At 43.9% G+C, this 71,905-nt stretch overlaps 4 protein-coding genes and 1 pseudogene across 8 annotated transcripts; 2 read left to right on the top strand and 3 right to left on the bottom strand.

The window, feature by feature from the left end:
* Positions 1-22,083: 22,083 nt before the first annotated feature.
* On the top strand, positions 22,084-23,563 carry LOC311367054 (galanin receptor 2a; the record flags this gene model as incomplete). Its single annotated transcript, XM_084485871.1, has 2 exons — positions 22,084-22,451; positions 22,912-23,563. 2 exons carry the CDS (start codon positions 22,084-22,086, stop codon positions 23,561-23,563), a joined length of 1,020 nt encoding a protein of 339 aa, XP_084341997.1.
* Positions 23,564-27,084: 3,521 nt separating this feature from the next.
* On the bottom strand, positions 27,085-38,597 carry exoc7 (exocyst complex component 7). Of its 4 annotated transcripts, XM_084485962.1 has the most exons (21): positions 38,429-38,597; positions 38,193-38,258; positions 37,844-38,028; positions 37,619-37,724; positions 37,054-37,276; positions 36,363-36,530; positions 35,883-35,894; positions 34,641-34,733; positions 33,961-34,023; positions 33,283-33,428; positions 32,508-32,660; positions 32,259-32,357; positions 32,013-32,075; positions 31,444-31,510; positions 29,631-29,696; positions 29,386-29,506; positions 28,918-29,013; positions 28,654-28,717; positions 28,450-28,491; positions 28,188-28,321; positions 27,085-27,458 (listed from the first exon to the last, which is right to left on the bottom strand). In XM_084485962.1, exons 1-21 carry the CDS (start codon positions 38,486-38,488, stop codon positions 27,356-27,358), a joined length of 2,130 nt encoding a protein of 709 aa, XP_084342088.1. In that variant the 5' UTR covers positions 38,489-38,597; the 3' UTR covers positions 27,085-27,355. The 4 variants fall into 4 exon arrangements, with proteins under 4 accessions (XP_084342088.1, XP_084342089.1, XP_084342090.1 ...); XM_084485963.1 differs by lacking the exon at positions 33,961-34,023; XM_084485964.1 differs by lacking the exons at positions 34,641-34,733; positions 35,883-35,894.
* Positions 38,598-38,715: 118 nt separating this feature from the next.
* Positions 38,716-41,484, bottom strand: tvp23b (trans-golgi network vesicle protein 23 homolog B). Its single transcript, XM_084485966.1, has 7 exons — positions 41,407-41,484; positions 41,033-41,109; positions 40,782-40,926; positions 40,211-40,300; positions 39,913-40,038; positions 39,692-39,820; positions 38,716-39,592 (listed from the first exon to the last, which is right to left on the bottom strand). The coding sequence occupies exons 1-7, from the start codon at positions 41,416-41,418 to the stop codon at positions 39,566-39,568; spliced, it is 606 nt and encodes a 201-aa protein (XP_084342092.1). The 5' UTR covers positions 41,419-41,484; the 3' UTR covers positions 38,716-39,565.
* Positions 41,485-42,198: 714 nt separating this feature from the next.
* On the bottom strand, positions 42,199-46,669 carry ghitm (growth hormone inducible transmembrane protein). Its single transcript, XM_084485332.1, has 9 exons — positions 46,583-46,669; positions 46,190-46,339; positions 45,664-45,766; positions 45,311-45,422; positions 44,538-44,679; positions 44,219-44,327; positions 43,730-43,918; positions 42,978-43,149; positions 42,199-42,812 (listed from the first exon to the last, which is right to left on the bottom strand). Exons 2-9 carry the CDS (start codon positions 46,319-46,321, stop codon positions 42,731-42,733), a joined length of 1,041 nt encoding a protein of 346 aa, XP_084341458.1. The 5' UTR covers positions 46,322-46,339; positions 46,583-46,669; the 3' UTR covers positions 42,199-42,730.
* A 3,567-nt stretch (positions 46,670-50,236) lies between these two features.
* On the top strand, positions 50,237-51,772 carry LOC311366776 (carbohydrate sulfotransferase 3 pseudogene; annotated as a pseudogene). Its single transcript has 2 exons — positions 50,237-50,316; positions 50,533-51,772. The product of its transcript is annotated as a carbohydrate sulfotransferase 3 pseudogene (transcript).
* The last annotated feature ends 20,133 nt before the right edge of the window (positions 51,773-71,905 follow it).

Genomic DNA, 71,905 nt, shown 5'->3' with positions numbered 1-71,905 from the left:
TTGTGTTCCCCTTGATTACGATGACTATTTGGCTGGTTTGCGGGCATGTCCACAAAGTCCAGTAGTGAGGAGGCGGGGCTTGATAGCAGGGCTACTCACAGCGGGCCCGGCAACTACTGTCACAAACATAGATGTTTAGATTTAGAATGGAATGACATGTCCATTCTCTGTCCCTCCCACCACCGAGTGGCCTCAGCATCACTTAACATGGTGAGGTTGAAGAAGGCCACGTCCGAATGCGCAACTATGCCTCCCTGACCTCAGACTCTATAAATACACCCCAGAAAAAGTATCGGAAAGCCACCCCACCAATTTGAAATTCCTCCACTCGGTCGGATAGAGTGCTGAGGGTCCCCGGACCCCCCATACCAGAACGTGCAAGAGCAAAACAATTCTAAATGTGTATATATATATATATATATACATACTGCCTTGTGGCCTACTCACTTAATAATATGAATTTCTGAGGACAGAGACAGGTTTCCCCATGTGTACAATATTGGAATCCAAATTAAACTAATAAGTAAGCCCAATGTTGACTCAAGTGACTCAAGATTTGAAGAGAGGGCTTGTGTAAAATAAAGTTCAGAAATTGCTTCTTTTTCAAGTTGTTTGTTTTTAAACTTTTAGTTTGTATTTAACAACCACAAAAACAAATAGTTTGCGTAATGTAACATGGTGGAGATGTGCAGTGCGGTGACCAAGGAACAACGTCAGCCTTCTATGCATTTTGGCTATCAAAAGCTGATCCTTATTTGTAAACCTGGCAACCGCTTCTAAACGTTGACTCGTACAGTCGTTCTCTAAACAAAGACAACCACTTCCTGAGAGTGCAATTGTGGAATCCGTTATGATCTGTTTGTGGAAAGGTACTGCACTGCTTCTCTGGACATTGTTAGTGGTTTTAAAAGGGGCAGGTATCATAATCCCAGCATGAGGTACTTGACACCTCAAATGGATTTGTCTTACCGTGGCCCCCTGTATGATAATTGATACAGACAGGCATTTGGACAGAAGAGACGCTAAGAATGACTGAACCTAGAGCCAAAGAGATCTCAGGTAACAGCGAAGGGCGTAGACATAGGGTTTGGATTTCGGTATTTGGTCAATGTGTGTTTGGGGGTAACCTAGACTGTCTGAAACTCAGTTTAGCCCTGGAAATAAACAACTTTGGATTCCACTGGGCCCCCACTGCACGTGTGCATGCATACAAAGAGACACTTTCCCTCCGATTGACAACACACACACACAGACAACAACGATTCATGCACACACCCACATTCCCTTTAAGCCTTGACATTGTCCTTCAAACTTTGCCATTGACCTGAACATGTAAACCGCTTATCAGGTACGAATAGACAGGGGAAGGATGTCCGATTTGCTTTCTAAACACCATTCACACCCAATGAAAACATTTCCTGTTTGGTTGCCTCTCTGGCCTCTCTGTTTTCACTTGTCCCTCCCCCCATAGCAACACTGAAAGCTTCCGGTAGGCTAAAGCTCTCATCTGGTCTTCCAAGTGCTGTTGTTCAAACAATAGCTGTATCACCTGCCTGTCACAGTCTTGCACTCTCTCTCTCTCTCTCTCTCTCTCTCTCTCTCTCTCTCTCTCTCTCTCTCTCTCTCTCTCTCTCTCTCTCTCTCTCTCTCTCTCTCTCTCTCTCTCTCTCTCTCTCTTTCTCTCTCTCTCTCTCACTTCTCTCTACTCTCACCCAACCCTAGTACAGGCCATTGTTATGAAATCGATCACCTGTCATGAATTGTGGATGGTGGCTGACTCTGAGGAGGGCGACCACACCTGGAGAAAAACACAGGAGGACAGAAAGTCAAACATGTAACCAAACCTTGCCAAGCTAAATACCTGTTTCAAAATAAATAAACTCATGTGTACACATTGCCTTTTGGTAATGAAAATTAGCAAGAGAGCAGAAGGAGCAGTAACTAACACATTAAGGGAACAATGGAACAAGGGAAATAAGGACAGATGTCACGGTAGTTGCAAGCAAACCATAGGTTACATGAACCTGAGGTGGTTCATGTAAGAGACTCCACTTCAGAACATGGTCAGGCTTCCTTGAAGTTACTCTGACTTATTCTTGTAATCTTCCACTTTACCAGGACCAAACCCTCCTTCGCCATCATCGCCTCACCCTGTTAAGGCTTCCTAATTCACCAAGTTATCAGAAATTTCTGTACTGTAAAAAGGAGTTTGTGCTGATTGTGTTTATTGGATCACTGAACTCAAGTTGTTGTCACCTGGCTCATCTGCAGCATGTGCGAGTGATTATGCTCTTACCTCCTGCTGGGTAAGCTACATTCTACCCCAGTCAGCTCAGCACACGCATACTTACTTTTAATTGAGTTACGGCCAAAAATGTCATTAGTTCAAGGAATTAAACGCTGAAGCCAGTAAGATGTTCCTTTTTTTCCTGAGTCATCTTTGCCCTTTTTATCTTCAGGTCGCTGACTAGTGCTCCTTCCCTCTGTTTGTGTCTCACCCTCTGTACACAGCGTCTGTCTTACCCTAGTTTATGAAAGAAGACTTTTTTTTATCTTCCAGCATTTTTGTTTGCCTAACTGGAGATAAAGTTCTTGGCACTCCTAGATACCAATGGCAATTTAAACAAACACCTCTGGTTTTCCAATTGCTCCCTAAGTCACGTGGAGCAAGGCTCATTAACCTCTCTACAAACACACCAGCCCTAGTGACCGGACGGTCAAGATGTTGAACTATTGGCAGCTGGGACAGTAGATGTTAGTTGTGGGTGATGGGGGGTGGTGTTGGAGTCGGTGTTGATGTGTGATGATGGTGGCAGTGGTGGTGGTAGTGGCGGTGGTGGAGATGGTGTTGTTGGGGGTGGTGGTGATGATGTTGGAGGTGGAAATGGAGATGGTGATGGTGGTGGTGGCGGTGATATTGGTGTTGAAAATGATGGGGTTGGAGGTGGCAATGGTTGTGGTGTGAGAGGTGGTGTCGATGGAGGTGTTGGAGGTACTGGTGATGACAGATTGAAAAAATACACAAAAAGCAGGCTTTTCATTGCCGATGTGGTTTGCCCTGACCATCACGGCAGAAGCAGCTTAGTGGGTATATAACGCGACAGCTCAGTCGCAGCAGGCTCACAGAGTGGGCGGTGAGGCTGTGAATTCAGGGCTTTGTCCAGCACACGGTCATCACATTCCACTGGAGCCACAGTGCGGAGAGCAACAGAGGGGAGGGTGGAGGGGTTGAGGGCAAGGCAGGACATGAGAGAGAGGAGCCAGGAGATCAGCATGATGATCGGGACCCCCGCCCCCCCTTCACTCCCTCCCTCCCCCAACCCTGTTCCACGATGTGACTGGAAGTGGCAGGAGGAGGACAGAGGTGGTCCATAAACAGTGGATGTGTCACGTCACCACCGCTGGAAAGATCACACTTCAGAGGAACATGGAATCTTCTCACACTCCTGTAGAGAGCTATTCATATTGCTGTATAAGTGACAGAAGTAATAAGGGACAGGTATAGAAACATTGTGTAAGTTTATACACACAATGTCCCTCCAAAACGGTTCTTTGACAGCCATAAGATAGAGGTCTTGGCAGCAACAATTGTCAATGCTGAATCCTTTGCTCAAAGCAAGCCCATTATTAAGAATATTCCCTGAAGCAGACCCCAACTGGTTATCAGGAGGTACTGCATGGCTAATTTGCATTAATGGAGTGCTCTGTTTTGATCTTTGCTTGGATCCTTGCCTTGCAATGGAAGATATGAGTCATTCGCATCACCCAGTCGAGAACATGCGCACGCACATGCACTACCCCATCACACACACACACACACACACACACACATACACACACAGACATACACACACACACACACTGTAACATATATAGCCTACACATTGAGCCACTGGAATCCAGCTATAGAGTTTGCTTTTAATTAGAAATATTATTATTAGTGGTATTGGTTTGCTGCACATGCATTCCTAACTATATTTAATTTTGAGTTGTTTTGTATGTTTGGTTTTCCATCAACAACCTTGAAGAAATTCTCAATGAATTTTGGATGGTTTGTTAGAAGCTATTATGAATTATCAATTTGGCGTGTTTGTTAAAGCTTTGAGATGGAGGTCCACTGAGGTTTACTGCGAAGCCGTAGCACTCAATGCTCATTGCTGCTTATGAAGGCTAGCTATTTTTGGCCAGAGGTTTATAAAGCACAGAAGAGTGTAACGTCTCACTGCTGACTCAGGCCTGGAGTTATTCACCGGGTGTGGTTGATTGTACTCTAAGCAGACCTCCACCCCAAATTAGGGTAAAAAGGCAGTCCAAGCCGCTCATGTCGAGAGAATTCACCGTGGACCATAAAACCATCAGATCGGCTACATGGTGACTCATGGCGCTGAAAGATCATGAGCGAGGCCCTCCACATTCCATCAGTCTTTCTGAACAGCAAAGGCACAGTATATCCAACATGTGGCCAGATGCTGTACAGTTCCTGCACAGAGCCAGAGAATAAAAGAAGGAGGAGATGCTGAAAATTATGTATTTCTCCCTTTCTGTTTTTCACACGCACTCTTTCAACCTCGCCCTTATTCTGCTCCCCATACTTTGACCCCTTGGTTCATGTTCAATGTAACATGTCTCTCTCTCTCTCTCTCTCTCTCTCTCTCTCTCTCTCTCTCTCTCTCCCCCTCGCTCTCTGAAGTCGTTTTTACAACCATGCTCTGTCTGTGCCGCTCCACACAATAAGGTGTCTGTCACTGTCAATGGAAGAGCAGGCCCTGCACAGCTGGACCTTTGGATGAAACACAGTTCCCTTTGGGCAACAACGGGGGAAAGGGGGACGCATGCTCCGGCACCACATTGACTCTACGACGGTTGCCATGCCATGAACCCCCCCAGCCCCTCTAACCCCCTAGCGTTTTTACAGGAGTCTGTAGCGTACATTGTTCTCTGTCTCCCTCCAAGAGCAGAGCTGGTATGATAAAATCGAAAGGCTACAGCTTTTTTCTTCCCTGCCATATAGGCCACATTCCTTTGTATGCCAAGCCCTTAATTTAAATACCATACGTCTGGGAACGATTATAAATGATTGCAATTCATATTTTCTCGACAATTTAGCGACGATTGTTATCGCGGACTTGCCAGTATAATAGTAGGGCTGTTGTAGGACTCTGTGTCAAAGACCATCACCATCACCATAGTAGTGGTGGTGGCATGTTGTTGACCACTGATAGTGGCTGCCTCTGCCAAACTTGCCAAGCATGTCCCAGAAAAGAAATCCAGTTCAAGACAGACGTGCTGTTTCCCTAATTTAGATGAGCAGCCTATGTTGCGGAACACATCATTTTCGATCACATAGTAAGACCAAAATCATGGGTCAGTTAGCAAAATAATTTACAATAGTTTGGAATCCAAATTCACTGGGAACGCGTCGCAGCTGCTGCACCATGCAGCACTCGTTGCATACTTGTTGCGTGCTGCCAAAGGTCAAGGAGCATGGGCCTTCGTATCGGATGGATTCCCCAGCATGTTCTCAAGTTAAGCTGCATGCATGCCACACCCTGTTGCTGGGACCAGTTAGCAATGAGTGGTTAGACGTAAGTCACTTCTGGTTCATATTCAACACAAACACAGTCTTTATATACAGAGTTTTGATGAGATTATCTACTTTGTGAATCTAATTTAAGATGGATTCCTCTTCAGTTCATCCAGTTCAAATGTTCTATTTCTAATTATGAAACTTAGTTTGATAGCTTTGCACTGCAATCCACCCGTTTTCATACATAATGGATCGAAACAGGTGACATCCTGTTTGGGTGTTGAAATTACACATGCTTTGACTTGAAGGATGAACTAGATAATTACAAGGCACAAAAAGGCGGGCAAGATCAGAGCCCATTGTCCGAAAAGGCCTTTGCAACCAACCCGCCTTCCAAAATGCCAATGTTGTCTGGTCGACAACAAGCTTTCAAATTGTTCCCTTTCACCCAAATTTGGCCCTGGGCAGAATGGCGCTATTCTTCGAGGGGACCGCGTCTAGAACAGACCCAAGAGATAAATCCAAGCAGCTTCCCAGGCATTCTAAGACCCTCCTATTAGGTGGGCGTCTTTGGAATTCTTTGTTCCGTTACAAGAAATATGTCAGACTTTCTCTTTTTTTTTTTGGGCCCAAAATGACACCGTAGGTAGAGTTTACCAGAATTGCAGTGTGGGTCGTCCAAAAGGTCATACATTCATAGGAGGTTGGAGGTTCTGAGCAGGGTGGATGTATGGGACCAATATGTTCATGCCGTTCCTTATATGGGCGTCGCACATATGACAGGTGACCTGTAATAAAGTCTGCGCCCAGACTCTGTCAAGAGGACTTACCAAAGAGACATGTTACCACTCGGGGAATGTCTTCTTGTGAGGTTGCGATGATGATACTGTTTACAGTGGGAGCATGTGTACTGGCGTGTCAGGTGCATGTGCCACGTGAGCCATACTCTCAGCTATGAATTATTCCCCCCCCACCCCTGATGTTATGGCATTAGGCACTGTACACCACCGCCTCGTGATGTGTGTAGACAGGACGGGATACAGCAGCTGGGAATGCATATTGACCTCACTGGGAGGAGCCAAGGTCACCATTAGTAGTGAGGTCAAAAGAAAGCTCAGCTCTGTTTTCGACCGTGCACCGCAGAGATACAATCCCCCTCATTGAGACCAGATATGGTGTACCATATGGTCATTCATTTTGGAAGGAGATAAAATGTGTACTGTACGTTAATCATGCAGTAAGCGGGTAAGAGAGCTGTAGGGGGTCCATCAATGAGCTATGTGTATCTGGACCCGTGTCAGCGAATTGTATAGACAGCTCTCCGCTCTATGGCTTAAGAATCTCCTGTATACAAACAGATTTACCATGTACCGGGGGTTATGGTTCCAGCCATCACCCTAAGCTATTTCTGTCTACTCTCTTTCTCTCACCCTCCTCAAGTGTATTGGCGTCACTGTTTCACTACAGCTTCTACCCCTCATCGTTTGTAACAGAAGCTGTTGCGAATAAAAGTCAATTTGTTTAACACAGCATCCGTTACCCTCTCTTTCGCTCTCTGTTTTTCCATGAGGTATTAAGGTCGACCACCCAGGGCCTGCGACCGCACACCCACCCATGGAGGCCTTTTCCAGTGTTCCCACCTTCTCTCTCTCTCTCTCTTTCTCTCTCTCTCTCTCTTTCTCTCTCTCTCTCTCTCGCTCTCTCTCCCTCTCCCCTCCTTCCCTCTAGTTCCCCACGTGGGTCCTGATCATCATCATAACCATCATCACCACGTGCTCGGGAGATATGCCGATGCCCTCCCACTGCTGGAGATAACAGGGAACTGCTACATTCCAAACCGGGCTTCCTTATGCTCATGTTGGAAATATATAGAGGGGCCAAACGGTGATCGCTTTTACCTCACAAAACTCAGAGTGCATTCGTGCATTCATTTCATAGCATGGGTGTCCTCAGTGGGAATCAAAACCCTTGCCACCCCTGGAAGTGTTAATGCCACACTGGCCCGGGTCAGCTTGCCAAGACCACCCCTATCATCCATGCCCACCCTTCTTGTTCCCCCATAGACAGCTGCAGACCACCGACCACTGCTGCACGTGTGCTGGGGGATAAGGGGTGTTAAAGATGGGTCCCGTTTATCAGTTTTCCTTTTGGCTGTTAGGGCAAACTCAACAGGAACATGAAGTTCATTCAGAAAGTATTATTCTAATTGTAAAGCATATGCCACAAGACTGGTGCTCACTGTCCATAGTTCCTCATCTACAGCACACTCCAGAAACACTACTCTGGCTCTCCCCTGCCCTTCGTCCTATCCCTCCTGTTTGTAAAAGTATTGTTAGTATCAGCTTAGTATCAGGGTATGTGATTGAACAGAGGATGATGTCTGTCCCTTGTTGAACAGCATCTATGGATTGATAACGTCTAGCAAGGTGTGTGCATGAGCTTAGTGAACACAGTGGATGCATGAATAAGATTCCCATAGCAGGGAAAAGAGTGAATAGTGGTTTAGTTTCTGTTAAAGTTCCTGTTGAGCTTGTTGCTCCTGGAAGACTAATATAGTTTAAGAGTATTTTTTCAATTAGAAGCCAAGCATGGTGCCACCCGGCAGTAAGGTTGGAGTGCATAACAGCAAATTGCACTGGAAAGATCTATTACTTTCAAGAGCATCTATGATTGGTCGGTACGACCAGAAGATGTTGCGTGTCAGAGCCCGGCCTGTCGGAATTCATATCATCGCTATTCATCTAACGCCAACGCTAGGACACACACACATACAGACACACACACACACACACACACACACACACACACACACACACACACACACACACACACACACACACACACACACACACATATTTGCCCCCTGCCCATAATCACAGAGACTAACTTGGCATATAATGCACACAACCAGACAGTGAAGAATGTGGCAGATTGGTGCGACAGCTCAGCAGTCCTGATGCAAAACGGGTTCAGTGTCCAGAACCAAATACAATCAGAGTGGTTACACAGGGAAATAAATCCCATCCCTTGTCCTTAGAAGGCCTGTGGATCCAGAACTGCATAATGATGTAGCGGCACGATGCTTTACCACTGTTTATGATATGTGCACTTTATTGGCCGTGAATCGCATGCACGGTACACAATGCAGACTAGACACACATACGTACAGACATGCACACTCACACACACACACACACACACACTCACTTGCACGTACACAAACACACAACCACACACACAAGCTTGCACATACACACATACAGACACACACACACACACACAAGCTGGCACATACACACATACAGACACACAAACACACACACATAAGCGGACGCATACAGAAACATGCACGCGTGCTTACACACACAAACACAGTCCCTCACTTCTAACTTTAATTGCTGCGTGGATGTGCTGGGCTGAAAGAGCTCTCTCAGTAGACTTTATCTGAACCCAGAACACAATGGGCTGCAGTCGAGACAGTGTCGTCCGTCCACTCCCCCACCGTCACCAGGGTTCATATCCAGTGATAACGTCTGTCTGTTGTTTTGATTGTTTTGATTCGCCCTGACATTCTCCCACTTTGCAAATAGATATCATACCATATTCCCACCACTTTTGTTACCCTTGTGCACGGTTTGTGTGTGTGTGTGCGTGTGTTCAAGTGTGTGTGTGTGTGTGTGTGTGTGCATTCAAGTGTGTGTGTGTGTGTGTGTGTGTGTGTGCATGTCTCTTGACCTTGTGTGCGTGTGCATGTGTGTGTGTTTGTGTGTGCATGGCACTCGTCCTCGTGTGCATGTGTGTGTTTGTGTGTGCATGTCTCTCACACATGCACACACATGTACACGTCTGTGTCCGTGTGCATGTGTGTGTGTGTGTGTGAACGTGCATTTGTCTCTAGCCTCATCTGTGTCTGCATGTGTGTATTTGTCTCTGCCTCTCTCTCTGTGTCTGTGCATGTCTCTGTCCCTCTGCGTATGCCTGTGTGCGTGTGTGTGTATGTGTGTGTGTGACCGTCTCTGTGACAGTGACTCTGCATTTATTTTTGAAGAGTCACGCACGATGGTGCAACTGCTCCTCCCCATCCTTCTCCCCACCCTCTTGTTAGTAACCAGGCACAGTTGTCTCCCACACCCCCCCCACACCCACACCCCTTGAGGTGGGCCAGGACAGAGCTGGTGGTGGTGGTGGTGGGGGGGCGGGGGGGGGCTTAAAGGAGGTTAATGATGGTTGAGAGGAGGCTCATGCCGGGAGCAGACGACACAACATTTGGTGTTTCACCAAATGTCACCCGTGTCAAATTAGTGATTGATGCCAAATTGGCATTGGCATAACCTCTTGTCTGATCCCGGCGTTTGAGGATGATCCTGAGCGAGGTTGGGAGGAGTTTTGCACAAAGGAAGAATAGGAGTAGGTTGAACATTTGGGACTAGGAGAGAGAACTGTTGGGTGGTAGAAACACCAAGGGAGGGAATGGGAGACAGTGACAACCATCAAGTCAGCAGCAAATGTTCCACAGGGGTTTTCAGTTTTCATTAGACATCATTCAGATCGAGTCCTCCTGTATTGCTGCGGGATGATTAAATGCTGTGTCTTATAATGTACTGTCCTCTATCGATACTATATCGACATTGATTCTGGTTCAAATGCGGGACTAGACACCGGGCTCCACAGCCAGTCACGCAGCTCTGTGAAGCTGTCTGGAACAGGGCGTGTCCAGGCCAACCCATAAAATATAAAGGTTGGGACAAGGGAAAGACACAGAGACTCAGAGCGGAGAGGATGAATTCAAGGAGAATACTGAGATTGAATTACCTCGTCTGCCTGTCTGCCTGCTTGCCTGTCTGTCTCTGTAAGGCTGGGGCAGCAGCTAAAAGCCTCACTAAGGAAGACGGCCACAGTGGTCCATCTCTCATCCCATTACCTTCCATTGGATATTTATCATTGACTCAAACAGACAGAATCCCATTGGCTGAAAGCGATTAGACTGAAGACCAATCAAAATAGAGGCAGGTCCATGGCCCCATCCTCCTTGTTGTGAGGAAGAGAAGGCTCGGGCTGTGTTTTATATACTGATATGAGATATACATTCATGTTGACAGAGTCCGAGAAAGTGATGGTGCAGGTTTGTTATGATGTCTAATGGTAGGAGCCAGAGGCAAAACTAATGTGATTAGGACTGATTATAGCACTGCAAGAGAATCGGGTTACGGGCTTTGTCTAGGATGCTGATTGCATTACTGAAAGAATAGATCCATGCTCCACTGCAACATACTCCCATTTCAATACATCAAAATAAAGTTTGAATGTATTTGACAAATGTTGACTAGTTGAACACACACACACACACACACACACACACACACACACACACACACACACAAACAGTGAAAACACCTGAATGCATACACATATCTTGCAACAGAAACACAATATATGGGAGCATAAGATCCATACAACAGAGGATTAAACAATGCCAGGTCCTTTTAAAGCTGATTATACACTTCCTGAGATGGTTAGCTAGCCCTGTTGGGTGGAAACCAGGGGACAGCAGAATTCAAAACGTCTGCTGGGCAACTGACCAGTCTGGGTTCTGTGTAAACAACAGAACAGGTGGAGGTCTGGCAGTGTAAGGATGCCACTCTTGTCATAGAGCTGGATTGCAGCAATGTACAAAGTGGAAAATGGATATTGATCGTTTCATAAACCAAATGGATGATGATAAATGGATGATGATAAAATAGCTAATAGGGCTTTTGCCACACAAACATTGACTTTCCCCTCTGTCGGGCTTAGTAGTGTTCTGTCAAGAAAAAAACGCAATCAGTGTTTGGCATGTTGTCGTTTTTTGCATTTATGTGGGGGTTTCCCTTTCTTTCTTGCAAGCTCTCATAAAAAGCAAGATGTTTTAAGGAGGTAAACATCAACTAGGAACGAGTTAAGCCTCCTCCCACACTGTATACACCATCTGCATACACATATGTTTGTCTAAAGCAAACAGATGGTGTAGTACATCCATGCATAGGTTACCATTCGGTCTTCATGACCCTGAGAGCTACAGCGTTGTTCTTCTTCCCACCGCTTCCAAAGTACTCCTCCTCCTCCTCCTCCTCCTCCTCCAAAGAAATCCTCATCTGCTCTGTTCCTGTCTTGGGCCTATGCTTCCTCCCATCCATCTCTCTCTCTCCGTCTCTCTTTCTCTCTCTCGCTCTCTTCTTTTTTTCTCCTCTACCATGTCTTCCTGTCGCTAATGAGCCTCAGAGGCCCATCTTGAGAGGAGCAGGAAAAGGACGATATATCTGCATGCCTCTTTGTCTTTCTCTTGGCAGGTGATGAGGGATCTCATGGGTCATCAGAGTATTTCCTGCGCTGACTGCTATAGGACAGTAAAACACATGCCAGCTGAGGAGCTCTGGTCTGACAGTGAAAGCCAATCCAAATGTTGAACTGGGGTGATCATATCTATTTCTTCTTTTTGAACAATCAGTTAAATAGGAATTACGTTTGCTTGCTTTTAAATAGATCGAAGCACAAACGTGTTTAGAAAAAGTCTTTTTTTTTGCCAATGAGTTACCGACATTGTAAAGTTTGTTTTCCAAGTATTTGTTAAAACAGCAAATCAGTGAATACGTTGAGTGGAGTGATTTAGGCTTTGTGTGTGTACCGTGCAGAGACTGTGTGAGCTAAGTTGTTAATTGGAGCCGGTGGAGAACGGTTTTGTTTTGCTTAGCCTTGTGCCAGATTGTGTTCTGTGTGAGTATTAGTGTTCTAGATGTTGCTGTTATTTTAAACAATGGATTGGGGCATGGAAATTTTGCATGTGTGTGTGTGCTAGTGAATGCATGTGTGTGTGCATGTGGGCGTATGTGTGTGTGTGTGTGTGTGTGTGTGTGTGTGCATGTGTGTGTGTGCATGTGTGTGTGTGTATGTGCATGCATAACACAGAGTGAGTGTGAGTCTATGTATGTGACATGTGTGTGCACATGTCTCGGCCAGTGTGTGTACGTGCGTGAAACAAAGCTGGCAGTCTCACGAGAGAAAAAGCCAGCTCCCGTTTTATGCTGGACACGCTAAAGAGGAAAGCCTTGGCCTGGGGTGACCTGGAGTGTACTCCAGTCCCTCAACTAGTGCCAGGGCTCACACTTCCCAGCCAACCAATGGCAAACTACAACTATAAAGCCAAAAAAAAAGACAACGGATGTTTGTCGTAAGTCAAAGCACCGGCATGTGTCACAGTGGCATTCCAAACACAAACACAAGGGACTTTCAAAACGAGACCTCGGGAGAGTGCTCAGACCGACGGCCGAGCTGGGGAAAATGTTTTCAATACTTGATCTTTGGCATCGAAGCGGTGCTAGCTGGCAGGAACGCCGCTCGTACGTTGGCGACAGTTCTGGTAACATACGAAGCATCCCGAGCATGCCAAGCTGGGGGGGCCCTCCGCTTATAAATACACACTTCGAGTCTGAAATTCACAGAGGGGTCTTTCAAAAGTTGGCCCTGCTCAAACGATACTAGCTCCTCCATGGTGTATTTGTGTATGGCATAGCCTAAGAGTATGTGCCCGGGTCGGCGCAATGGCTCCACCAGATACCTGACAGGTCACCGCCGGGGTGTGTGCAATCCGTGAGCTGCAGTCTCCCCCCCCCCCCCCCCCCCCCCGAGTATTTAGGGCCAGGAAAAATCGGAGTGGAGGATGTACAGATAATTAGCTGCCTCTCTCCCGTCCCCCGTGGGCCACTCCCCATCTCCAGAGGCGGGATGTGTTCAAGGGCAGTCAGGGGTCACGTCTGCACCGTGGTTCACCACAGCTCAGACGGGCCGGGGCTAGACACCCCCGCTCCACCACGGCAGGCACTGATCCAATACCTCATCGTTATGATGATAATTATAATAATAATAATAATAATAATAATAATTTGAGACGATTTGAGGAATGGAGCAGCATAAGCAGGTACACATGTCAGTTATCAGTATTATGGAACTACAGGAGAAAGAGAGCGAGAGAGAAAGAGATTATTAAAGGCAAATTCAGTTCTTAACAGGTGATCAGGACTATCAAATCATAGTAGTTTCATCAGGAAAGTCACCCTAAGATCAATTCAAGGTACAGAGAACAGAGAATCAACTCTCACTACTACTACCGAGGGCATGTTGTTGGTCAGATATTGGGTGTTAAGTAGGGCAGCCTCACATTCACAGTATGTCTATCAAGCACATTATCAGTCCTAGTTCTTTAGAAAGTAACACAATTAGTTTCAAACATCCTAAACCCTAGGGATGGGGTATGTAGGGTAACACTTTCTTTGTCATTGTCTACTTGTCTACAAAAAATTTAAAAAAAGTAATAATTGTATTAATATTGAAGTTGGCAATTTTCAGCTATAGCTTCTTAAATTTGCTGTGTATATCGGGCATGTGGTGTAGCAGAATACAGCAGTGCTCAGAATGCAGGCCTCAAGGAGATGTGGTTAAATAAGTGCTGGCCCGAAGATTCACACCCCATATAAGGTGGTCTGAGCACCTCCAAAATAGCTGCTCTGTTTCAGGACCTTCTCACCTGCTCCACCGTTGCCCAGAGTGTGTAAGAGCAGGCCGTAGGTGCAGCGTCACATGAATGAGTCTTCAGTCTGTCAGAACATTACACCTCAACATTTCAATTTAGCAGGTGGTTTAGGTCATTTATCTCACCCTTACTCACAACTAAAGGGTTGAGAATAGAATATACAATCGACATTGGAGAATCTACTTTCAGTTTTTGTCATACTGCAGAGTTTCCTAAGAAAAAACAGATATGAGGTGCAGGATTGATGAAAGATTCTGAAGAAAGTGCATGCAAGATAAGTATGACAAGTATTTCCAGAAGACTTCTTGAGTTGCTTTTACGAACTGTGTTGGTCATTCCACTGTCAAGGAAAGGATCCTCAAAGGATCCCATTGAGGATATAGAGTGAGAATACGAGATGACCAAGAATGGATACCTGTGGTGTGCCATTTTTACCTCTCATTTGGAATGCCGGGCCTCCCCATGATAGCCGATACTTGAGAGGTCCAACACAAACTACTGGTGAAATAAAGAATATCATAAACTGTATGATTCAAAATATTGTTCCAGAGGTATCAGGGAGGCCTGTGTGTATGTGTGCCGTGTGGGGGGTGGTGGGGGTGGATGTCTGGATGGAGGTTGTCATGAGGTTTGTATATGACTTGAAGACAGGTGCATAACCTGTTCTATGTCTGCCTCGTATACTCCTCTGACAACCATGAAGAAGGCTTATATTTGTTATGGGAAAAGCTGTTTCTGGTGTTGGCCAGGGCCGACAGCTAAAAGTAATAGTGGATCCAACAAATATATCCTATACATTTTATTCCTTTCAGAGAAGGGCGTTTCAGCTTGGGAGTGATCGATATGCACAAGACATGCATTTTAGAACTTTGGTTAAAGGGCTTGGTTTAATGATTTAAAGTGAAAGACAACAGGATCTACAAATATTAAATAACCGTAACATATCACAGAGTAATGTATCCATTACAAACCTACCGAGTATCTTGTCAGGGAAATGTCTGAAAGTTAGTACACATTTCAAAGGTGTAGTATGTCTCATCTACGAGGCCTCGTATACCAGGAGGGAATGTAGATTGCAGATTTCGGTTTTCGGATTTCACATTTAGTTTGGGGTTTGGTTTTGGGGTTTGTTTTGATGAGGTTTTTGGCAAGCTTTTGTTATTTTCTCGTTCCCTCTAAAAAAATTCTGCCTCTCTTTTTTATTTTCTTGTTCTCTACATCTATATTTTATGATTGTTTAATCTAAATATTCTCATGTTCTCCATATTTTTTGTTAATTTCTCCAATTTTCTAGCTCTCTCCATTTTTGTTCTTTCTCTATTTTGTCAATTTTCTTGTTCTAAACATCTTTGTTAATTTTCTCATTTTCTCCAGCTTTTTTCTCTCTATTTGATTTTTGTTTCCCTCCATCTTTTTTTTTACACCAATAAGAAGTCACTGCTCGGCTACGTAGCCAGGAGGAGAAATAGACTCCACTTATTAAATCGGCATTAAGGCAATCAATAGAATGAAATTACCTGAGATTGCAATGGACTTCATGGAAGTCATCATTTATTGATGCTTGATGACGAATTTCTATTGTCCATCGTTTAGGGTGGGGTTTGTTTTTTTACGGTTAGGGTTTCAATGTAGGGTTAGGTTTCAGGGTAAGGCTTTTGGTTTTGGTTTGAGTGTTAGGGTTTGTTGTGAAGGTTTGTTAGGAAACAAATATCATGTGACTGTATGGAAATGCAAAGGAATAATAGTTAAATTGATCACAATCATTAATGTATAACAATATACATTCAATTCAAATGTTAACTGACAAATAATGACAAATGACAAATATTAATTTATAAAAAAGTAACACTCTTAACTCTCAAGTTTACTAATACCGGCACGAGACAGGACATTACGAAATGTATTGTAAGTTGTTGATTGGCTATGGTAGATCCAATGAGAAAGATGGCGGATCACTTTGAAAGAGGACAGAGTTGATTTTGTTCATTTTCCCCTTGGTTGCAATTTTTGGCAGGGACAATTCCCTGGAACCCTTGACATTATTGGGGTCGTGTCCCTAGCATCCCTACTAAAAACTCTGCTTATGCATTCAGATGGCGTTCGAAAGAATGTCTTCAGTTAAAACGCCAGTACATTACGGGAATTGCTCTCAGATGTATTCCCTTTTAAATAGCAGGATATCTTTGGTGCCCATGTAAACAAACGCTTCACCTAAAGTAGAGGTATGTGGTTGCCCTGTGTGTGGTCCTCCGGAACATTCCTGAACAGCCACTTGCAGAAATCATACTCGCATAGGACTGGAGGAGAACATAAAATACTACTTTAACATTATTCTTTTGGCGGTTTCCCTAGCTTGCTTCATGCTTTAACTGTGAACACTAGGACAAAATTAATTTGGAATACTGATAAACTTATTGTATTCAGAAGGGTTATGATACCAGCTGTCCAGCAGTATAGATAAATGTTGTATATCCATCTATAGTACTGTATATAATAAAGCACTAAGGGAAGTTCAGGTTTCTACATGCCTTTGAACTCTACTGTGGGCATCGGTGTTGGCAGATAGCAACTGTATTCAAAACCATATTCAAAGTAGTACCCGTCACATTGTTGATATTTTACTATGCAGTCTAGCAAGCCTTCCAGATGGCTCCCACTCCTTACATGAAGCAATATTTCCATGTTTATTTGTTGTTCCTTTGTTACATTACCACTATAACCACTCTTGAATTTAATTGAATGACATTGAAATAATACTATGTTCTAAGTTACCAAACAATGCCAGGCCCAATACTTAACTGTAACTATAACTTATAACTATAACTATCATATATTGTTTTTAACATGGAGTCCTAGTTGATGTCCACAAATATTTCTTTAATTTTGGTTGAATCCCATAGTTAAAAGCCCTCCAAAGAATTCTGAATAATTCAGCATCTGATATCCACCAGATTTCTCCAACAATTGGGAAAGTGGGAGAGTGTAATGCAACTCTCTCTGCTCTTTGGGTAAGGTTCCATATGTGGAGATATCATGGCAGCATCTAACGCAGCGCTCAGGAATGCAGAGGGAGGACAGAAGCATAGTATTAATTTATGAGACGGAGGAATGTAAATGTGTTTGTTTATGCATCACAGCACATGGGACTGGAGCCATGATGAAGGTTCGGAACACAAAAACTGAGAGAGGCCTCTCTAAGATAGTATGTTCACTTTAACCACATATTAAACATCTCATTGAGAACCATAGTTCCTGGTTCTTCAGACAAGGCTCTGTGGCTCATTTTACTAGTGCACTAAACATGTGGGCTGTACTCCTTGTAGCGACCCAGGTTCAATTCCCACCTGTGGTCTTATGCTATATCATTCCATCTCTTCTCCAAGTCACTTTCAGCTCCAGATTCAGTGTCCTGCCATCGCTAAAACACAACTCTTATTGAGGAAGGTTTAAAGATAAGATTTGGACTCTTTATCAGCCTGCTTTCTTTTGCTCCGTGACTTAAACAATCTTCAAAGATTAGTCATCGGAATTTGAAAGCTACGGTGTGTGGTCACATCACCTACTCAATAAACAAAATAGGAACATTCCACGTTGGGTGCAACTAAGGTGGACGAAGGCGGCTGGAGGAGGAGTAGAGGCGGGGGACTCAATGTCATTTGGGGGATATCTGGGAGACTGAGGGTCGGGGAGTATCCATCCAGCACTTTCGTACGACATGTATTCCAATCCTATGATCTGAGTCAGAGTCTGAGTCAGACTCTGAGTAGACGTGACACGTGCATGCACACACGCACACACACACCCCCACACCCACCCACACACACACACACACCCACACACCCACAACCACATCTGCCGAAAAATAAACAGTGGAGAGGAAAGGGCGGTGCAGATGATATAGTGGTAAAATATGCATCCATCGATTCTGTCCCGTCTCCCCCCCCCCCCAGCACCCCCTTTGCTTCGTGTGTGCTTCGTTGTAAATATCCATCTCAGACCCGCCCTCGGCCCCTTCACTTCATTGACAGGGGGGGGAGAGGAGAATGTGCGGGACACGCCTGTGTGTTCTGTAAACACCCACGCTGCCGCCTCAGCCACTTCCAGCCTCCTCCCCTCTCCCTGGGCGTGTGTGTGTGTGTGTGTGTGTGTGTGTGTGTGTGTGTGTGTGTGTGTGTGTGTGTAGTTTGAACCAGCGACGGGCCCCCTCCCTGCTAGGGCTTCCCCTGGGGAAGGAAGCTGACACAGGGTACGGAGGAAGAGGAGGCGGTGACCGTACCCCGGTCGCGGCCACGGAGGCAGCGGCGTTGACCTTCCACTGACGGCCAACAGGAAACGCCAACAGGAAGTCAAAAGGGAATTGTGCGTCCGCCTTGCTCACGGTTACAGGCGACAGGATGCTGGGTGTAAGGGTGTCATCACGCGGGGGTGGGGGGGGGGGGACGCGGCGCAGTCGCGACGGTTTCTCTGGAACTCGTGACCTTTCGCGAGACTCACGGTCGTGGAATCTTATCTGTTTCCGAATGACGGTGCCGAATGATGGGAACAAGGATTTACATTTTCTTCATAGTTGTTGTGGAGGTATAATCTGAACAAAAACACTTCTAGCAGATGAATCACAGCGTTCAGCGTGTTACTTAAGACCTGGAGGTTGTGATGTTTTGTCAGCATGGTAACAATTACAGTTAATTCAAGAGAGGCCAAGTACCTTCAATTTGAGTTTCCTGTTATTTCTTCAGAAGCAAATGAAAAAACACGTTTGTGTAAAGAAAACAGTCTCTTCATTCAACCGTACACTGCATTCCCAAGTATCATCATCAAACCAAACATCCACAAACATTCGCCATCTCCATAGACCAGACAAGGTTTTGCACACTGCGCCTAGCACATACATGCTGCATCCAGTAAATCCATTTTGGTTTCCCGTAACTACAAACGTACAGAGAAATGTGCTCGAATACCATTCTCTATCAACTCTCTGTCCATCCCAACCACTGGTGGATGTACTCCTTTATCGTTCTTCTCGCACCTTAAAATACAAAAGGGGAAAGTATTGGATCGGATCTTGATGCTTATTAAGTGTATTTTCATAAAATCGTTCATCCAACCATTAGAGCGAGTATTTCCTTTAATGTCAGTTGTGAATTATTTGTGGGCATGGATTTCCTGGACACAGAGTGAAACCCACCAGAACCAAATGGTTTTGAAGTAAAAGCACCAGTAGGCCTAGTCGTTTCCGTCTCCGTCGCAAACTCCTACTTGCTTTGGGACTGTGCCTTATCATTTCAAACGAGAAAAATATGGTTTAAATACAGAGCTTTCTATACACTGGGATTGAGAAACTCAGTGCAATTTCCTAACAGGAAGTTGGAAGAATGTCTGTTGGTGCCATGGATGTGACTTAAGCATTGGTGCGCGGCAACAAGGCGGTCACACTGGAATGCAGACTTTCACATCCTACTCCAACCATATTTATATTGTTAGTTGTAAGTGGGGTGGGGTTGGGTGGATGGCACTTGTCCTTCGATTGCTGTCGGAATTCGTTGTCTAACTACAAGAGAGAAATGCTGGCTCATTAGATCACTTCCTCTGTATGGCTGTGTCTACCCCAGAATCCAATTGTCTGCAGTTTAATGGACGAAACGATTCAGAGCCTGCGAGGTCAGCCTGTTCCACCGCTAAGATAAAAAAAATTGGGCGTTTTTTTTACTTGTCGTCTAGTAATTGGATAATTTAAGCACAACGGTTGCATGTGTGATTTGCTGCCCTCTACTGGTAGATCTGGTTGCCAAGATGAGAAAAATGTGATACAGAGCTAATCAAAGAGGGAAACTGAGAGACCATTGCCTACATAAATAAACATAAATAATCCCACAGAAGTGACACACTTTCTACAATGTTAAATAAAATGCTATGTTCAATCACACTTTGTTCTGCATTGATTTATTCATGTGTGGTACCTTCTACAGGGTGGGACAGGGTGTGTCAATGATTAGACATTGTGGTTTCAGAAAATATCACATATTCGTTCTCCCCTGGTCTGCAGCCATTTCAGAAAAATAGAAAGCACTCCGATCAGGGCCTTTGGGGCCCCTCCGTTTCCGTGCTACTGTTTTTCTGAAGAGCACTTTTCAGAGCTCCTAATTTGTGTCTCTTCCCCACTTCCACATAAACTTGCTTGCTCGGCTAAAAGGCTGCCCAGTAGGAGCGCCTGCAGGAACCATTAAGGGGCTAGACTTGGAGCCTCGGGTTGATGGTCCATTCAAACTGGTTTGAAAGCCATGCTGTGGTACCAGAGGTAGTGAATAGCAGGATATTTAGGGCCTGAGCTCATGAAATATGATGGATCCTGAGGAAAAAGAACTAAGGGAAGGATTTATTTCCTTTGTACGGAATTTAACTCGTCGCCCAATTGTAGCTTGGAAGACTCTTACACTCTTATGCTCAATGACATTCTGACATAAACACACACGCACGGACACACACACGCACACACGCACACACACACACACAAACTCTCTCCCACACCAATTCGCAAACCCTCACACACACACGCACACACACTCACCCACTAACACAGACTTTCGCACACCATTTAACTCTCACACACACACACACACACACACACACACACACACACACACACACGCACACACACACACGCACACACACACACACACACACACACACACACACACACACACACACACACACACACACACGTTCTCCCTTGAGAAAATAATGGTTTGTTTGACCGAACTCTCTCATTTGAGGTGATTAATTGTGTGCCGGTAGACTAGCTGAGCTTCACCAAACTAAATATTTAACTGTTTGAGGTGCGCCGATGCTCAGCGTCTGTACTGCGAGCCGCTCGGCTTCTCTCGGCACAGCGATCTGGCCCCTGTCAGCGGATTTGTGAAGCCTGCATGGCTCAAGTCATATATCATGCATAGTAGCCTACAACATATTTATTTGTTCCTTTTCCAAACATGGGTTGGAATGTAGTTCCTAACAAGTTAACCGCAGTAGAAGTAGGCCTAAGTGGGCCATCGGGTGAAAGGTTTACTCGTATTTTTACTGTATCTGTATTTTTTACTGTAGGCCTATTTGTTTTCGCCTTTTTAACTTATATGTTTGTTTAATTATCATTCACTTTGGGACTTTGCAGAAGAGCACCTCTCATGCTAAGAGGAAACAAACCTACTGAAGGAATTAATAAAATAGGCTAAATGAAAGCCTTGAAGTCAGCAGCAAACGTAGCCTAACATTATTTTGCTCTTACGCTTATAGATACAATCAGCCTTACCTCTGGAAGCGAGGCTTTTCTGAAGACTTCAAAAAAGTCTGAAGTCTGTTACGTGATCGTTAAAAAAAACTTTTTTCTTTGCAAAACAATAATCAGCTCGGACCAACAGGCTTATTTCAACCGCCCAGAATAAATCTAACAGGCAAATTGGACATACAGATTACAGATACGCTGAGGACATCTGTTGGACAGGAAAGGTATCACGCTTGGGCTGAAAGGGTCGCAAACCGGCGAAGTTTCTAATGCGTTGTTCAAGATGAGTCCACCAGAGGGCGCCAAATAAAACCAATCTAGAATCAGATGATTTCAGACAGACACGTGTTCGTCTACTCATCAACCCGCTTGTCCAATTAAGAAGACAACAGTTGCATAACAAATTATCTGATATTGTCAGCAAATTTAAACAGCGTCATAACCTTTCGATACAACTTTAGCTTGATCTAATAGGCCTACAAACGTAGGACAAACTACAAAAGTTGCTGCTTCGGGAAAATGTGAAGTGGCTGATGAAGCCACTGACACTCAATGCCCATGAATTGCATTGATCCATTGGGATTGTAAATCGTGTGCAGGTCTTTCTTAACGTGCAGCTGCTGCTACCCTGGCATGACCAAACGGTGCTGCTCTTGAGGTCATTTGCATCCTCTTCTTCCCCCTGCACACTTTTTCTCAGTGCGCTAGTTTTGGACAATGGGTGGACATGATTTTAACATGGATCTTCTCTCGTGTAACTCCACCACGGTCGCAATGAAACTCGAGACCGCTTTAATTTCTCTGGCGTTCTCGCTGATTTTCCTGGTCGGCACGGTGGGAAACTGTCTGGTCCTCGCTGTGCTCTTTCGCACTGGGAAGATGAACACCAAGACGACTAGTTTGTTTATTTTTAACCTCGGGATTGCAGACCTGTCTTTTATTGTCTTTTGCGTGCCCTTTCAAGCCACCATTTACACCATGGACGAGTGGGTGTTCGGCCCGGTGTTCTGCAAAGTGGTCCACTTTCTTATATTTCTGACCATGCACGCCAGCATCTTCACCCTGGCGGCTGTGTCATTGGACAGGTGCGTGTGCGTTATTTATTAATCTCCGAGATGTGCAAGTCATTGATTCTTAATGCAAAGGGTGTGGCAAAGCCACATTGCAACTTAACCGAATGGGCTACATTAGAGCGCAATAAACATTTACCTTACATTATCACTGCCGTTGTGTTTTGCTCTAGTGATGTATTGCTGTGATTCATATGGAATACAATTAATTCATTCTATATACTCATTATATACGTCATTACACTTTCATCCAAAAATATGTATATTTATGTCGATTTTTGTCCTAAACACATGACAATCTACTAGACGACTCACAGTCCATACAGCAGCTCCTACTTAAAGTCTTTCATGAACGAACATAACATGCTCGTTTATGCCTTGACGGGTGCATTGACGGCTGTGCGACCCTAACCCTAACCCTAACCCTTTTACATAACATATAACCGCTGTGCTTCCCCCCTCCCTGTGGAAGCAGGTACCTGGGCATCTGCTACCCGCTGCACTCCAGGCAGATGAGAACGCCCAAGAACGCCCTGGCGTCCATCTCCCTGGTGTGGCTGCTGGCGCTGCTCTTCTCCGGGCCCTACCTCAGCTACTACCGCCAGGTGGACCTGGGCGGCTGCCGGGCCTGCCTCCCCGCGTGGGAGCCCGCGCCCCGCCTCGCCATGGACATGTGCACCCTCGTCTTCGGCTACCTCCTGCCCTTCGCCGTGCTGGCCGTGACCTACGCCCGCACCGTGCGCCACCTGTGGACCAGCGCCGACCCCCCCCGGACCCCCGCCGTGCTGGGGTCCCGCCAGGCCAAGCGGCGGGTCACCAAGATGATCATCGCGGTGGCGGCTCTGTTCGGCCTCTGCTGGCTGCCCCACCACCTGCTGGTCCTGTGCATGTGGTTCGGGCCGTTCCCGCTCAACCACACCACCTACGCGCTGCGCATCCTCTCACACCTGCTGGCCTACGCGAACTCCTGCCTCAACCCCGTGGTGTACGCCCTGGTCTCCAGGCACTTCCGCAAGGGCTTCGGCAAGCTGTTCTGCTGCGAGCTGAAGAAGAGGGCGGGGAAGAGGCTTCACGCCGCGTCCGCGAAGGCCGTCCACATGGGCAGCAGTATGGAGACCACCAACTAGAGGTGCCGGGGATAATTGTTTCCCCCCCCCCGTCCCGTCCCGTCCCGTCCCCCTACGGGAAGGCGTCGAAGTGCCCTAACTTGCATTCACATTCTAGTGTAGTTCCCGTAGTCTAGACTCTAGTGGAAGGTCTTTCTTGATGTAACCCTCTTGTTTACTCCCGGCTGGCTAGCTCGCCAAATGAGGAGGATCCTTCAAAACAAGGTGCCGTTTCCGAGTACTTTGTACCGAGTAGAGCAGTGAGCCAAGGCACAATGTTTCTTCCTTAATTCACAGGCTCTTGAAGGACACCCCAACAACCAGCCCCATCCTGCTACATGGTTGCCGCTTTTACGCTGCTTACTGTATTACTCTTTCTTTAAATCATCCCAAACAACACTATAACAAAACACCTGTTCTCTACGTTAAACAAAACAAAAAGGTACACCTCGACTCCCTCTTAAGTTAACCCTAACTTAACAGGTGGGATGTTGTACCTGGGTGTAATTGGCACCCCAGTAGGTCTGAGGGGGATCTGTTGTTTCATTGATAGAAGTTAATTTACTAATCCCAACCCCCCCAAATGTTTCCCAATCAACTCCTCGAGAACAGTGGGGGGATGTAGACAGAGGCCTTTCAGGGAGGGGATGAGAATAGGGTGAATGTTAAACCACGTAAACAGGAATTAGTACATTCTACTTCATTCCCAATTTGAAAATGACAGAGCGGTGCTAGCGTTGAGCATTGCTCGTACTATGTAATAGCCATAGATGAAGAGACTCTTAGTTTCTACACCCTCCTTATGGAATTGGTAGAAAGAGGAGGTTTAAGAATGAATGCAAAAGGATCGGATGTGCCGGCTGTTCTTGCAAAGGAATGTGTTGTCCATGTGTTTTTGTTCCTGTGATCTGAGCAAGGTGTAAATGATGCATCTTATAATGCGGCTGCTGTGTATTCATCCATGCCTAGATGGTCACCGATTTTTATGTCTATGTTTTTAATGATCACTGGAAGCATTACCTTGATGTAAATAGATCAGGAATGAAATAACCCTTTTGGTTTTTGTATGCTGGCAAAATCCTGTGCTGTTCGTTGTGCCTTCAAAAGGTCATTGACATTTTATTGACAATTTCCCCTTCACATCGAATATCAACTGGAAACCCACTTGGGTTGTAAAGCGGCTGCTAAAACGAAGACAGCAACGGAATCATCCCCAAATTAAAGGGTAGTTAAACGGTTTCAACAAGCAATTTCACAGAAAGCGTTCCTATCTGGGAACAAGGCGTTACCAGAATAAACAGCTCTGGAGGGCAACGGGGCCAAGCGTGCCCCCGTTGCTGAGACCCAACCGGGAGGAGGGTATGAGAACGGTGCGGAATCGCAAACATTCAATAAATGACTATTGGGAAAATTAGACTGTATAATTTCCTGCAACAATATACTGTGTGACAATGTGCTAAATACTGCAAATATCCTGTATGCCATTGATGATAGGTAGCCTCCTTGTTTATTTATGCTATCAGTTGCATCCCAAAGGCTTTGCTTCAAAAGCTGATGATGGTGATGGGATTTTAGAAGGCATTTTAGAGGCCTTCTTATCCAAACAACAAACCAACAACTACAACCCAAACCCCAGCGGGATGTAACACAGAAAGAGAACAGCATGAGTCACGGCGACAGAGATTCTGGCTCATGAGCATCGAAAGAGAGAGAGAGCGAGAGAGAGAGAGAGAGAGAGAACATAATGGGTTCAAAATAAGTTATTTCTATTTCAAATTACATTTTAGTGCTTTATGGAAATACAACCAGATAATAAGCCCTAATAACTGCCGAACTACTCTGATTTTATTGCTCCGGGTCTGCTCTTTGGCGCGCGCGCACACACAGGTGGGTTGACACACGCTTCATCTTCCACTGTGTGTTTTCAGATAGCAGGTCCTATTTATGTTTTTATTGCATCCTTCTAATCCTTAGTGATAACTTGTGACGTTGCCGCGTATTGATACTCTGTTGCGTAATCTTGCCGTTCGGAAGCAAATCAACTGCAAAGTGACAACCCACGCATACACACACACACACACACACACGACACACACCTCAACACACGCACACACCTCAACACATACGCACACAGTAGTCGAGAAAGGCTGATAACATATTACTATGCGGTTGGAGCGGAGCAGCTGCAGACGCCAGGTTAAGTAGCCAGCCTTCATTAATCACTAAGGAAGCAGGATTTATTCAAAGCCTCTTGTACATGAGGCCACTTTTGCCGTTTTAATCTCAAAGACCAATGCCAGGGTGCGTCTCCATTTAGTGGTTAAATAACATCGACCTGAAACAAAATGATTGCACAGGAGCTATTCTTTTTGATCCAAAGGTTGCATGCATAACCACACTCCCTTATCATTTATTTAGGAATATTCTTGACTTTGTTGTTATTCAAGGTCTGATAACTTTTTCAGTTGGGAGGAAGTGGTGGGCTTGGTGTGGGGGCTTGGGGAACACCTGTCGAATGAGCAAACAAATAGTGCATAGAGTCAACAGAAATGAGAGCATTTCTGTATAACACCAGACACATTGATGAGAGCAATTCACAATTATTTAGATTGTTTGTACAACTTCTGCCAGTGTGTGCCAAAATCGAAACTGGGATGATATGATACACAGAAAGCAACATTAGAATGTTCTACACTATTGGAATTTATCTGTGATGTGGGCGTATATATATTGTTTTGTATTGGTTTTTGGTATAGTTTTAATCCATTTTTGAAAAAATAAAAATAACTATTTCTAACTTTTGCCTCTGCTGTTGGTTAAGTTGTTAAAACAATGTTAAAGGAACACAATACTTGTATAAAATACTATACAAGAAAATAACTAAAATCACTTGTTTTTATTTATGTATTTATATATCAAATTAAATTGTAACCATAACAATCTGTACATCTATTTCAGACGGAATTGCAACCACCGAAAATGTGTTGACTGCAACACATTTTCCATCTAGTGTCTGGATTTTTACTGAGAGCCCCTTCTGTAAAAATCAGATTCCCTAATGATTTATGTATTGGCTGGCTGTGGGTCTAGTGTGAATCTTCACACCAAGATGCTCAAAAACCTATCCCATTTATAATTAGTCAGTGATGTCCTACATTTCAAATAAACATTCTTAAAAAGCAAGACAAATATGTGATCCAATACTAAATCAAACAAACTTCTATAAATATTCATAGGCTTCTCTACGTTCATCATGGCACCTTTGTGGCGGCCTGTTGGAGTTTTATCGATCCTTTTAAGTGTTGAGGTGTCCATGAGCAGGACATCTCCCCCTAACTGCTCCTGCCAAGCTGGCAGTTCCCTGGCACGGTGGACACCGTCTTCGGCTTACTGTGAATGTGACGGTCGAACTGTAAAGTACTTTGACTGAACACAGGTTAAGACATCGATATAAATGCAGTCCATTAAGCATTTGTGTATGGATGTGCTGCCCTGTCTGCAATGGTACGGGCTCTATTAAACAAAAAACAAAAACAAGAATCAGTGATACAGGTTCTCTCTTTATTCATCTGATTCGATTGGGAGTCATCCGAGTAAATTACATATAAATACATAATTGTCATATATTTGTACAAAATAATCAAGACATTCGTTAGGACACATACATAATCGTGGCATCAGGGGTGGTCTTCAGAGAAGGTTTATTTGTTGTTAGGGGGGCTTTAACTAGGGGTTTCTTTAGTGTTGGAGGGAGGGGGGGGGGGGGGGGGGGGGTTGGTCGGTCGTCCATGAGGGGATTTGTGGGCGGGGCGTTTAGGCCGAGGTGTCAAACAGCCGTTCGATCATGTCCTCCACCTGCTCCGGCCGGTACTTGTGATACTTCTCCGGGTTCTTGGTGAACTGGATGTTGGCGCATCTACGCATCGAAACAACAACAACAACAACAACAACATGAACTCGTATCTAGATAGATAGATAGATAGATAGATTTACTTTATTGATCCCAAGCTGGAAAATTGCAGTGTAGCAGCAGCATTACACACAGTAACAACACAAATAAAGAGAAATCTAGTTCCACTTATCTAGTTTATTCTATTTATTTTTTAATTATATATTCATGCGTGATGTTATTCAATATCCCTCATTCTAAAAAAGTACACCGTCCTTAACGTAATTTTAACAACAAACCAACTGGCTCTCGCATGGGGAAAGTCCGGCACAGCAACACCGGTTCCATAATAATGTTTTGTCGTTTTTATACTAATTTCAATTTGTTTTTAGTCTCTTTTTAGTTCCTATAACTGTCCTGTACTCTTTGCTGTGACACACCCATTTGCCACCTGGGACAAATAAAATGCATGTTATTTCTACAAAACATATGACTCATATGTATATGTAGAAGTGCATATTTTATTACGTTAAAAAATAAAAATTGTATAACTACTTGGGTGTTTTGGGGTATTTTTTGGGTACTACTGGGTATTTTTGCTTTTCATGCCGCTTCAACCCAACTAAATAGTGCATTGTCTTTGGAACTTCATTGCTCAGAGCTACCCTGTGTTTATTGCATTTGCTAAACAAACCCTTGGCTCTTGAACCTAGGAGCCCTGTATGTGGCCAGCTGAACACGGCTCCCTGCTGTCACCTGTGCAGGAAGGCCCTGTAGCCCTCGGACACCACCCTCTTCTGGGCCTGGCGGATGAAGTCTCGCTGCTCCTTGTCCGGGATGGCCCAGCCCTTCTGGGTCTTGCACAGCTCCTCCAGCCCGTCATTGAAGCCCTGGTTGTGGGGGTGGAGGTGGTGATTTGTTTATGGAAACGGGGAGGCTGTTTTTTTTTTAGCATTTCTTAAAACAATGGCCCGACAGAGTGAGATCCTCCAGTGTGTAATATTCATCCGAACCCTACCTTGAACTTGTCTTTGATCACTTGTCGCTCTTTGTCTTTGAGCTGAAAGGTAGCAGAGACAAGAGCGTCAACCCTTGTTTTCCTGAATGTATAATATTTCTTTCATTTTGCTTTGTTTGGCCTTGGCCATTTATGTAAATGAGAATTTATAAATCAAATAATTATTATTCCAGGTTCCTTGTTCTTCAATCTGTAAAGGCTGACCTTGTTGTAGGGCTGGATGACGGGCATGTTCCGGTCGGTCAGATGCTCCGTGACCCTGAACCAGCTGGGAGAGAACACAAGGGGAAGAACACGTCAGGTCGGGACCCTACATCACACACACTTCCTGTTCAGGTGCATTACACAAAGAACGTATCGACCCGTTCAGCAGCAGCAGCAGCGCACATTGAGGGATGGTCGTGCAAACAAAGAGACTAAAAAGTCTAGTTCAAACGCATGTCGCTGGTCCGGTTATTCTTTTTTTACCTGCGTTGGTACATTTGGATCTGCTGCTCGATCAGCTCTCTGTAGGAAACCTCAGCCTTCTTCTGGGTCACCTTCACCAGGGCGATCAGGTCCGACCTGAGAGGTCACAGGTCACACAGAGAGGACATGAACGCCTTGAGACTAGAGTCTTACTAGGGGGAAACTGTAGTGTAATAATGTCAAAACAGCTGGCCCTGCATCATAGTGGAGCCGAGTTATTTGTATAATTATTAACAGCAATATTAATATTAGTATATCTTTTTTGAATAGTATAATAGTGCAATTAAAACAATTATTCGATTTTGGTATTTGATTATTCTTATATTCAACAATACTTTTACCAATAATAAATTGTTTTCAAGTTTGATAATGGTATCAGTGTTCTTATTAACACTATAACACACTGGGAGAATAAATGAGGCCACTGATTGGAAAAAAAAAAACCAACGACAAAACGAGGGCTCATACTTCTCCAGGGACTTTAGGATGTAGTTGTAGTTGTTGTGCAGGAAGATGGCACTCAGAGCAGAGTCCTCGTACACCTTGGACTTGCTGAGCAGATTGAGCTGCAGGTTTCCCAGCACCTTGCCTGGACACAAACAAAGCACACGCAAAGCAGAGCGACAAATGTCATTGTCGTTGTTGTTGTCGTGGTTGTTCCGATGCTGTGACTGTGAGAGTTTGTTTTTAGGTTTTACTATTATTCCACTTACATATATACGTGCTGAGGAGCCTTTTGCTGAATTCTGAGCTGTAGCTGCTGGCTGAGGAGCTGGTCTCTGGAACAATACGTACGTTTAGAACACTGTTAACACGAGCAGCAGGCCACCTTCCAAACTAGGCTTCTAATAAAAGATCCCGTGGGGGCTGATGAGTGAAAAATCTGCATATATGAATTTTTGGATGTCACTCTATTTGCCATTGGCTTAATATTGGGGACATGCCCAAATGTTAATGAAACCGTTTCCATGGCAGCGCAGCACAGACCAACTTTACAACGAGCTGCACTTAAGTGCTTAACATCTATGTATCCAAGAAATAGAACTGTGCCACTGTTCAAACGGGCCACTCTAACTCATTTGTGGTTTGTTAAAGAGAAGCAATTGTTAGGATCACAATCGTCACTGATTAGATACACTTTACAAATGAATCCCTAGGAGAAATAAAAACATTTAAAGCTAAGAAAAGATCAACTACAACTGTTCATCGATAAGAGTAAATCGGGGGGGGGGGGGGTGTAGGGGGTCTCCATCCGTGGCCATCTTTTGCTTACCTCGGGGGTCTAAAGGTATATTGTAAGTGTCGCCCAGTACTAAGCGGGCAGAGGCAAGGCGAAAGAGAAGGACAAGAGCCAGAGAAGAAGAGAGAAGAGAAAGAAAAAAAAAAGGTGCAATAGGTTAGAAGATAATTTTGTTAGTACAGAACAAGCCAAGTAGCGAACAGGGATGAGACAGACGGACAGACAGACAGGGTGCGATGAGAGGTAAGGACCACAGTGCTGGAGGAGAACAGAAAGGGATAGGAGGAGGACAAAGGGTGCAGACATTATGCATGGGCAGGAGGAGATGGCGAGGAGAGCGGGCGGAAGGAAGAGGATTTCGACTACTGTGTTTAAAAATAAAATAAAATAATGAATATAATATAAAATTATATAAAATAATGAATTAATAAATTAATCAAATAAAACATTTTTTAAGAGTTCTGGGAAGGAGTGGGGTCGATGTTACACCCACGCTGATGAACCCTTGCCCACTTTGTGAGCTTTATTTAAATGTATTAGCCTACCGTCATGGTGTGAGTGAGGGATGTTGTATGTGAAGTGCGTAAGACCCCGCGGCGCAATACTATTCATATATATATATATATATATATATATATATATATATTATTAATATCCGGGAAGCTTTACACTTTCTCAGATGCAGATGTCAAAATCATCAGCTTGCCAGATGGAGCGCCACACATCCACACACACACCGCTAAGGGCGTCCCTTTGTCATGACGTCAAAGTGCCTCGGAAAAGTCACTTGGACGTCAAGAGAAGAACCCCATCGGCGTGTGGAAAGTTTACAAACCGCTTGTAAGAGACTTGCATAAACATAGGATTTTACACCCGATTTCTCTCAATGATGAGTGAACAAATGATCATAGATTGTCATGTCAAAGATCACAAGGTTCACTGCCCCTGTAAAGACTCGTTCCCACAATCCCAACGGGAACCTCAACGTGTACGTCCGTAGTGCTTTAAGAAACTTCATGCAAGGCAAGCCGAGGAAAGAGACAGATGGCTGGGTCCTGGATCGATTGAGGGGTGATGGTTGAGACTATGGACATATGGTACTACAGACAATATGCATAATGTACTCTATACAAAATCAGTGCCCACAATGAAAAATGCAGTGATCTTTCTTCATGGATTCTTGGGTCTCCCAACGTTAAATTCACATGCATAAAAAAATACATCTTATGCAACGCTAAGATGGCGGAAGCATGTCTTTGGCGTCCCTCAAAGCGACTTGGCTCTACCTTGAGAGGCCAACATGGCTCCTGCTGTCTCATGAAAGTCCAGCAGCTGTTGTAGGAACAGGATGGCCTGTGAATATGAGAGACGTAGAGGCAGAGAGAGAGAGACAAAGGGAAAGAGAGAGAGGGAGGGAGAGAGAGAGAGAGGGACGGTGAAAACATTGACCAGAGCCACTTCAGTCTATTTGACCAAGGTAGTGCTGTTCACTGTTCAATGAGCTGTTGCCCACGGGTCTCCATCCGTGCTTGAGGAAGTAACAAAAACAGCTAAAGAGAGATAGACACACACACACACACACACACACACACACACACACACACACACACACACACACACACACACACACACACACACACACACACACACACACACACACACACACACACACACACACACACACACACACACACACACAGACCGAGAGAGCAACTGTGACAGAAAGAAAGAGAGAGAGCGAAAGAGAGAGAGAGATAGACCCTAGTAGGCAGGTGTTTGTGAGTTTGTACTGTTGTGTGTGTACACACACACACACACACACACACACACACACACACACACAGCGTTGGCTTACATTGCTTGTCAGTTCGTGGACAGTTCCATCCTTGGGCATGTTGTACTCCTTATCCGGATCGTTCTATTGTCAAAAGACATGTAGAGGGGTTGGATAATATATGTTTTGTGTATGTACAGTATATGTTTAGATATATGTGGATATGCAACGGTTCTGAGAGCTGAATATATATATAATCAAATAAAAAGGAATATTTATTTAATTTATATGCAGCTTCATATCTATGTTATATAATAGGGGTCTTGCCTTGATGCTGTCTGCAAACTCCTCCAGAGCTTTGGCTCCTATGCTTTCCATGGAGGTGATCAGAGTGGGCAGTTTGTTCTTAGTGCTAGCCGCTGTCCCCTGGAAACACACCACCAAAATAAACAACAACAACAACAACAACAACAACAACAAAAAGAAACGCTACGTCGTCCACCAATGAGAGACACCGGGGCCCAAACCATGGCCCGGCGCGGCTCGTTACCAGGTGCAGGACGTCCCGGTGCCTACCTGCAGGGTGCTGTCGAAGTCAGACTTGGAGTTCTTCAGGTGCTTGAGGATGGGGAAGATGGTGAGCACGGCGGAGTAGTCGTGTCTCATGATGGCCCTGCGCGCCGCCGACACGATGTTGTCTCCTTCCAGCATCAGGTTGTCCAGCGCCTCCTGTGGCGGGGAGGGGGAAGGACGCAGGGAAAACATCAAGGCCCCGGGGGGGAAAACCCAGATTGCCGTGTTTGTGTAGGCTGGTTGAACAGGGGCGGTTTCCACGGGACACGATATCGTCAATTGTGCAATTTGGTGGCTTTTTTTCGTTGAATGACGCGAGTCACGGTGAGACACACAATCGTTGACGTGGTGTTGTCGACCAATTGCAGGCAGCGGCGTGTATACACACACGCACACACACACACAACCTCGTATTGTGAACAGCCCTTTGCTTCTCATAAGGCTAAAATGAAAGAAACTTGTTTCATTACAAAACAATGACACTCCCCCAAACTCTTGGCTTATAGTTTACAGTTAGTTTTGTGGGAGTAGAACACTGAAATATAGTCTAATAGAGACACCGACTTCCTTCTGTGACTTGGCAACAACGCGAGGAGAAAGTACAACCTGCCCTTGGTGTGTCTAAAAATCGAACTCAAAAATATGCACCAACTCAAAATACTCATTAACAACGGTGCATCTCTCTCTGAATCAAACAGATGATTATCCTAAAAAAAAAAAAAAAGAGTGTGTTTAAAATGGATGTACACGTTCACGACGCAGTGGCGCCGGGGCTGACCTGGATGAGGGAGTCGAAGGTCTTCTTCTGGTGGTGCTCGGGGATGATCTCCGTCAGCAGGGCGTACTCGCTCTGGGCCAGCTTGACGAAGGCGCTGATGCAGTGGATGTACGAGTCGATCTCGATGTCCAGCACGTCGTCCTTCCCTGGGAGGCAGACGGCGGAGGGGGGAGGGGGGGGAGGGGAGGGGTTTCAGAGACCACTCTTCATTTCAGACGGCCAGGACCGTCATGACGGTTTGTCCGTTACTGCACTGGGCTATGACTCAAGTTAAAAAAAAAAAAAAAACTAGAACACACTTTATACATTTTGTTGAGATATTGTGCTCGCGTTCGCTTCTTTAAAAATACACTTTCACGTCCTGGCTAGGCTTACTGTTCTAATTATAATGTCTCTTCTTTCCCCTGTTCTCACAGCAAGTCCTAGCCTTTGTTTGATTCAGCAGTGGTATAACATTTAATTCATTAGACTTTTATTGTGTATATACATGTTCAGATCTTTTCTCGTTTTGTTTATTTGCAACCTTCTCGATCTTAATAATTAGTGGATCTCTTTTTTGAACTTTAACAGCCCTGCCCTCCCTGGCTCCTCCCGTCGTGTCCTATAGCCGTGACGAGGGCCCGCAGTGGTTCTCTTCATGTGTGTGATGTGGGTCTGGTCCGTCGCCGGCCCGCTTACCCGAGGCGGCCCCGTGCTTCTCGTTCAGGGCGTCAGAGTGGTGTTTGACCCGCTGGTCGTGATCTGATGGTTTGGGTTGGATGGTAGCGGTGGGTTGGGGGTTAGCCTGAGATTTAATGAAACATCAACCGGGGGGTGTCCACTGAGGGGACCCCCCCACCCCCCACCCCCCCCCCCCCCCCCCCCCAGAGTCGGGACTTAACAACTATCTGCGGACCACCACCAAGCACCCGAGAAGAGGGACGGTAAGGAGGAAGTGGGCGGGGGCTGGGGGGAGCTTTTGTGTCGAGTGGAGCTCGGGGGAGGCATGGACGGAGAGAGCACCCAGAGAGATGTATACGTGTTACCGTGTGTGTGTGTAGTGTTCCAAAGTTGGTCCGTACCAAAGACTGGAACCAGCGGATTCCAGTGTTCGGTACGGACCAACTCAGAGGATGACTATAAGGTGCGATTCCACCTGTCGTCGACCGCATCTGGCCCCCTCATTCCCTGTGTGTGTGTGTGTGTGTGTGTGTGTGTGTGTGTGTGTGTGTGTGTGTGTGTGTGTGTGTGTGTGTGTGTGTGTGTGTGTGTGTGTGGCCCACAGAGCGACAGACAGACAGACCAACAGAACACCAGACAGACAGACAGAGAGAGAGAGAGAGGGAGACACACCAAAGAGTACACCGGAGGTGCGTTACCTTCCATAGGAGTGAGGTTAGAGCCCCCCTTTTTCCCATCCAGCCCATGTTGTGAGTACTGTTTGAGAAGGTTCTGAGCCTTGCGAATGGTCCCTGGTGTCCACCACACACACACAGTGAGGGGGGAGCAAGAGAGTCCCCATGGCAACCACCAGCGTCCCGAAGCAGCCAAAGAGGAGAAACGGGAGCAGGAGGAGAAGGAGGAAGAGGAGGAGGAGGAGAAAGAGAAGAAAAAAGAAAGGGGGGGGGGGGGGGGGGGGAGAGCTAAGGGGTGAGTATTGAAACACAGACACAGACACCATCCCACCACCAGGCAGGACAAGCCCCCCCAGCCCTGATACACCACAGTAAGACAGGAGCACCACTATAGAGAGAGACAGGAGCAGCTAGATCTACCATGTGTGTGTCTGGGTACAAAAAACATACAATACCTAACACAAAATTAAAAAAAGGCACAATAAACAGGTTAGGTTTGGGAGGGGGGAAAAAAAAACAACACAAAACCAGCCATTATAATTACACATACTAATTACATATTGTTATGACAATTATTACAAACATTTTGTTACATGGTTTAGGGATGCACAGAGAAGACAATTGACAACAATAAAGATTGCAGGTCAAACAATGCAATGGAGTTAGTGGATTAGCAAATAAATGAAACCTGATCATAAAAATGTAGAGGGTTGTGGTGGACAAACAAATTAATTGTTATTAGAGCAGGCGATGGCTGCCATCAGCGAGTAAGGATTTAATTGCATTTGTCAGAAAGGCCTCAATAGCATCCAGCGAATCTGCAACTGCGACAATTACGTGTGGAAGCGCATTAAGCAGTGAACTCATGCGGTGAGTCCATGTGGATACAGTTGGTTGATATGAAAGAAGCGGTGTCTTAAATGTCATTAGCGGCGTCTCCGCAAACAGCAGGTCAAGCAAAAACCCTGAGCTTCAATAAGCTAATTCACCCACACCGCAGCTCTTACAATTTAGTCAAAAACAACAGCTAAAGGGGGATGGAACCTATGCCATAATGCCACTATAATGCCAAATGTGTTTACATCTGTGCTATGATGCCACTATGCCCCCTACTACTAACACAGCGTAAAAAGTGCACAAAAAGCAATCTTTTCAGGTGCTCTCGACTAACGCGTACCGCTGCATCCGTCAGACTGCTAGTGAGCAATGGCCGCACAAGACACACACACTTAACAAAGATAAACAACAAGGCCGCCTTCTCTTTACCTGATATGTAGACTGTCACCGCCACACAATGATTTAGAAGGAAAGGAGAGGAGGAAAGGTTAGTGAGGGGTCACGAGGGTGTAAAAGGTCAATGATGAGGATGGGGTGGAGGGGGGGGGGGGGGGGGTGGTGGTTGGGGAACAGAGGGACCAGTGCCGGCTGTTGATCAAAGTAACGTACTCCCCCTGCTGTGTGGTACGTGCACTCTCATCAACGGCCAGGCACATGAGCGACACAACAACAAACGTGGAAAGAGGGGTCCACAAATCAGAGCGTTTTTTAGATCTTTCAGAGTTGGATCCAAGGGTGGCGTGACGCGTGGAATGAATGAAAAATGAAAAGTAATCATTGTAGTTTGGCCAGAATGGTCCGGGGGGCCTTGAGTGGTGAAAGCAGTGGGGAGAGCGAAGAAATCACAGGGACCATGGGAGTCATTTCCCATTGTGGGGGTGCAGGGAAAGAGGGGAAACAGGGACTGACCTGGTCTCTTGGGAGCCTTCTTGGTGGGGGTGTCCTTGCGTTTGGTCTGGACCGCGGGCGAGTACAGCACCCCAGACGAGGCGCTGTTCTTACGAAAGTGGTCCTTCAAGCCTTTGATGGAGCGGTCCAGCTGGTTGGAGCGGATCTGGAAGTACACGTTCATGAAATCTACGGAAAGAGAGGGAGATGGGGGGGGAAAAAAACAATGCAATTATTACGTTTTGGATATTTTTTTTAGCGTTCGGAATTGATTGATGCTGGACAGGACCTGTGAATGGATGCTGACAACATATGGTATAGACAGGATTGTAATGAGCATGCTAACAGGCCTGCTACTGATGTCTTGGGGTTTCTCGGGGAACATTAATTGCATACATCTGCAGGGGTCTTGTTAAGGCTGCCTCCGGGGTACACTGTGTAATAGTGTCTCACACAGGGCAGTGCTGCCTTCCTCAGGGTGATAATGAAACACCTCAAAATTATTTAAATGTGTTTCAATGTTGTTAGGCAAAAGGGGACAAGGTCTTTAGGGACAGGAATAGTGATTTTCAACATCAACGTCATTGCACTTTTTTTGGTGTATGTGTGAGTGTGTGTGTGTGTGTGTGTGTATGCACATGTGTGAACATGTGTGAACATGTGTGTTCAAGTGTATGCGAGGGTGTGTGTTTCTGCATGAAATTCCATGTACCCTGGTTGCGTCCGTACTCCACCAGCCAGCCGGAGATGAAGATGATGTCCTGCAGCACGGCCTCAGGCAGGTGCTCCAGCATCACTTCCTCCTGGACCTCCAGCTCGTCGTCCACTGTGAGGGCGTCCAGGATCAGGATTGGGGGCACGGGCTTACTGTAGCGAGTCAGCAGGTTGCGGAACTCGGCCTCCAGCAGCTCCTTGCCCTTCTCAAAGCGGGCTTTCTGTACGACAAACAAGGGACAACGGACCGAGGTGATGGCTGTTGTCATGGGGAAATGTGGCTTCTGTGAGGTTGAGGATTTCAATGTAAATGCACAACAGAATGCTATTAGTATTGCGCTAGCTCTAGCCTGAGAGTACAGGAAATCTGAACCAACTCCTTAATAAGCAGATACCACATTAACCACGAGACTATTCTGCCCCAAGTTTTACATTTATGAGTGAAGATGGGAGATTATTAGTGAGTTAGAAAATACAGTGTAACACGGGGCTAGCCGACGTTTGCCTTTTTTTTTTTTACAATGAAATTTAAGTGATACAATTTAAAACCCATAAAACTGTACCACTGTGTTGAGTTCCGGACTGTCTGGGTTGTTGTCCTGGAAATACTCCACTGCCTTCTGGATCTTAGCAATACAGGCCAGGTATTCTGCCAGTCTCCCCGTTGGACTGAATCAGACAAATTGACATTGTATTGGAATCCAGTATACTCCATTAAACCGTCAATGGGTGAAATACAGCCTAATAACGCAGATATGACAGTATGTCATAATCAGAAGAACTCTCACCCTTCTCGTATGATCCTGTCGGTGTCTTTAGCAACGTGGTAGTAGCTGATGACATGGTCCATGCAGGACAACGTCTTATCAACATTCTCCTGCAGCCGTTGCAGGTTCTCCGTCTGCTTGTGGACTGGGATGATGGAGTTCTCCAGCTGCATGAGACGGCTTTCGAATGATGACAGAATGGAGACCTGTGTTGAAGGAAGAAGAGCATATCGAGCAACCATAAATAACGTTATTATGAAGCATTTTTTTTTTTCTTGTTTTGATTACTGTCGGTCAGTTTGTGTGAGTGTATGTGTGTTTGTGTGTAGCGGTTTCAATACAGTGATGGGTTGTGTGTATCTCTTCATACCATTCCTTTAGTCAGCTGATCACTCTTCTCCAGATTTTCTCGGATGAATGACAGCGTCTCTTGTTCCTGTAGCCCACAGTAGGTAGTCAACGACAAACCAAACATAAGCAAGGCATCAGAATAAAGGTATTTCATTTCATTTCCATGAGTAACGCAATGTATAACGCATTTTGAAATGCTATCTAGACCGCTATCTAGCTAGTTAACGTTTCACACCCATGACACTTATTTCCGACCTGTTTCAGTTTCTCCTCGATCTCCTTTTTCCTTGCGGATGCATCCTCGGTTGGGATCATCTTCAGCTTCAAAGTATATTCCCATTAAATGATGGCAAACTGCGTTAAGTATAATTGTAGACTCCTTTAATATTCAAAACAATGACCTCCTGGATTTGCTGTTGTAGGAAACGGGTCTCTTCCGCTTCCGCCTCTTGAGTAGCCATAGGTACAACTAAGACGCCATGTTTGTTGAGGCAAATAAATTGTATTGCATAAAACCAAAACATAAGGTTTGACTTTGCTTAATCGGATCTATGGTATATTCTATTTTTTTCTAACATGCTGTGTAGGCTGATAGTTATCATATTCGTTTTGTTCTCTTTTAAAATTTGAAATAATTCAAAAATTCATTTGAAATAATTCATAAACAAGTTAGTTAATTTGACCATTGTTTTGACCAAAATTCTCAGAATTGCAATATTTTGGGTGACCACGATTATAACCATGTATACAATTTAATAGTAATACATACTAAAATCATTCATTTTAACCTGTACTCTATTGGTGTACAAAAACAAAAGCATGGTAACAGTTGGGAACATTATATAAATGTATTCACAAAGAAGAACGTTCCACACAACGTCTCTTTACATTAGTTATTTACAAATGCATTGAACACATGACATTGTTATAGCCATCTTTACTATACCACATGTAAAATATGACCATTCATTGAGGAAGAGAAAATGTAGGCAAACACTCAAAAACAAGATGTATGGAAAAGACAGGGGAGGATTCCCTTGTCTTGTCATTGCAATGTTGTAAATTAATTTAGAGAGATTATTTCAAAATCAAATGACCCAAGCCCCAATTCTCAGAAGTAGAAAAAAAACCACACACACCACATCCCTTTCAGATTAAAAAAAGCTGTTGCATCGCAGTCCCGGACTCCATGACAATGGTGGTCAAACAACTAACAAGGTAGTGTTTGTTTGATGTAAATAGTAGTAAATAAAAATGTATTCAACAACAGAAATATTCATTTCAATTTGCATTCAGATGCACATTCAATCCCAACATCCATCGTATCCAACAGCTTATCCACTCTATGCTATGGTGTTAAGAAGTATGCAAACTTGGAAGAATCGTAGAGTTTCACATCTCTTCAGTTTTAGACACAGCCTGTGGGCGGGGGAAACATATATTGCATTAAAAAAACGGCACAAAACAACAATCAAAGCTGACATTCTTGAATTTAGCAAACACAAAAGATCACAGCACCTGTTTGAGAAACTGCCGGCCCAAATAGTTGGTAGCCATGTTCTTCAGGCTGGTCTTGCCCCCTGCTTTGCATCGCACGTATCCGTACAGGTTGGCCCCTTGTAACACCACGCCCATGATCACCACAGCCTGTGTGGGTGGGACAAGGGAACAGAAAAGGTTTCAGAGAGCTACCCGTGTACAGCCTCACAGGAACCTAGCCACCCGATGCCAACACTTACCAGCCACTTGATCTTAAAGGAGAAGAGAGTGCTGAAGAAGAATACAACCCAAAGAACAGGGCACACCACTAGCCCTAGCCAGAAGATGCGTGACTCAGAATTGCCTGTCTGCTGCTTTCCTGTAGCCTAGGGTTGGGGAAAAAAAAATACAAATGTACATTGGAAGATACTGGCACACAATGGACATCTCCACAATGCAGCCCACCGAATTAAGCTAACCTGAATATTACTATGTATTAATAGTGATGTTAAAGTAGGGGCTAAATAACAAATAGTTAATTTGCTGTATACACCTCACCTTTCTTGACTCAAACACCCAGTGGTTCTCTCCATTGTCGTCCACCTGGTTCCACCATCTCAGACCTACCATCAATCTGCCTGTGATGTTCTGTGAATAGATTATGCAATTTGTCTATTTAGGTTTTGCCAGGAAAGCGCACACACACGCACACCACAACTGGCAAGTTTCTGCTTTTAAGATTTTTACATAGAGATAAAACTGTAGCTTCTGCTGCCCCTCCCACCAGAAATATATATATATATATATACACACTGTTCTATACAACAGTAGTTGTATAGTATTTAAGAATTGATCAATTTCAATGTCTTGAGTATCGATGTAGATTGTCAGTTAGTTTGCAAGTGCTGACATAATCCCCTTCTTACAGGCTTGCAGCATGCAGCAGGCCTGTATATCTGACGTGTTTGAAGAAGGATCTTGACACCTGAAATACCATACCAACTGATACCACCCAATTTTACATTGGCATTATCCCTTATAAAAACATTGATATGTTGTTAACTTCTAAGCAATACACAACTTGTGATCATCCAGAGTAGGGCCATCTAATCATGTCATGATGAAGTACCTTTACAGTCCAGAAGTCACAGGACAGCAGAAGGATTATAGTGACCATACAGGCGATGAAGCTGCTACTCCAAACCTCACAGAGCAGGTATGCACAGATCGCAGTGACTCGGAAGAAAAGGTGGAAGAATGACGCTACTGGATGCCTAGAAATATACAAAATAGATGTAAGCATTTACTTTTAATGTTCTGTAATGGACAGTAGATAGGATGTAAAGTATTACATTAATATAGAGTTGCAAGAAGACTCACTTCAAGTTAGATTTTTTTGACTTCTGCCCAGAATCCTCCTCTGCATCGAACAGGGACACGTCTTCATCATTGTCGTCCTGGGAGAACACAGTTGGAGAGAGACCTGATTTTTTGCCTTTAACTTTAGTCGTTTGGCTTTTAAATCACCACACCATATACTGGATTTATTGAATGTGCCAACCTTTATTAAACTCATCAGCTATGATCTGTACAGTTGAGCATGAACAGCGACAAGCTTACGCAAAATGAACAACAACGCGGCGACAACAGATGTCAGTACATTTGAGGAGAATAGGGTTGCATTGATCTATATACGAGGCAAATTAACAAATTTTCGTGCAGATAGCAGATTGTATTAATATAACACAACTTACTTGTCTCATCATGATGCTTTTAGCAGGGACGTATATTAGCTACTTCCTGATATGTCACAATATTTGACAACACAGAAAAGACTCTTGTTCTTTGAAGATTTTTGTTGTCCTCTATGTCTTTCAGTGCATTACTGCCACTATCCGGTCGTTGTAGGAATTGCACTGACACGATTTTTCATATTGCCTATTAGATATCCAGTCATCTAATCTAAGATGGGTATCCCAACTACGGTTAATTAAGTACACACATTGGCAGCAACACTAAGATAAAATATAAAAATACAGTGTATATGTATAAATTAATTAATAAATTCCAGTTAGTGTTTTTTCATTTCCATTATGTTGTGCTTGCTTGTTTGGCTCACAAAGTTGGCTATGGTCCAGAATTACAGCCAGCTTTCTTAAAACCTACCCCTTTGTGGTCTGACTGATATCGCTGTCAATCATAAAGGGGCTGTCATTATCCCCGTGCTTAGCGTCCACAGAAAAGCTCACAGAGGACTCAACATGATCTAGTATCTCATGGTTATGAATGAGCAGGTCAACAAGGTTATCTTTAGATCTCCCACTGAGCTCTCTCGGGTCATGCTAGACAAGGAGTAAGGTGTTGTTGAGGTTAACCTTAAGGCCAGGTCAGTTTGGCCAGTTAAAGTGAGTTTGTTCAAGTAATCAAGTATACTTGGTATCAATCACTCAAAATCGTACTATAGTGTATGAATAGAACACCCTTTTTTTTTTTTACAGCACATGTTCTCCTAATGCACATGCACAAAGAGAATTTCACAAAGACCATTCAAAATTATATAATCTTTATTGATTTCCGAAATGCAGATACAGAACTTCATCTTACAAGTAGCATTTGTAGTTTGTGTACTGTATAATAATGAGCTAAATTCAACACATGTCTGAGCATTTCCACATCTTATATTCATGAGTTTCCCCTTTGTCTCTTTCCCAAAACAGGATGATCTGCTCATAAAAATAAATAGACATAAAAAATTGGAACACAATTCAGAAATCTCAAAGACCCTAAGAGATGCTGACAAATCTCCTCCTCCGCAAGCGAGAGCAAAAACAATAGCTTTTCTATTTTTAACTCTTTTCATAAAACCTTTGAATGCTTATCTGGAATACAAAGATTAACAAGGCGAACAAAAGCGCTTTTCCCCAGAGCACAGCAAGCATTTCCACAATGTGTTCATAAACTTGATTTACTTTTAAAACAACAGAGGGCTGGTTGTAGGTATACTGCTAGAGTGCACAAGGTGCTTGAGTAGTTGAAGGTTGACGCAGAGAACATAAAACACCAGGGGGCGGTGCTCTTCTACTTCTTTCTTCCAGACCCTGAGAGGATCATCACCAGCCTCATGAAGATGTTCAGTGTGTCCATGTAGATCCCCATACACCTACAGAACAGAAAATAACACATCGGTCATGTCTCTCCACAAAGTCCTGTTGTCAAAGCAGTGTTTTACTCCCAACTATTAATGTGAATATTCAAATAGTGGTAAGGGTGAGTGACTCCCAGTGAAGCTCACATTGGCTTCACATTCCAGATCACAACTACTTACGCGTTGATGGGGTCGAATTTCTGAACGCCGTACAGCGGGTATGTCTCTGCCTTCTTGATGACCTTCTGCGTGTCGTAGAGGAGGAACAAGCTGAACAGGACCAGGCCTCCATAGACCGCCACAGAGTACAGGCCGGCTCCGAACATGGAGGTGGGGGGCAAGAACATGGAGCCTGGAGGAGGACCGAAAGACGAGGGAGGAGAGTATATAACCATGTCAATAGGCAGGTGGTTATGGTGTCGCTTCGCATAAAAGCGTTTGATAAATGACTAAAACCGCAGTAGTAAAAATAAAATAAAACGGTTAAGTAAACATGCAACGTATTTCTGTGGGCTAATGGGAGATAGCTTGAAGTTGAAGGACATTAATCTTTTGGTGTCTCACAATACAATTGGTTTTAGATTTGTGGGGTCACAATTTGATTTAAAACTGAACCTTGATTCAGTACATATGATCACCAAATCATAATTGATTCAGTACATCGGAGTGCTTATTTTAGAATGTACTTCGAACCGCTGTGTGCTAAGAAAGGCGGTGTGGCCAATCATGGCATGAAAGCAGAGTATGGTATTTGAAGAAGTGATTGCATTAAGGTAAACTCAAATAGACAAACCTTAAACAAAAAGGCGTTCTAAAAAAAAACTAGAAGTTGTAAAAATGATAATGAAATCATAGCAGAGAAAAAACAAGATTATTCCGTTAATCTATTTATTCCCCCACCCCTACTAAAGATCTTATGACGTTTTACAAACCGATGGAAGAGGCGAACACCACTCCGAAGCCCACCGCCAGTGGACCGCCCATGTTGAGGAACTTCTCGCTGGGCGCACACATGGCCACGGTGGACAGGCCTCCAACGATGCCAGCCGTGTACCAGGCGGCCCTCAACATCAGGGGCCCGCCCAGGAGAGTCATGGGGGCTATGACTGCACCCATCACACCTTAGGGTGGACAAATAAATCAATTTATGTTTTTTTCATAGTCACCCCAAAAATATATATACATTTGTGCTTAATCATTCATGGCGTGTACATTTTTCTTTCAAGTTTAGTTTCTGTCTAGAATCAAATTAAAGGTATTTTAAAAATACTAATATTAAAGTCGGTAAAATACAGAAGACAAAAATGTGTGTGTTACACAACATCTCCACTTAACAGCCAAATCACTGTGCTCTAGAAGTTACAACCAGAAAACACACAGGTTACATACTAACAACATATGCAGTCTGATAAGAGACATACTTGCATGGAGGATCCAGGCAAGGTGTTTGGGCATAGGGCTGTGCTCGTATGATATGGATCTGACCAGCATTCCAGCGCCAATCATTGCTGCGAACGTAGCTCCTATTGCCTGTGAAAGTAAGCAATGTAGGCATAAGAATACTAAATAGAAAATATCCAGTTATTAAATTACAAAGGCAATACTCTACATTTATGAGTAGGGAAAAACCCTGAGAAAAGGATAGCTGGCAGAACCTGATCCGAAACAAGCGCAGGTAGATAAGTAGACAAGTGGATGATCACAACCAGGACATTGCATGACGGAAAGAGGTTGACTTACCAGCCAGGAACCCCTCATCATGAGGCCCATGAGCGCAGGCGTCCGGCTGACTAACACGGCAGACAGGGCTGTGAAGCCAACGCTGCCCGCAAAGTACATGTAGGTGGAGTGGATCCTGTCCTTCACGTACTGCGGCCAGATCCTGCAGAGGAGACAAGACCATGGTGAAGATGGTGACATCAATACAGAAACACGTCAAACACCTAGGCCCTGTCTCAATTCTCCCCCTTCCCCTAGATTTGAGCCTTAACCCTAGATTTTGCGCGTTCTCGCGAAGGGGTAGGGTGTCTCAATACTTAGGGGGAGCAAGGGGGAATGCTGTTTTTCCATTAAAATCATCCCTTGAACGCTAGCCAGCTCGGTAGCTGACTTGCAGCTAAGGGCACTCAAAGCAAGTGTTCTTGTTAAGGGGAGAGAAATGGGACTGGGCCCTAGTCTGGATACTTAGCCCATTCATATTGGTGGTGTAGGTTAATGCTTGCTTGTATAGGGTTGCATATGATGATGAAATGATTCAGAAAGTTTTGAATATAAGATAATAAACACTACTATACATTTTTTTTATTAAAAAACCCACAAATCATTGTGGGTATTTTTTTTTGTATTAGTATGCAATTCAATTGGACAATTGGTGTCATTATTCAGGTGCAACATGCATGCAAACAAGTATATAAATCACAATGACTGTATTGGTTTGCCAGTGGTTTCCTCAGTGGTTTGTCTTGCATCTGTGAAGACGCCTGACAATAGTGTGCCTATTTAGGTTGACTTACACTGCTTTTTCAATGGCACCGATTTCGTTAGACATGCCCAGTCCGTAATAGCACAGCGCGCCAAGACCGACAGCTGCTCCTCCAGCCAGGATCATCCTTCCCATGCCGTCAACTACAGACAAAGTCAACAACACGTTTAGTGCCTCACCTAATCCACTTTGACGATCGGATTCAAATGCACTATGAAATAATGATACAAGTAAAATATGCTTCAAGAACTGTGGTATAAGAAGATTGTGGCTCAAAAACTAGGCTTTAAGAAAGTCATGTAGGTGCTTTTTTTTATCTGTATTGACAACACTTCCTTCTACACACTAAGTAACGGATTTGATGGGTTACGTGGCTGTATTCACTTTTCATGGCAGTTTCTGATGCTGGCTCAAAGGCTGCTTCCTTGAGCTGGTCTCTGGCTGTCTTGCTACGACGGAAACCAAACCTGGCCTTGGTGGAATAACCCTAGTAAAAGAAAAAGTACACACACACCCACAACAACAATGCAAGTTATATAAATTATATGATAGCATACCATCATTTGAAGCTTCGTAACCTATATTGATATTAGATCAGTGTGGGTTTGATCAGATTTACAACTACATATTCCTAAACCAAGAGTAATTCCTGGCCAATTATGTTTAATGCTAAGGCAGGAATCATGACCATAATGTTTCCCCCATTTGATCCACATTAGCTAGCAATGAAGAACACATTCAAAAGATGTGGCTGGATGCATGCCCCGGTTTTGTGTGGGTGTCTGGAAGTGGTAGAGACAATATTTTAAGAAAACACACAAGTGGGGAGTCGAAATGCCTAGATAGATGGCACAGCTCACTCGAACGAATACAACCTAGGCAGACCTCAACAATGAAAATGAAAATATACCTGATGGTTCCTGAGCAAAGGCTGCCATGTGGGTATAGCCTGGCTTCTCAGGGCAGGGGTGCCCTGTGCCAACACGGGACGGAGCCCCGCCACCGGGAGAGCCCTCAGGCAGGCCAGTCTCGCCACCAACATTGTGATTTGTTTTGGTCTCTGTTGAGAAACGTACAACAATAAACAGATGACAACACAAAAGGTATATGCAAGATTCCGGTCAAATATATGTCTGTTAAACAGTTTTGACTGCAACAGATAAGAAGAGCATGTTTAATCACATTGGCGTAAACACAAAATAACAAACTACAGGCTGTACATGGATAACATGACATTATATACGCCATTCACATGGACAACCTTGTTCAATTGCCAAAATAATTGTGTTCGTACCGTACTTACCAACACAGATTAGATAGTTGTTCACCTTTCTTGATGTGCGCAAGCTACTGACGCAACAGAATTTGCAACCTTCCTGAAGAGTCTCTGATTACGTCATCACTAATGGACCGATGCCGGGAATTGTAGTTATTTTGGAATAGCTATGTATTATATAGGACTACAGAAAATACACAACTTACTGACCATAATGTATATTACTTTATATATTGCATTTAAATATAATAAACTAAAATTTCGCATACCGTCGTATGTAATTCGTGTACCCGTAATAATCCAGAAATGTAAACCCGCAACATAATGTTGTACACTAGATGGTAGTATTTGCCTCCTTAATTTACACGTAAATAATTAGCACAATAAAAGCATGTACTCTCTGAATGTCTTTCTAATTCGTATTTTTAAATATTAAAACAAAAAAACATAAAAAGTTATTGTCCATTTTTGTCCATAATGCACAAGTGAAGAAACAATGCACTTTACGCGAAGGTAGACAGAATCGAGCAAGTAGGCCTCGTGCTGACCTAAGTTTCCCCTGTGATTGAGTAAGTTGCAATTGCTGACTTGCAACTCAATTGAACGATCTCTCAAACTGGAGAGGGGGTCGAGAAAATGAGAGCGCAACAAGACGTAACTATCGACAACTAATATATTTTTTAATTTTAGTTCTTGGTAAATCAATATCGATCATTTAAATGTTAATGGATTTTTGACAGAATGGGGATTTGTTACCTTTCTGGAGTCGCCCACGCAGGACAAACTTCACTTTAGGGACTGTATCACAGAGGATGTAAGCGGTCACGCTATCTTTCGAAGCAACTTGTTGCGTTGAACAGATTGAACGGTGGGTATTGCCTGATGATTTTGCGTTTATTGCCATACTTCGCCAACGATGTTTATAGTTTGAACACGCTTTCACAAAAAACGATTTCCCATCATAGGTATGTAGGTCTACCCCAAATGTGTGTGAATTATGTTTGTTTTGCAATATAACTTAACTCAACGGATTTCAAATGGCATCTTAATACATTTCAGCCTCTTTGTTTCCTCATGCACAGTTGTGTGAGATAGCACAAGCAGTGGGATGCGTGTGAGCAAATGTGTCCTATTATATTTAACGCACGAAATAGTGTAATTCAGCCTACACCCTCCATAGAAACCGAATTACAATTGGTATGGCTGACTGATGTTCAATTTTCCTGTCACAAAGCATTTACATTAAATAACAGGCAGCTATTAATATAATTTGTAACAAGGTGATAAATGGTGCATTCACGGTTTCGTTATGAGCAGATGATCAAATGTGTCTCATGCCTCAGTGGTTTTTGAATATTCAGAAATGTCAGCTAATGGTGGTTTTACACAGGACGTATAAGTATTTTGTGTAATAAGCTGAGGTAATTTGAGAGGATTTCGCATACCATATAAATGATGAAACCTGCAGCCACATACTTTGGTGAATACTTTATCTATCTTTAGCTTTATCTTCCTTCCTTCCGTCTCTGAAACATATTTGAGAAGAAGATGCATATCTCCTCCGCCACAGCTATAGTCTGATTGTACCAAACATAGTATTGAAAGTATTTATATTAATAACATGTATGATTTTTTTTAATTTAATCACACTCAAAGGTGATCTATATCAGTATAGGTAGGTGACATTTCCCCCAAATGTTTTATTGAAGTCAGTGAGCTATGAGGGGGAAGTAAAACTAGAAAAAAAGAGGCTTCATTGTAGCGCATCCATGGTTTCTTCAGATACACTGTCAGCATTTCCAACCAAAATAAAAGAGTAATTGGTCTACAGGGAGCATGTTGTGTCTCCAAGCATACACGACCAGCAACATATCGTAGCTTAGTCAGTGATAACCATGACGTGTGAGTGATTCTTTGAGTTCATGCCTTGCCTTTTGGCCTTTGGGACCTATGCTCTGTCAGAGGGCCTTGTGTTTTCAGCATGCACCATGGTGGTGAACAACAGAGATCTGAGATTCCCTCCTTATGGGATGCCCACCACTCCCCCCGACCCACTTGAGATATCCCCTCACCCGTCCCTCAGTGCACACCGCCATTTCATAAGCCATCGTCATAATTGCGTATTGACATTTTATACGGGACCCCTAAACCTTCCCATACCATCTCACAGAATTTCACAGGTCCTGTCCAACTATTCCCAATGTTTAGTTTGTGGGCCTTTAGGTCTGGGGCTACGTTGCCCGGACTTTGTCCCTGGGTTAGAGGTTGCAGCAGCAGGATGTGAGAACTAGACGTCCAGACGTGTAGAAGAGTTGAACACGGTTCAGCAGTCTGCCACCATGTTACAGCCCTGAGGACAAGCATCAAGATACTTTCACTTCCTACAGAAGGCTTGTTTTAATGGGAAATCAAAAAGCCTCCCCTACTGTGTGGTTCCCACGGCGTTGACTAATGGTAGTTAGTCTGACTATTTGATACTTTAACAACTAAGCCATTGATATCCTCAGTTCTTGTGTGCTCCCTTGTGCGGTTGTTGAAGTCATGGTCAATTTACATACTGCGTTACACATTTGGCATGTTTTGTTGCAGGGGCTACAGGCTCTTATTGAAATCAGAGTGGCAGGCATTGTGGCTCAATGTCGATGCAGGAATTTAAAAGGTATTCTTTTATAGGCCTCTTCTATTATAAAAAAGAACCCAGCTGTGGCATAAACGGCAACTTCAATCTGAAAAAAAATGTTGTTTACATATTAAGTGAAGGTCTACATTGACTTGAGTATCAGCTGCCATGCTCTAGCCATGCCACCCATGAGGTGAATATCTCCTCCCACTATTGACATACAGGAGCAGCTGTTTGTATGTCCACTGGTGGTGGTAAGGGTCACAACACTGTTTGAGGAGACTCATACGAAACAGGACAGTGGATTGTCTGTTGTCTATGTTGTGGAGCCGAAATGATAGTGACAGAATGCTCTGTGTAATTTCTGCCAGCCAACTGAAGATCTTTCGACACATTTTGGCAATGAGCTGCAAAGGTTTTAAGGTCATCGTTGCTCTGTTGTGGTGCAGCAGGTCATGCTTGGTGGGTGGGCATGCTCCTGTGGTTCCCTGGTGTGTTTAAAGATAACATGGTCCTACCCAGAAGCTGACTCAATAAGGTTCCAAAGAAGCTCTTTCAATACCCTTTTTTTATACATATATTCAAAATCTGTCTAAAAAGTCTCTATCTTCAACTCAATGTGTATAATGAGTAGGAGAGGAGTCTATAAAGGGGATGTACCAAAGTAGTTTTTGGCTTATACCTTTTTTTTGATGACTAAGTATCATGGCAACATAGTTGCAGCAAGGGCTCAAGCAACTACACCCTTGGGATCTTAATATGAAAATACAAATATTATTGTTGTGTACGTCACAACTGGTGTGCACAACTGACAAATGATGGTCTCATCACACAGAAAACCGACGCTGCATATTTACTAAGGACAGTTGAAGTACTATAATTTCTTCCACAGTGACTGACAGTTTAATGTTCATTTCATTTACAGGATGAAGCATCAGCTACAATGGGGAATATAAATAACTGAAGGGCTCTTTAAGAAGTCCACCGAACGCTCTCGAGATTGGCAGAACCTATTAAGAAGCAGTCTGTAACAGTATATCCAAGCACAGCTACATCCAAGGATGAGGATCAAATACACAATATCCATTGTCTTTTTCTTGGCACTTGTTATTATCGAGAAGGAAAACAACATAATTTCAAGGTAAGCCTATTTCAGTGATCAATGAAGCGCTTTTGTGTTTCTTCAACAGCCTCTCAGTTTCTTTTATCCCATTTTGCGCAAAGGACAGCTCATGAACCTGACATCCATTTAGCAACACAAAACGTCTATGTCCTGTGCTAAGTTACACTTCAAGAACTGCTTACTATTCGTGTTTACCAAATAACGTGCCATTGCTGATCCTCCCCATGTGTTCAGGGTGTCCGATAAGCTCACCTTAAGGCAGACGCCTCGCACCCCTCTGGAGCCCGTGCTGTCCTCCCGTGATCTCCTGAGACACAACGGCTCAGTGAGCTGGAAACGCGCAGCCCCCCGCGAGCCGAACCCTGCCTTCACCCTGCTGAAACGGCGTCTGGAGAACCGCACCCGGCACCAGCCGGCGGGCTCGGGCGGCCGGAGGCACATCCTCCTGCTGTCCACCACCCGCTCGGGCTCCTCGTTCATGGGCGAGTTCTTCAACCAGCAGAGTGACAACATGTTCTACCTGTACGAGCCGCTGTGGCACGTGGAGAAGATGCTGACCCTGGCGACCGGCGGCGTCAACAGCACGGCGGCCAACTGGGCCTACCCCGAGGTTCTCCGGCAGCTCTTCCTCTGTGACTTCTCCCTGCTGGAGAGCTTCATCGAGCCGGCGCCCGTGGCCCACGTCACCGCCGACCTCTTCCGCAGGAGCTCCAGCAGCTCCCTGTGTGAGGACTCTGTGTGCAGCCCGGCCGTGAGAGGCGTGTTCGAGCATCACTCCTGCAAGAACCGGCGCTGCGGGCCTCTCAACCTCACCCTGGCCTCGGAGTCCTGTCTGCAGAAGGAGCACAGGGCCATCAAGTTGGTCAGGGTGCGGCAACTGCAAACCCTGCGGCTGCTGGCCGAAGAACCGGGCCTGGACGTCCGGTTCATCCAGCTGGTGCGGGACCCCAGGGCCGTGCTGGCGTCTCGCATGGTGGCCTTCGCCGACCGATACAAGAACTGGAAGCAGTGGGCCGAGGAAGGGGACGTGCCCATCGACGACGTGGAGGTGAGTAAGCTCAAAGGGAACTGCAACAACCTGAGGATGTCGGCGGAGCTGGGCCTGAAGCAGCCACTGTGGCTGCGTCGGCGCTACATGTTGGTGCGTTACGAGGACATCGCCCGGTTCCCCCTGCAGAAGGCTATGGAGATGTACAATTTTGCTGGGATTCCGTTTACTTCCCAGGTGAAGGCCTGGATCCTTAGCAACACACAGGCCTCCAAGGAGACCGGTGGCATTTATTCAACGCAGAAGAAATCCTCGGAACAAGTAGAAAAATGGAGGTTGAATATACCTTTCAAAATAGCTCAGGTCGTACAGAAGGTGTGTGGGTCGACGCTGAAACTGTTTGGCTACAAGTTTGTCAGCAGTGAAGAAATGTTAACAGACAAATCAATAAGTTTGATTGAAAATAAGGTTTTTAACCCTAGGTAGGACTTGGAACCCTCAAGAGAATACGTATGGGCTTGAACAATGCATATTTATTTATTTGGCCTCAAAAAGATCTTGTCTGATAATACACTATTTAAAGTGCTTTGCTATTTAAATGAAAGAATGTTAGTAGACCATTGTCTTTTCACAGTCATATTGCATATTGTTTGTTCTTGTGGGGTCTTTGTGGTGGGACAACACTGTTCCTTTCTGTTGGTATGAAAGGAAACTCATTTGCGGTATTCAGTTACTGCCCGTGCATTTAAAAATGTAGCTTTTAACTGCATATGTAAGAAATCTAAAAGAGATATTACTGTACCTTTATGTAGCCTGTTTTTCTTCGGGGGGGGGGGTTCACACAAGAAACGCTTATGATCAAATAATGTGCAGGCAACAGAAGCTGCTTGTTATACCAATGAGACCTGTAGTGAAATGTACCGCATTGCCCAGCTCCAACAATGACTGGCCTTGTAAACTTTATTGAAGCAGGAAAAGCCCATTGCCTAGCCATTTGAATTTTTGTTTTATGCTTATTTATTTTCCCTACTGTTTACCAAGCATCATTATGGACTCCAGGTTTGTGGGCACAATGTAAATCACTCCTTCCTTCTGCACGCTTTATGCACTTTCTGTTTCACGTTCTGACGCCGATCTGCAGGAAGCTGTACAAGAAGAGAAAAGTAGGCTGTTGGGATCCATTCTGTAAGAGCAGCTGTTTAAGTAGCTCTAATGTACGCTGACGTTTGAATCTGCAGCTGGCTTGCAGGGTTGTGTGATGATTGTGTGGAAGGTTTGTGTGACTGTTGACACAAGCCTCATGGCAATTATTCAAGCAGGGGGTTGACCTCCAGGGCTGTCAGGCTGTTAGTCAACATACACTCCTGCGTGTGCATTTTGTCACAATAAATGTCAAATTCCAGTTATTGTTATTGTTATATATTTTTTCTGATGTACGTTAGATTAGGATCATGCCATATAATGCCTCTTCTTCTACAGCTAGGGTTGTGTGTTTTCCCAATACATTAAGTTGTACTACTTACTTTCTATCGACCAGGGACCAGGATAGTGGTTAGAGTGTTTGACTCGCAGCTAAAAGGTTCTGGGTGCAACTTCAGACCCCAATGTCCACCGCCTTTCAGTATACCTGCTTGAGCAAACTGACATAACCTTTACCTGCTCCTGAATGAATGAATCTGAACTCGCTGTCGGTTGAAAGACTTTACTTGACAACTTAATAGTAAATGGTACACTGTACAAAACTTTAATGTAGTATCCAATGACAACATATTTTGAAACCGATGATATGATCAACTCTAAAATATTTTGACACATTCCCGAATGAATGTACCGGGTCAGGAATATAATGTTGTTTATTTTATCTATTGTTAACAATAAATTGCCAGTGCAGACGAGAATTCTATTTTCTCAACTGAATTGTTTTTGTCTCTTTTCAATAGAATGACCTACCCCCCACCTACCCACTTCTGTACCTTTCCCACCACATGTTTGTGAGTCACGCTGGTCAGGCCCAGGGAGTCAGTCTTGGACGACGTGAGACCCAGGGACTGTTTGGAGGAAGCAGGGCTAACTTCCAGTATGTTTACCACTGTGGAGCGCGTATCTATTTAGGTCCCTGAACCCAGCAATTACCCCAGCACTACATATAATGTGGTCAAAGCCATTTTCCTCCACCTGACCCCGCCCGCCTCAACCCCAGGAGGATACTCTCTCTCTCTCTCACTCACTCACTCACTCACTCACTCACTCACTCACTCACTCACTCACACACACACACACTCTCTCTCTCTCTCTCTCTCTCTCTCTCTCTCTCTCTCTCTCTCTCTCTCTCTCTCTCTCTCTCTCTCTCTCTCTCTCTCTCTCTCTCTCTCTCTCTCTCTCTCTCTCTCTCTCTCTCTCATATTTAAATGTGCACAGTCTTTTCATCTGCATCTCTCCCAGCCTCTTCTCTCTGCATCCTTTGACCTCGTTCTCCCTGTCTGTCTCCCACTCTCTCCCTTCCATCTCCCAATCAATCTCTTTATTTCTCTCTATTTCTCTCTATGCACCTGTTTTTTTTTCATTTCCCTTATCTCCCTCTCTCATATATTTCCCCTTCTTATCTACACGTCATTGTACCCCTCTTCCTCCCATTCCCCCCTCTTCAGGCTGTGTTTGTTTGTTTGTTAGCTTACTTCCGTGACCTCTGTGCTCCCAAATCCCATTCCTGTTCCACCTCAGTGACACAACCCCCCCCCCCTGCCACCCCATTTCCCCTTCGTCACTGGCCCATTTCTAAATGCTGGGTGAGGTCAAGGCGGGGCTGTTTATTTATCTCCATGTTGGCAGCAGTGTCTTAGATACACCACACGGCGACCAAGCCAAAATCTAATGAAGAGAAGCAGGCCATTCATAAACTCTTATATTGGAGTCGCTTTATGTGGGACTTGTGTGGAGGGTGGAGTCACCGCCGCCACATGGTAAGGGGCAAATATAGAATAGCATAACCACTTTCCACAGAATTAACCCCCCTCCTCCTTCATTGCAATTTGAAATAAAATAAGGGCATTTAGGTAACCCCACCCTCCTGCCCTTAGTTATTTGGTGCCCCGCCACATCAAACGCGAGGGGGTTGAAAATAGGCAGCCTTGAGCAGGAGATCAGAAGGTTGCAGTAATCTTTAAATGCACGTAGGAGCGCTTCATACGCATAACACTCGTGTCGGAGCTAGACATAAAACACACAGCCCTCTTTTGCCCTAATTGACACCACAGGTCGTGAGTGTGTGTGTTTGCACATGATCATTGTCAGTATCTGCTAGAACAAGCACACCTACAAAAGGAACGTGTTTACCGTTGTGTAATATTTAATTACTTAATTACTAGTTTCCAGCCCCTTTTCTCTTCAAATGTATTTACGGGGACAGGGCTCTCTGAAGTTCGATACTACTACTACTGGGTGAACTTTTTAGAAATCAGAAATCAGAAAGGAGAAACAGTCTCCCTCAATGGTTAACCAGATTCCAACACATACACATTACCTAGACATCAAGCGTGACAGTTGAGAGACGAACAGGCACCCACATGCCCATGGCCTTGACAAAGGTTGTCGGATCCAACACGACCACACAAAGCCCAAATCAAACTGGTTGTCTTTCTCTATTGTTTTGGCTTAAATCCTTCTCCGGCTGTTGTGCTCAGCACCCTTTAGCCTATAGCTGCAATACAGGTGTTTTTAATGTTGGCAAGAAAAAACCGGTTTTATAGCAGCCTTTTTTTATGACATGGGATTAAGTATCACGCTATCTTCTGTCTGGCTGTTAAAAATGTTAATTGTACGCTGTTGCAGGCAGAAATTGTACCCCAGAGTTACTACGAAGACCAATCCATTCCTTCTTCATTTTTAACTGCCAACATTGTCACAGTTACACAAATCAAACTTAAGTCTGTTAGTTCAAATGTTTTGGCGCACTGAATTGAAACAATAGCATGTACGTGATAAAGAGGAAAGTGAGTGAAAAATGATGAATAAAAACAGAAACAAGGCCTTGAAATTAGAGGTCTCCCTGTCTACGCTGCAAGACTTTTATCATATTGCTCAATATGAAAATTACTCCAGGTTGTTTTTTTAGGCCAAGTGATACTGCAAAACTTGTGAATGCGTCACATCAGGCACATCAGGCCATTGAAACGATAAAGGGCATATTAAGGGAAACCATGAATACACCAATGGAAAGACATGTGAAACGATGACTGCTCGTAGTAGCTCTGCATTTAGATTCAACGAGGGAAACTCCACATGGGATGTGGGTTCTAGATGAGGGTATATAGTGGCAAGCTGTCTGACCATTACAGCCACCAAGGAATGTGCAAAAGACACAAAATAACAATCATTATGATGGCAGTGGTGGTTTAAAGCTATATGTATATAATATATATATATATATATATATTTCTGGTGCCAAATGACGAAAACAGTTCAACACCAGAAATAAAGTGTCACAGTGGAAATTTGTGTGATTATATTGAAAATGCACACCTGCAACCATGTGGTAAACCATTACTTTAAACACTGCTGTGTGGTACAGGCCATCTGTTTTGGGATGGAGTGGGGCTAGAGAGGGATCAAGGTCCGTTGAGTAAGAGCACAAAACTGGGCCTAAAATGACACGTAAAATGACACATGACGCACACTTGGGACACCAACCTCCTCCTCTGCCCCCGAAACAATGCTCACCTTCCCCCCCCCGGTTCAAAGTTCTAATTTTTCTGATTCCACTTTAGTGCTTCTCAAACGGCGTTGCGTTCGTTGGGTTCCTATTCTACAATTTTTCTCTCAAGCTCTATCATAGTGTGGGTGATCTCATGGGAAATTAATCAGATACAGTATTTAAGACGGGATAGGCCTGGTACACAGTGTGTGTGTGTGTGTGTTTGTTTCAACTAAACTGGTACGTCAAGGTTGTTGTGCTGCTGTGCGTAATAATCGACAAGGCTCTGAAATTGTCAGGTTCCGTCAACCTACTTTAATAACAGCAAAAAGAACAGACCCTGCTTCGCCATGCCATATTTAGTAGAAGATTGCTGTGGTGAATGGAAAAAATGGAGAGACAGAGAGAGAGAGAGAGAGACAGGGCAAGAGAGAGAGTAAGAGAGAGAGAGTCTCTCTCTCTCTTACTCTCTCTAGCAGGTGGCACACTGGAACAAGGTGAAAAAGCATGGCGGTGCCTCACAGTAAACCGACGATCCCATGGGCCTTATTCACCTTGCGGCCTTCTTGGTGCCAAACATTAGCTCGGTGGGGTGAACTGAATGTGGAATTCAGTCCCCCCCTACCGAGCTGAACGTTGAACCAAGGTATTTGCTGGGTGAATAAGGTCCATTGTGAGATTTACTGTTCCTTTCTTCATTCTCAGAGGGAAGACAAACATTTGATGTATATTCAAAGCTTGGACCCGCATTCCTAAGGGTACAGAAGAGCAGCAGTTAGAAGACTAAGTGGAGTTTAATCAAGCACAGACCCAGACCCAATGCGTCATGTGATGGTGTGACTCAAGTCTAAAATATCCTCAAACTGCCTGCAGAGCGATACCATCACCTCTTTCATTTTTTCTGAAGTATATCCTGTATACAAACATGGATAAGAATTGGAGGATAAGGTAAACTTACAATTGTAGTGCTGCTTTTGGGGTGTTTTTCGTGTTGGGGAAGCTTTTTACAGATTAATGTGTTTTCCTCAGTGTGTTCTGAGCTCCGGTATTTCATTAACCTAAGAGCTCCTCAATAGTTTCTTTTGTGTGGGGAAAAAAGAAGCACAGGGTGAAGAGGAGGGGGAAGAAATCTAAAACTAGCTGCCATCGGTCACCATTGGTCCCACAATGCTGCCATATTTTGGCAACACTCCAATAACCGAGCACTCAACAAAAACTCACTCACTGTGAATACCTCCGCTATACAGTTTGGGAGCCTTTGAGATGGAGAGGCCCAATAGATAGAGCTAGCGGTTGGCATTCGGGGACAGTGTGGAAGGAGCCAACAGTAGGACACCGGCTATGAGGCAATGACCACTAATAGATTAATATTTAGTCTCCACTCCCTAATGACAGGTCTGTTAGCACAACAGATGTTATGGTGGTAACCGTGTGTTATAGACAGCCACGCAACGCTGTCTACTGTCCCGCCACAGGACTGGCAGATGAAAGGGGAAGAGGAGAATCCTTAAGAGCAGGGCAGTGGCGTGTACGCTAAAGAGTGACCATTATAAGAGGCCTTGGTGGGATTCCATGTTTAGCTGTTTCTCCAAGGATGCCAGCAGAGGACAAAATAGATGCTGAAGGCGTTTAAAACACTGCTCTTGGTTTCCACTTTTCTTCTTTTCTTTTCACCGCTGTCTCTTTCCCTGTGACTAAAGAAGAATGATGAAGCCACCATAGGAACTGTTTGTGTTAGACACACACACACACAATGTGTGTGTGTGTGTGTGTGTGTGTGTGTGTGTGTGTGTGTGTGTGTCTGACCAGAAACAGAAGTTCATTTATTTAAGGCACTGCCTTAAAGTGTAATTACAGAATGGTCAATCCTTTTCTGTGATTCATAATTCTAGTTTTGAGTTGCTTTAGCGGAATAAATTCATACTTCATTTATTGCATATTTATAAATGTCAAACCTTTAAATATGACAGTGTATTAATAACAGATGCATGTCATACAAACCCACTCTCCTGAAATTGGCACACACAAGTACACTCAAGTGCACACACTTTAAGTAAATCTCATGTGCGCTTTAGTAAACCACGCACACTCTTTTTTTCTGAATTAACGAGTGAATTATCTCAGAATTATGAGATAAATATCTCAGCATATAATGTTTGCGCCTTCTTTTTGCCGGCACAATACTATGAACCGTACTCAAGCAGTTATATGGAAAAACCAAGCCCCATAAACCACGAATACGTCCCCTTTAACACCCTCACCAACCTTAAGCTATAGAAACATACAGAAGAGCCAGGGCCCAGAAGTCCCGCCCACCTCAACGCCCTGACACCTACCATATTCCCATCTTAGCGCCGCATCGTCCAAGCTGTTGAAATGTTGTGTGAGGGTGAGAAGACTAACAGGGAGCTCCTTTCACTGCCCCATCGCTGGAGCAACCACCAATGGAGGGAAGCCCCTCCCTGTCATCCATCCACTGATCGATGCAGTCTGGGGCAAACTCCATCAACTCCATCATTATATTCAATGCTGTCAATTGTTGAGTGACTATATGGTATGTAAAATGACTTGTTATGTATCTACTCTGGAATAAAACTGGAAGGGGGAGGGACCAAATGGTTAATAATGTGGCGGGGACAGGGTGCAGGGGTTCTCCCTGTACACGGGGGCGGGGAGGCATGTGGCTCAGGAGGTAGAGCGGGTTGGCCGGTAACCGGAAGGTTGCTAGTTTGATCCCCGGCTGCTCCGAGTGTCGAGGTGTCCCTGAGCAAGACACCTCACAACTAACTGCCCCCGACGAGCTGGCTGTCTCCTTGCATGGTTGACTCTGCAGTCGGTGTGTGGATGTGTGTATGAATGGGTAAATCTTAGGCAGTGTTGTGAAGCGCTTTGAGTGGCCACTGGTTAGAAAAGCACGATATAAATGCAGTCCATTTATCATTTATTATTTACACCCCCTGAATTGCCCCAATGGTCCAAATGCATCATCAGATGCAATGGCGGTTCTCAGAAAGTTTCCTCTGTAGCGCACGGGAGAGAGAGAAAGATAGGGAGAGTGAGAGAGAGATAGACAGGGAGAGAGGGGGAACGGGAGAAGGAGAGAGAGAGCAAGAGAGAGAGTGAGAAGGAGGGAGAGAGAGTGAGAAATGGAGCGCGACAGAGAGAAAGATCGCAAGAGAACAAGATGAGAGAGCATAAGGGATAGAGAGAGAGAAAGGGAGAGAGGGGGAACAGGAGAGGGAGAGGGAGAGAGAGCAAGAGGGAGAGTGTGATGAAGGTAGAGAGAGTGAGAGATGAAGTGGGTAAGAGAAAGACAGAAAAAGCAAGAGCGCAAGAGAACAGATTGAGAGAGCATGCGGGATAGAGAGAGAGAAAGGGAGAGAGAAGGAGAGAGATCTAAATGGGAGGCATTAGCAAAGGTCAATTTTCATGCGCAAGCTCCTTCTGGTGAACAAAGACTCTCTAGTTCTGCCTCACAAGGCTGTCATTTTGTAACTACTCGTCTCATTCGATAAGGTATACTAGCAAAAAACTCCCTGGAAGAAAAGTAAACCTTGAGGATCTTTATAACAAAGATCCCCACTGCAGAACAGTACCACCCTCAGTTGTTATGGAGTGCTTTGTTGTCCCTCTGCTGTGTGCAACTATAGCATTGTCTTACCACTGCAATGCTTACAGAAGCGAACCACAAGAACACAGTAATGAGACAATGAGTCCCTCTCCAGTTCAACAGCGCCACAAACTGAAACCTCTGAGTGAACACATCGCAAGACGGTACTAAATTCACACACCAGTTCTTGGTCTAACTTTTGAAAGTACATCTTTTGAGAAGCTCTCATTTATGTCATATGCCGGTGTGCACCTGTGTGTACATGGCAGCCAACTGAGAGCTTGCGCCCCAAATGAGTACAGGTGTGCTTTTCAACAAAGAACAGAGGGCACTGATTATTTGCAGGCACACTATAGTGGTGCTTTACATACTACACAGGGCCATCAGTACTGGCCTTGAAACGACCCACTTTAGCACACACACACAAACACACACACACACACACGCACACACACACACACACACACACACACACACACACACACACACACACACATAGTATACACACACACACACACACACACATACACATGCCACACACACACAAACACAAGCACACTCACGCACACACACACACACACACACACACACACACACACACACATACACACACACACACACACACACACACGCACACGCACACACACACACACACACACACACACACACACACACACTTCCTATCCGCCTTTGCAGATATGCAATCATCCACAAGAGCAAGAATTTGCCAAACAGGTGGCAGGCCCAGACCTATCATTAATGGTAGATGACAGCTGATTGACCTCAAAAGATTATTTTTAAATCTCTTTTAGATTAAAGGAATGCTTTGTGGTACTCGAAGAAACTTTAGTTCTATACTTGAATAAATCTGTGTCTTCATTTTTTTTGTCTGTTTTCTACTGAATTCACCAGGAAGCATCTGACCGTATCCATCCAACTAAATGCTTATCTCTCTTCTGGCAGTGGGCATGGGAATCATGGTGAGCCTTCTCCTTCTCATGCCAACTCAACTCGTCCCTCCCCCTTTTTCATGTCCCTTTTAACAACCATGGACATTTGCATTAAAGTCCGAGAGAAGGCCTCTGCCTGCGGGAGAAGGAGCTCTTTTTGGGCTAGTCAAGGGGAGCACTCAGAACCGGGCTGGAAGTTAGCTGAACAACTAGTCCTTTGTATGTGAAAAAAGTATGGCGTGTAGTGGGTTGAATTTCTATTTTGGTTTATGTGCTAATGCGTTGTGCTGGTAATAGCACAACACGGCAGGAAATGGTATTTTTTTCTCAGGTCCTTAAAATTCCCTAGTTCCATTGAGTGCCTTCCTCTGAGATAAAAAATAAATCTAATAATAAATATTTTCCACAAACAAACCTCACTCATCTCAGCCATTTAAACTTCACTATCACTCATCACTATGATGGCAGACCAGTAAGCATGCTGTATTGGGACCTTACCAGTTTGACCTAGTAAACTGTAATCATGATTTTTGGAGTCTACTACACCTCTTAAACAGCTGCCCAAAAGAAAGAAAGGTTTTGAATGTCTTCTGTCTCCCTTTCTGTCTACAAGATACCTCTATTGAATTTAGTCTATCATACTAAGTTTGACTCTTGTCTGACACATACCTGTTCAAACCTCTCTCCTCGCTGCTTGGAGAAATGATGTGTGCTTGTGTATTTGTGTAAAATGGTAACCCACACATTTTCTTTCACAAACAACTTTATTTACCATGGTACCACCGCAGACACATGCGCGGCGTGTTGACAGATATATGGGACGCGCTGCTCTGTGATTCCCTACTGTGGCTGCACGCAGCTCGTAACCACAAATGCTTGAGCTTAAATATTTTCTCCTCCTTTTTTTTCTGACTGTACACTTCCAAGAACGAGGGGTGGCTGACAACAGTGTGTCTGACAAAGAGAATCGGATGTCCCTATCAATGTTACGGCTTTGTATGGCAGCAGCATCCAATCTTTGCATTAATCATTAAAAGAAGAAAAGTCGACTTCCTTAGTTGAACCCATCTCTTGGGTTTGTGTTATGATTGCTTCCTGATTCTCTATAGTGAGGGAGTGTGTGGAATTACCCCTTCAAAGGGCCTGTCTGGCTGACCAGGACTAATCCCTAGTTAATGGGCAGCAGAAGCAATAGACCCCGACAACCTCACATCCTGCACTGGACATTTTATGGACACACTTTCTTCAAAGAGTTTGCTTCTCAATTCAGAGCGCACGGTGGCCCAATTTGTGAAAGTACATCAGGGCCCATTAAGGAGCTGAATCTAGAGTGAAATATTTTACAGTTAAAGATCAAATACCTACCCAATACCTACCCAACAGATCAAATGTGGGGTTCGGTAAAATACACCAATAGTTGGATCACTAATTGAGTTCTCCTTCATCCGATATCCAAACGAAGAGACGGGTCCTCAACAACAAAAACAACAACAACAACAACAACAAACTCACTTGTGTGTAGAGTCATGTTTGTTGCCCCTTAAACATACAAGCCTGCTATGAAGCCAGTCGCTGCACTCTCCTTGGTACAGTTGGTGTAGTGAGTTGTAGTGATTTTAGGGAATAGACACAGCTCTCCCTGGTGGCTCCAGGCAGACAGAGCATGCACATGCACACACACACGCACACACACACACACACACACACACACACACACACACACACAACCAAACACACACACACTCACACACGCAAACACACACACACACACACACACACACACACACAAGCACACACACACACACACACACACAAGCGCACACACACACGCACACACACACACACACACGCACACACACACACACACACACACACACACACACACACACAATAGTCATTAGTCTCACACGCTTTCCAATTTCCAGAATTGAGTAGAGACATCAGTCTGCCTATTAATGCCTATTACTGAGGACAAACGCCTTCTATCTATGAGCGTGTGTGACTGGAAGAAACCAGCGACATTAGGCCACCGTCTGTGCCCAAATGTGAACGTCAAGATGTTCACGTTAAGTAACACCTATTTGCGATTTGAAGCTGAGACACAAGAGCACATGCTTGTGTGCAAAGTCGATTTTAATTAAGGTCTTTCAACACGTCAAAGACAAATATTGAAACGGTAAAATGCAAGGACAATTAATTGGGATTAATAACGACGAAACATGCATGTTGCTGCTGCACACATGTAGAGCCAGATGCTACTAAGCCTTGGGGAAGAGCAAGGCACTGATCTCTATGCTACTTATAATGATATAGCAGTATTATTCAGATATCACAGTTTGTACCATGTGATGTGTCAGAAACAGTACACACTATCAGAGCTGGAAGTTATGTGTGTGTTGGACAAGCTGTCGGTTTGTTAAGGCTAAATAAATTTCTTACTGGAACATTGGGAATATGGAGTATAATATACAATCTGGGGAGTGTCTTATAACATCTGGAGATGTTATGATTATCCCAAAAATGATAACTCAGGCAACAACATCAACAGTATTTCCACATGTTACAATTTTACTTCATATATGGAACAAGACACTCCTGTGGATTCATAAGGTATCATTGATTTGAGTGAGTGTTGTATATGCATTTATCAACCAGTGCAGCTGAGATATCTTGATGCATGCCTATGCGACAAAATGGCATCACTCCCAGATAACAGAATAACACACTTGGCTATGCACAATGCACATTGTGCCATCAGCTTCACCATTAGGAGCAACTCCTCTCTAGTTGCACCCTATGATTGGTAATTTTCACATAATTTGCCCTCCTCCTCTAATATTTATGTTTCCCCGAAATTGATATGGGAGCAGTTTTCTAACTAACGGCGGAATACATTCCTTTAAGCCTTGCCGGAAGAGTCCTATTGGTTGGACCCCCCCCCAAAAAAAATGTTGAATCTTTAATCACCTCACCTTTTAGCTAATTCATAATTTAGTGAATTGGGAGTGAAGCGTTTAGCTTTCCCCGGCAGTGGGCTGGTAAATGAAATGGTGTGGAAAGTGTGGGGTCATTAACCTGCTACAGGTGTGTTCCCGGCTCATATTGGGGATAAAAACGTGATCCAGTCACGTGTGACCAACGGGAGGGAGATGGCACTCACAGAGGTAGGTACCGTTTTTCAGACGGTGTGATCAAATATGAATGTCTTCTATAATTAAGAAAGATATCCCTTCATATTTGGCATGGTTTTGCTTTTTTAAGGGGGTTCACACCCTGGTGCTTAAGGAGTAAGAGGGGCATAGCAGAAACCCCCCTCCCTCCTCCCACCCCACCCCCAAGTTATCTTCTGTACTAATATGATTTATATAATCAAATAATTAACTTTTACTAGCACATCCTAGCCTTATCATACACATCAAAACTAATGTGAGATCCCAATTTGACATTCTGAAAATCCACAGTTAAATAAAATACAAGACCACCACTAATAATACAACTAGTACTAGGCATGTATTCTATACACACAGTACAACACAACTCCAAATACATGTCACATACTACTGGTCCATTTATTTTAATAGAATTACTGATTCATCATCAATACATCTAGCATTGCCTTTTTTTCATTTTTATAAAATACTCCTTGTATGGCATTGACTTACTCAGACAAGCCCATAAATCCTGCTGTTTTATCGATCCTTCAACCTCTGTCGAATTTATTTCTACAAGTCTATACAAATCTGTTTCTGTGCAGCCTATTGTACCAGGAGGGTTAATGTATTATACAAAGTGTTCCGATCAGAGATTACATCCCCATCCCCACCACCACCACCACCACCACCACCACACACCCCACAATTCCATCAGTCAATTCTCTGAGCTCTCTGGGGCATTCATCATTTTGACAGTTGCAGATAAGGCAATTATTTTCCCAGAGCAACTACAAAATGTAGACACGTGCCTCTGTGACATTGTGTCTGTTTGGGAGGAAACACAAAGTATTGTTCCACCAGTCACTGATGGCACATCGCGCTTTGCTACAAAGCAATATCTTTCTGTAACACACACAGAAAACAGATGTTTGCGAGCGCTTCGGTTGTGCATCATAATCTACTCCAGTGATTCATCTTCAGTTTGGTTTTGTGTAACATCAAGAAGGGTTTCACATTTCTAAATTTGATGATTGAGATTTGATGATGTATTCTCAACATGCTCTGTTGCTCTAGCGACAGTTTTTCATACAATAACTGTTCGATTTATGAATTGATAATTTGGTAACTTGTTAATGCCTAATAACCATATGATTATTTTTATTTTCCCAAAATAGGTAGCAGTTGCACATTTTTCCACAACATTTTTATTGGCACTTAAGAACTTTGTAAGACAAATGAAGAGTAACGGCTTATATATTTCTTTTTGTATTGCTTTCACACTGTTGATAACAAATAGGCCTTGGCCTAGGCCTATTTTAGAAAAGTACACAACCCATATAGGCTATCCATTACAAATATGAAAGTAAATATAATTGCAGTTAAAGTGATACTACAATTATCTATTTTTTTATTTCCATCCAAAAAAAAAAATCGAATCCAAAGATGATCTTCTATCGTACCTACATATGTCAACTCCTTATACATCCATGATCAATCTGAATCCCATGCATCCAGTGGCAAGCGGCGGGAACCCAACGCAGCGGCCTGTCTGCGAGCTCTCGTTCAGGCCCCTGGGGGGCAGCAGAACACCTTGCTTGGTGATCTTAGAACGTTGCCTCTCGATGACCCACCAACCGCCTGGACTACCTGCCTGCGGTTCACCTACAACCAACTTGAGTTATGAATCTGGTCATTTCGTCCTACAGAGACCGGTAATGTAATAATATACGCGGAGCCAACACGCTTTCGTAATTATTTTCAATATTTATTTTGTTTCCTTGTTCGGTTGTCCGACACAATTATATTTGCTAAAAGAATGCTAATATGCTACAAGAAGAAAAATACACGATATTGTGCTTTCAAAAAAACATTCAGTATTTGGGTTTCAATTAATTGAAATAAATTACACAAATAACAAAAAGAAAGATAACAAAATTAGAAAATCGCCATTTTTTAAGATTTTAAGCAGAGATTAAAACTTTCCAATTCAAACTGTGCCAAGACGGTGCAATTATTGAACTACGTGTGATGTACAGGTAATGTTTGCCACCGTTTGGTGTTCAAAAGTCTCACATTCATGTATTTATTCCTTCTTTTTAGCGGGAGCTGCTTTTTCTTGTTATAAGCCTCATGAGTTAATAAAAGTGGGCACAGGGAGTGAACGGTGACGTGTAGATTAGGTGCAGGTCTGTCATCGGATCAAAGTGGGAACTTGTTCCCGTCGCTGCTGTCAGCACATTTTAATGTGACCACTGCAAATGATTGCTAACCCTGGCCGGACCCGCTCCTCCTTAAAACTTTCCCATAGCAAGTGTCCCAGTGATTCATAGCTTAATTATCAACTTGCACTTAATTTCCTTGGAGAACTGTGTTGCCCTTATATTATTTTAAGAGGGCCAATGGTGGCAAGTCAAATAAAGTGAGTCTGTTTAGACGGATGAAACGGCACCGTGAGGGGGGGAAAAGCACAGCGGCCCTGCCAACGTTCTTTCATCTATTTAAAACAAATATCAAAACTAGATAGGACTAAATATTATAGCTTACAAGAAGACTATGCAGTTGAAAATCCTGATGTGAGGTAGGCCTATACAGTCATAGTGGAGAGGCACATACTCCACAATGGAAGCTAAGATAAATCAGGGCCATTGACTTAGTAGCCTACAGAGACTGTAACTGGAAACAGAAAATAAGAGAGGAAACTTTGGCCTGGAGCCGATCCCTGAGATGTTCATTGTAGCCTTCACTACAATGCCAATATAAAGCCTAACATTTAAAACATATAGAAAATGCTTTGGTGAGTTATGGCTTGTAAAGAAACACACAATTCAGTTCAGTTATACAAGGGAAAAAAACCTTTCCACCTAACGTTAAGTATCCAATTGAAAAATAAAGAATACAAACAAAGAAACCGGAAGATAAAAGCAATCCCACTTTAGTGCAGAGAGCATCGGCCAGCAGCCCGGGGAATAATTCCTAAAAATATCCTGGAACGAGGGACAAGGAAGGACGCTACGAGGGAAGGGAAGAGGTGAAAGAGAGGATATAAAGACTGCTTGAAAGACGTGCACAGCCTCATTAGTGATCTGACAAGGGTTTCATGATGCCCTCCGACCGAGCCCCCGTGACAGTAAATCAAACGCTGCAAAGAAGGCCGTGCTTTTTATGGTTGTGTGCCACCCATATATTGACTGCATCAGAGACGCACCTCCTGTCTGGGGGCTGGCTTGGATTAAAAGTGCCATTTTTTGAAATTATATACGGTGTGTTACATCTGCCTCGTGTGTGCAGGCCTACACTACGGCCATATGTTTGATTCTTGATTTATTTTTTCCTCCCGCTTTCTAATCATGATGTTCCACGATAAACTCTTATCAAAGTAAACTTAAAGAATGTATTTGACATCAATACAGGGATGCTGCAGTGATTAAGCATCCTTTGAATCGAATACTATGCAGTGTTGTGTTGTGGTTCATTCTTAGAACAGTGTAGACCCTGAATAAAATCAAATATATATATATATATATATATATATATATATATATATATATATATACAGTATATCTAAAAAGAAGAAGTTTGTAAAATATACGAGCTTACCCGAGAGCCAGTGTCCGACCCATCTGGGTGCTGGGAGGCATGGTGCGTGTAATGAAAGAGTGTGCCGGCGTAAGGCCTTCACAGGCTGGAAAGTAGTTTTACTAAAAGAGAGAGAACAGTGAACAGAAGGACAAGAAAGGGAATCCATGCTGAACCCTGAGTCCAGCCTCTTCAAACTGTCCCACCAGACACTTTTTTTTTCTATTCCGTTTTTTTTCTTTTTTTTCCTTTTTTCGGTCCCTTGTTTTAGTTCCCCATGTGTTGTAACAGATGGTGGCAAAACTATATCATTATTTTAGAATTACCCACATGTAGAACGCATAATCTTATCGTCCTACTGTTTCATCTGTTTTATGGATTCTGGATGGATGGATTAAACGTGCACGGATAAACACAGAGCAGACCCTGCCGGGTTGCAAAATGTCAGTGCAAACATAAAAAATACATAACACACACACACTCACACACACACACACACACACACACACCATCCTGAACACTCAAACACAAATACACAAACGCACACACACACACACCAATCCCTTCCAAACATTGATTTCTGCTCTTGAACGGTGTGTTTTCTCCACAGTCTAGATGTTCTTGCTACTGCCCATGCTGTTAGTGCAGTCGGCATTTTCAAACTCTTTACATCCATTACATCCACTAGGTAAATACCTAATGCTGGAAACATTTGTCAATGTATCTGCCTGGCTGAACAGAATAGATTATTGGGGGGGGTGGGTGGGCGAGTAAAACACACTGAAATCCAGCAAAACAGCACTAGGCCTGTGACATATTAAAAACTTCTCACACCACTCCTTGTGGGGTTCTTTAGTGCCACGGGTATACTACATTTCATGGAAATATAAAAGCCTGTGAACCATAGAAAAACATTTCTGGCGAAAGAATCGAAATGTCAATATATACGTATATATCACAAAAAAACAATGTTTGACATCATTGTAACAAGCCTTCAGCTACAGCAATGTATCACAGTGGATATTTCAATGATTCATCTGAAAACCTAATCGACTGTTTTCTTTTACCTGAACCCTGACCTCAATTCATGTATTAGATTTGATTTGGAACAATGTTACTATTTGCAAAACATTGAGCATTTCAGGCATTCCCCCCAATGTAACAAGGCACACAAACAAATAAAAACATATGTCTTTTGTGATGGATCCCATTGCACAAATTATCCCAACTTATCTCCTCAATTACCACAGGACCAAAAGAACAACAGCATTTAAACTGGGATAAGTGTCTCATCTAGGAGTCTAAATGCTCCTAAACAATAATGGAAACGGATCCGTTTGAAGCTCATAAATTGGATTAGTACTTTCCTAAAATGGCTAGTATGAATATGCATGCCCCAGCGGGAAGCCTCTAAAGAGTTAGACACCCTGTTCCTTTTAAACCCAAGGCACAAAAGAACAAAGTACTAACAAATAAAGAAAACACAGTCACACACCTATATATCAGAAAGGCATTTAAAAAAAAAGAAGGGGGTCTGAAAATAAAACATTTTATTTTCCGTTGGGGCTCAAAAGTAACATATATCTTTAGATGTAACGACTATACTCAGGATTTCCCAAGATGAAACCTCCTCATCCGTTGACCCATAAAAAAATAACGGGGACCAAAACCAATGAAACAAAAATACAATGAAACGGCGTAGTGTACTTGAGTTCACCACCAACCGTCTTTTTTTCCACCATGGAATGCGTGTCTTTATGTCACTTTAACTTCTCGTCTGGTCCAGGGGCCAAACTTGTCAATCTGCGTCGCATTTTCCATCCTCTGTAATTGATAAAACAAACCAGGACCCTCTGTTTTTCTCCACGGATGCTCTTCGACGGACATAGACAATAAAAAGAGAGGGCTAAATAGTGGGATGGGGGGGGGGGGGGGGGTGATGTCGGGTGTCTTGTTTGGGTGTGTTCTCATTCAACCCCTCCATATTCCGATCCTGGTTCTGCTTCATAGGGCCCAGCCCATTGTGAGGCCCTGAAAAGGAGACCTGTATAGGAGCATCTCTGCTTCCGTTAATTAGAAGCCCCCCTTTCATGCTTCCGCTTCTTGGGAAGTCACAGTTAACACTGACAAGGGACAACAACAAAAAGCCTTATGGTACCCCCCCACCCCCACCCCCCCCCCCTCACCCTCCTTCTGAAATCTCATTTGTCCCTCTTCCACATCAAAGACATCAAACGGTAGAATGTCTCCTGGTTTTGGTGGCGTATTTGATCGTTTGACGGGAGGAGTTGGGCAAGTTTGCAAATTAATAGCAGTCAACTCGTTTTTTTTTGCGCACTAAAAGAAAAATGAACAACTGAAAGTAATGGGAGGTGAGTCTTTAAAATGCATACATTTATTTTTCTTCCATATCCGTTGCAGTAGGGGGAATTAGGAGTTGATGATGCGCTGCAAATTAGATAGGTACCCCACTTGAGTCTAGCAAATCGCACCTGGCAATGTCATGAAGATGAGCTGCTGGGATGTGAGTCTGGAGGGCCACGGCGGCCATCGTCCTTTGGTTTGTGTTAGATTTAGAAACCATAGGAGATTCCAAGCCGGATTATATGCATACTGATTGTGCAGGAAGCCATACTTGTCTTTACAGATGAAACGATCAATTGTTCATGTGCTCTTAAGTGACGGAAAGAGAGAGAGAAAAAAAAATGTCCTGGGGCCTGTGATGACATTTGGCTGTGGATGTCCTTTTATACCTCGAGATTCCCTTTGCCTCATTAGTTAACACACTTTCTTAGTTTTGAACAATATCTTAGCTTGAGTTCTCCCAGCAGACGAGTCCCCCCCCCCCCCACCCCCCTCCCTCACCCTCACCCGCCCGACCCCCTCCGCTGCTCAGTCGATACTTCCAAGGCCTGCAGCAGAGGTCCACAGTGAGGGCCTTTTCCCCCCCTGTCCTAACAGCTTTAATACTTGTAATTATCTCTTGCTGGGGGAGGCTGGAAATTGGATTAGGGTGGTGGGTCTCAGTTGAATGAATTACCTCCATCTCCCCACTTGGTGGGCCACACACTGATAAAGTGCGGAAAAACGGATTTGGATTCAGCCTTAGCATTCATGGCTTCCTTGTGGAAAAATGAAATTTTCCGACAGAAGGGGCCAATGTGCCAGCGGTATCTGTCCACAGCATGTTTCATCTGGTCCTGCTCTTCTGGAAATGCAATTACCTGCGTTATCGGCAGCCTAAATGGTGACAGTTTGGCAGGGGAGTGGTTGCACCTGCCAAGAGCATCACTCGCCAATGTTTTGGTTTGCACGTTTGAATCTTTCAGAATTCACTAAGTTTGATTAGTGAATTCCCAGACCCCCTCCCGTTTCCAACTGTCAAAGGCAGACTAATCCGGAGATTTCTTTACAAGTGAAATTATCATGCAAAGAATAGCAAAATGCTGGAAAACAGATTAAAAACAAAAACCAATAGTGTTCATAAAAAATTGTAATGTTTATGGTAATAGTTAATCTCTCGCTCTCTCCTCACCATTATTCTACGGTTAAATTATGTGCTCCACACCTTCATTACCCTGCTCATAAAATTGACATGGCAAAATAAATCATTGACAGTTGAGGATGAAATCTATTATTTTGCTTGTACAGGAGACTTAAACATACTATATTGGGATATTTACCAAATGACTTTGACTCAGAAAATACACTGTTGAGGGCAGAATAAAGTTAAGTCTTATTTTTACATTATTTATTTATTTGTTCCTTTATTGCTTCCAGTTGGCTTGAATGACTGCACTTGCAGTCTTGGATGATGGTCAATTATTTAACAACATCAATTCAGCCAATGTTCTACATGTGTTGCTCCCTCCAAGGAGAAAAAGCTAAGCTCTTTCAGATGGTCTAATAAATCAATAAGTGGAAATCTTGCCACTGTGGATAACTCTCATCCAATGAACGATGGCATGTACATTTTGCTGGGTAGGCCTATGTCAGAGGCTCGTATTGTGAGGAGGAGATGTGTGCAGTATTTAGAGTTTGACATAATGCAAGGTAAAACATATTTCAATGATTATGATTTGAAAGGTGTTTGCACGAGTGCACCGTGTTGTTCCCCTTTTTTGTCAAAACAAAACAAGATATTGTGTGGAATTAGGAGTTCTATTCACAACACACACAGTGCAACTCTCATCATGTTCTGTCTCAGTAAAGTTAAAACTAGGTACTAGCTAAATTAAAGAAGTAATGCTCAGAGGGGAAGTTTGCTCACTTTGTTTTTCGCTGTTGTTCACTAAACTGTGTTACCAGTTGGTTTCATATTTCATTTCCTGCTGTGTCACTCTAAGAAATCAGATCAAACAGAGGACAAACCAGCCCCACATACTATGAGCTCGCTATCAAACACCCCCCTCGACTTTTCCACTTCCCGTTCTTTTAACCCCCTACTGCGGACAATCCTTGAAGGTAGATAAAAAGAACAACAAAGGATAATTAAATCTAAAGACGGGGGGAGTGGGGGATCTCAGCTTTCTCTCACAAACAGTTGGGGATAGATTCCAGCACAGTGAGGGTTTGGCTAATTTATACAATAGCCTGATGGGAGTCCTTCAACATTAAACACTTTGAATGGGATGTGGCTGG

Source organism: Micromesistius poutassou (genome assembly GCF_964030765.1).
Source record: "Micromesistius poutassou genome assembly, chromosome: 21".
Classification (NCBI taxonomy): domain Eukaryota; kingdom Metazoa; phylum Chordata; class Actinopteri; order Gadiformes; family Gadidae; genus Micromesistius; species Micromesistius poutassou.
Note: the sequence above shows the minus strand (reverse complement) of the source record. Positions and strands in the feature narration are given on the sequence as shown.

Bases quoted from the DNA above. Each gene is read 5' to 3' on its own strand.
- exoc7 (XM_084485962.1), bottom strand. From the start codon at position 38,488: ATGATCCCAACCGAGGATGCATCCGCAAGGAAAAAGGAGATCGAGGAG. The intron at 33,429-33,960 runs GTAAGCGGGCCG...TCTGCCTCCCAG, and splicing joins GAAGCACGGGGCCGCCTCGG to GGAAGGACGACGTGCTGGAC. The intron at 32,076-32,258 runs GCAAGACCCCTA...TTTTGACAATAG, and splicing joins AGTTTGCAGACAGCATCAAG to AACGATCCGGATAAGGAGTA.
- tvp23b (XM_084485966.1), bottom strand. The intron at 40,039-40,210 runs GTGAGGTGTATA...CCCCAACCCTAG, and splicing joins GGGTGTTTGAGTCAAGAAAG to GCTACAGGAAAGCAGCAGAC. The intron at 39,821-39,912 runs GTAAGTGTTGGC...CCACCCACACAG, and splicing joins CCTTTAAGATCAAGTGGCTG to GCTGTGGTGATCATGGGCGT.
- ghitm (XM_084485332.1), bottom strand. From the start codon at position 46,321: ATGTTGGTGGCGAGACTGGCCTGCCTGAGGGCTCTCCCGGTGGCGGGG. The intron at 45,767-46,189 runs GTATATTTTCAT...TTCTTTTACTAG, and splicing joins CTTTGCTCAGGAACCATCAG to GGTTATTCCACCAAGGCCAG. The intron at 44,680-45,310 runs GTAAGTCAACCT...TCTCCTCTGCAG, and splicing joins GGTGCCATTGAAAAAGCAGT to GATCTGGCCGCAGTACGTGA.